The 72089-nt window shown below is 35.2% G+C and overlaps 1 protein-coding gene across 1 annotated transcript; it reads right to left on the bottom strand.

Annotated features, from left to right (window-relative positions):
- Nucleotides 1–14969: 14969 nt before the first annotated feature.
- On the bottom strand, nucleotides 14970–71437 carry LOC122747495 (V-type proton ATPase 21 kDa proteolipid subunit-like). The gene is given in 5 exon segments (XM_043993477.1): nucleotides 14970–15431; nucleotides 15434–15689; nucleotides 69717–69810; nucleotides 69928–70123; nucleotides 71243–71437. Coding segments are annotated over 5 exon segments (1203 nt in total).
- Between the last annotated feature and the right edge of the window lie 652 nt (nucleotides 71438–72089).

The following is a 72089-nucleotide window of genomic DNA, read 5'->3' as shown; positions in this document are numbered from 1 at the left end:
TTATTATTATAATCAACTTTTAATTCTGAGTTGTAGGTAATGTTGTCCTAAGCCTCAAATCCTCCTTACTAATATTTATTGAATTATATCTGGGGGTTCAACCTTAGGGTCTTCTCTCCTCCTGCAAGCCACAGTTATGTCTCCCAGTCACTCTGTCTCAAAAATGTTTTGCTCCCTGTGGTATGTGCTCACTCATCCCCACCTACAGCCAGAGACCAGGATCACTATGGTCAGCAGTGCTAAGCCTGGCTTCCAGAAAAAAAAAGAAACTAAGGGTAGCAGGGGTGGGGATAGGGTCTTTCAATCTTCCCACCAGTCAGAAATTTGTTGTTCCTTAGATGAAAGTTTGTGAGGTAAAAGTTCATGAGGTGAAATTGCACAAGGTGAAATTTCTTAAGGCCTAGTCTGCTTCAAGGCAGAGCTGTCCCAGGGATACTGTTTGTTGATTCAGTTGAGTTGGCCTGGAGGTGTCTACATTTCACTTAGGCCAAACCTTAGCACCTGAAAGTCCTAGCTTTTCTGAGGCCCTCTCAAGTTATCTTAGGAGGACAACTGTTTACCCCTTTATTTTTGCTTCTCTATCTTTAGTCAGTGCTGATTGTATGTGTGTGAGTGCACACACGTGTGTGTGTGCATCTGTGTGTGTGTGTGTGTGTGTGTGTGTGTGTGTGTGTGTGTATGAAGGAAATCTGGAGATCCTAGAAATTTCTGAAATACTCTGCCATCTTGACAAAATGCTCCCAATTTGATCTAATTCCACAACAACTTAGTAAACAATTACTATATGTATCATCTGAGTTGCTAATCTGCATCAATAGAAGGAATTTCCATTCCAGAGTTTCCCTTTCACTGATTAATACTCAGTCTAGATTTTCCCTTTTGTCCTCCCTTCAATTTTCCCTACCACGTTTGTCACTCTTTTATGCCCACAATATGCAAAGATAAATAAGTCACCATACCTGTGCTTCAGGAGCTTATAGCTTTGGTAGGATATAAAACATGTTAAAAAAAAAAAAGTGGGATACCAAAAAAAAAAAAAAAAGATATACAGAAGAAATACAGAGTGATCTGGGTAATCTGTAAAGCAAAAAAAAAATCCTTGAACTATTCAATTACTTAAAAGAAAGTCTGTGTTTTCTTGTCTCTTACTATTACTAATTTCAGTGGATCATATTATTGGTACATGAAAGCACAAATGGTAGTGGAAGTAATGGGAAATTAAAGAATTTAGAGGCAGCTATTTTGTGGTATAGGACTATAAAAAGTTTTCAACTTCTTTTTCATAACATACATGAGTCTCAAAGGAATCACTAAAGATTCAATACACAAACCTAGAAGACTAATGACTCCCAGCTCACTTTTTGAAGATGGAAATGTGGGTAACACAAAACAAAATGAAGAAATGAAGCCCATAAAGGGCAAAGTTGGGATGATTGCCACTTAATTGGAATGCTCTCCATAGACACACTCACTTCTTAAGGACATAGAGAAACTGATTTCCCTTAGTATTCTAAATATGTGTTAAAATAGCTACTGTTGGTGAACTAGAGGGTTTACTCTAAACAACATGAGTTTTCAACCCATGGACAGTAAAAGCACAATTAAGAAGGAATATAATTCCAAAGGTCTTAATATCAGATACTACATAATTAGTGTTTATGTCACCTTTAAATATGCTAAAGCTATTCCATTCACTGCAATTAAACAATATTTCTCACAAAAAATATAGGCTATAAAACAACAATTGCATGTAATCCAAGTTCCAGTGCAATTAAAGTATATCAACAGAAACATTTAGCAATGTACATACAACTTTCATTTATACCCATTGAGGGATACATTTTGTACACAAGTCCCTCAACTTATGAGACTTCTTTAGCTAACAAGGGAATGTCTTTATTTACCTGGTCTCTCTATTATCATAAAGTGGGTGTAGTGATGTATAAACTTGTCAATCTCTAGAGCAAAACACGCAGTTGTGTTTTTTTAGTTACTAGAATTTTTAGTAGAAGGGATCACATTTGATTTTCTGTTACCTCAATATTGTTATATGCTTCATGAGGGGGAGAAAAAAGTAAATTCTAATTTTTATGATTGTCATCACTGTGTTGCTTTCTTTTTGTTTCAAATATAACTATAATAGTGAATTCATAAATCTGAACTTAAATCACTAAGCTTTATCCTACTGCAAACAGCACATTAGCATAATTAAAGATTATGTCTTGTCAATAACATGAATTTAGTGTTCAAGTGTGTATCTGTATATATGTAAGGTAGAGACCACTGAACCTGACATAAGGACACTGGGTTAAAATCCTTTCTTTAACAAGCTAGGAAAATCATTTAATCTATTTGATGCTCATTTCTTTTCCTACATAATGGGGAAATAATATGACTTCTATCATGTCATGAGAAAAAAAATTGTAAATCATAGGTGCTTTGTGAAAGCCAATAAATTATTTGTTCTATAATGAAACTTCCTTTTAAAAGCAAAAAACATCATATATATTTTGAAGGTATTTCATTTAGGATCATAGATTTAGAGCTGATAGGAAACTTAGAAATAATTAACTCTAACCTTATTTTACAGATACAGAAAATGAGATATAAGAAGACAGTATGTGGCAAAGATTGGATTTGAATCTACACCCACACACATACTTTCACCCCACCCCCAGTGTACATCCATTACTCTGCACTGCACCACAATTATGTGACTTTAGACTAGAGCATCAATGTCCAGTGCCCCACCTTTGTATTTGTTTACTCTCATTATAATACCATTGGCATACTATATGCATATGTGTACAAATACATATGTGTGTATTTGTATATAAAATATATAAATTCACACACACATATCTGCATGCGTGTGTTGCAGTGGTGCTCTACCATTATTCTCTAATGGTACTGGAGTGTTTCTATGTCAATGTTTCACTGACATATAGTCATCTTTTCTTAACCTTGACATGGTCTCACTGATTTGATTCTGTTCTAGTAGGTTTTTGGTAAATTCTGTTTGGCTACTTCGTTTTAAGTAATTTTTTCATACATTTTACTTGGAAATAACAGAGTCCCCAATAATTCCCTCACTCCAATACCCTACACATAAATTACATATACCCCCTTCAAAATACATTCTCCAAGTGTACTAATTACTCAGGGAAAAGAGCTACTAACTTCTTTTCTACCACCAAACTTGTCCATATCTCCACTCTCCTCATTTCCTCACTATCATCCATTCCTACTATCCATTCCCACTACTATCTCTTATGTTTTCTGCTTTTCTTTGTGGCTAAACTCCTTAAGAAGACTATCTACAATAGGTCCCTCCACTTCCTTTCATTTGACTCTCTTATTAACTTTCTACAATCTGGATTCTGACCTTTTTATTTCAACCAAAACTGCTCTCTCCAAAGTTAGTAATGATCTCTAAAATACTAAATCCAATTTTTTCCTCAATCTTCATCCTTCTTGACCTCTCCAGCCTTTGATACCATCAATAACCCTCTACTTGATACTCTCTTCCTTCTAGCTTAGGGACACTGTTCTCTCCTGGTTCTCCCCCTATCTTTGTTGAAACTTCATTCAGGTCCATATGCTAACTGTGGATATGCCAGAATATTCAATTCCTGGCCCTCTGGCTTCTATATATAAACTGATAAGAACACTAAGTGAAATATTTTTAAAAATATAGATGTGTGTATGTATGTATATTTTATTATGTACATATGTATATATGTTATGTGTGTATGTTATATAGCCGTGTAGACATGTATGTGTATGTATATATAAAATATAATGTTTATAATATAAAACACTACACTATGTTATACTAAACTATATTATACTATGATACAATATACTGCACTATACTAATATATATATACATACACATGCATATACAATATTTCACTTAGTGTTCTCATTAGCTCCCATAGATTAAATTATAATATCTATGCTTATGATTCCCAAATCCATTTATCTAGTCCTTATCTCTCTGATGAAACTCTAGGCTTACATCTCCAACCACTTATTAAATATTTGAATCTGGATATCCTATAGACATCTTAAATTCAACATATCTGTTAAGGGCTAAAATTCTAGCTAGTCTGTATAAAACATCTAATGAATGATCACCAATAAATTATAAGCTTTAGCAAGAGTTAGACGTTTAAGCATTTATTAAGGAGAATAAGAATTTCGTAAAGAGAGAGGAAAAGGCCTACATTCATCTATCTATTAAAGGGAGAGTGCATTTCTAGCTCCCTTCTCCACCAGCATCCCCAGGAAAAGAGCCCAAGACAGAGTGCCAGTCTCTTCCTTCTTCCTCCCACTAGCCAACATCACTTCCTGACACCAAAGAAAAGATTCCTGGTCTTGCCCTCAAAGACCTCCACTTCATGGGTGGAACTCTTCTACAGTAAGTCTCCAGTAGTTGGTGTCATTCCAATCATTACATATCCAACACTGAACTTGGGGCAGCTGGGTGGCACAGTGGAGAGAATGCCAAGACTGAAGTGAGGAAGATATCATCCTAAGTTCAAATCTGACCTCAGATACTTAGTAGCTTTCTGATACTGGGCAAATCATTTAACTCTAAATCAGTTCCTCATCTTTGCCAAGAAAAACCCAAATGAAGTCAGGAAGAGTCAGACATGACTGAAAAGACTGAACACCAACACTGAAGTCATTATCTTCCTCCCCAAGGCCCACCTTCTCAAAGCTTCCTTATTTCTTTTTTTTATATTCTTTTTTTTTTTCTTTTTAGTGAGGCAATTGGGGTTAAGTGACTTGCCTGGGGTCACACAGCTAGTAAGTGTTAAGTGTCTGAGGCCGGATTTGAACTCAGGAACTCCTGATTCCAGCACCAGTGCTCTATCCACTGCGCCACCTAGCTGCCCCAAAGCTTCCTTATTTCAAAGGAACCAAAATCCTCCCAGTCCCCCATACTTTCAACCTAAATGTTTTTCCTTTTTAACTCCTCACTATCTGTCACCCCTGCTATCCAATCTTTTGCCAAGGCCTGTCAATTTTGTTTTCATAAAATCACTCAAATTAACAGCTTTCTCTTCTGATATTGCCATTACCCTTGTGTAGTCCCTTATCTCTCCATGCCTGGACTATTTCACTAGCTTGCTGGTCATTCTGTTTGCCATGCATCTCTCTCCACTCCAGGACATACTCCATTCAGACACCACTAGGATTTTCCTAGGAGTGCAGTTCTGACCATATCTTTCCCCACTTCAGTAAACTCTGGTGGCTCCAAATCACCACCAGAATCAAATATAAAAACTGTTTCATGTTCAAAGTCCTTCTCATCCTAGACTTCTCTCTTTCCAATCTTCTCACACTTTACATACCCCATTTATATATCTTGATCTTCCTCATAGATCTACGCCTTGACACTTCCTTCTTTGTTGTTCCTTGAACAAGACACTCTATCTCTCCATTTATCCCCAAATATTTGGACACCTGTTTGTTTACAGCTTTCGCTAAAACAAATCAGTATTCTATGGACTTTCTTATGGCATATATTTTTGTTATTCTTCAGTCATTTTTCAGTCATATCCAACTTATCATGACCCTATTGGGGTTTTCTTGACAAAGATACTGGAGTGGTTTGCCATTCCCTTCTAGAGCTCATTTTACAAATAAAGAAACTGAGGCAAATAGGGTTAACTGACTTACCCATGGTCAGACACATGTGCACTGCACAATCTAGCTGCACATATGGTATGCAACCTATAGTTAATTTTCTAAAAAATAAAAAAAAGTATATGAAAAAGGCAGTAACATAACTTACCTAGTTCCAACTTGTTTCCCACAATTTTTAAATCAGTTTAGAGATCTGATAATGGTGAATTATATTGTTCTTCCTGTAACACCTCCAGTGGATTTTCTTATGTTTTATAATCCTGGCTCATATCATGGATCTGGTATGATGACTTAGAGAAATTTAATGAACAGTCTTCTTACTATATTTGATTTTCAATATTAATTTCAGATATTTATAGATATTTTGTATTTTCTAATGAAACATTTGGATTCAACTTTTATGAAGTTTATTGGTGAAGAAAGCAAAAGAAAGAGACAGGTAATATCTGAAGGCATGTAAAAATATGAGAATGGTGATAATGAGTTAATTGAACTATAAATTGGCCAAATGATTCTAGAAAGAAATCAATATATGTGTATATATGTATATATGTGTATGTGTGTATGTGTGTGTGTATGTGTGTGTATGTGTGTGTGTGTGTATATATACATATATATACATATATATATATACATATATATGTGTATATATATATGTGTGTGTGTGTGTGTATATATATATATATATATATATATATCCAGAAATTTTGCTGCCTAGCCATGCTTTCAAAGGAAGGTTAAAAATGGGGGGGGGGGGGTAAGGGCAGAGATGGTCTAGGGAGAGGTAGTTCACATGAAGGAAACAAGAAAAAAGCTTATGGAGGAGAGTAGAAGAAGGAGAATGAGTTGGGGAGTGAATGAACCTTAATATCATCAGAATTGGCTCAAAGAAGGACTAACATACATACTCAAGTAGGTATAATAATATATTTTTACCCTGCGGAGGGTGAGGGAGAAAAGGGGAGGGGGGAAGAAGGGAAGAAGGGAAGAAGGAAAGGGCAGATTGGGGGAGAGAGCAGCAAAAACCAAAATACTTTCAAGGAAGATGAAGATGTTCTGCATTACTGCACCAGTATGACATATTAAATTGCTTGATCTCATAGGGAGGGTTGAGGAAGGAGGGAGGAAGAAAAATTTATAACACAGAATTAGCCCAGGGACCCTGATCTCATTGGAGTGGGCTCATGGAGGGAATAGCTTTCATACCCAATTTGGAGGAGCAATTTATTTAACCCTGCAGGAAAATGGGAGGGGAAGAGGATAAGGAAGGAAGGGTCAAAAAAGGGATTGCAGAGGGAGAGGATAGTCAGAAGTAAAACACCTCTGCAGAAGAATAGGTAAAAAGAAGATAGAGTAAATGTCATGGGAAGGGAGTGGGATGGAGGGAAATAGTTATGATGATTGATTATAATGGCAATACGTAGGGTACCTACTTTGCTGGGCTTTTATGAAGAAAAAGGATACTATCAGAAAAACCTGGAAAGACCTACATGAACTGAAGCAGAGTGAAATGTACTGTATACAAAATAACAGCAATGGGGGGATGATCTGCTGGGAAGCATGTGGTTATTTTCAGCAAGGCAATGATCCAATATAACCCTGAAGGACTTATGAAGATTGCAGCCCATCTGCAGAGAAAGAACTGATAGCATCTGAAAACAGATGGAAACACATTTAATTATTTTTTTCTTTTCCTCTTTGACAATTTCTTAATCTGAAGTTTTGGGGTTTTTTTGACTGTTTTCTCTCACAACTAGCTAATATGGGAATTTTTCCATGACTACTCAAGTATAACTTATTTTGAATTGCTTGAGTTCTTGTGGATAGGGGGTGCAAATGGAGGGGATGAAGAGAAGTTGGAACACAAAGTTTTTTAAAAATTGATGTTAAAATTTTGTTTTCACATATATTTTGGAAAAAAAATTCTATTAAAAAAACTACATATAAACATACAAATTAAAGCATGTCATATGTGTGTAAAAATGGGGGAGGAATGCCTGCATACACCAAATTTTATTGTTTTTCAGTTGTTTCAGTCATATCCAAGTATTTGTCATCCCATTTGATACATTTATGGGAGTGGTTTGCCATTTCCTTCTCTAGATCATTTTACAGATGAGGAAACTGAAGCAGAATGGGTTAAGTAACTTACGGTCACCCAGTGACCTTAAGTGTCTGAAGCCAGCCAGATCTAAACTCAGGAAGATGAAGCTTACTAACTCCAGGCCCTTCACTCTATCCTCTGCACAACCTAGCTGCACAGATTTTTATAGATACAATAAGGTAAGTGTGTTATTTGTGATCTTGCACTATATATCATTTACTGAAATCCATTTGTGTTGCCTCAATGTTAATATAAAGATTTCTCACCCTTTTACTGTGTTTTTTTAACTGAGCACTGGATTAAAACAAAACAAAAAACTCATTTCTATTTCTTCAGTTACCCTTAGATAAGGAAAGACTCCTAAGGGACAATATACTAGTTGTTGATGTTGTTTCTGTAAGGGGCTAAAATTCTAGCTAGTCTGTCTAAAATATCTAATGAGTGGTTGCCATTAAATTAGAAGCCTTAGCAAGAGTTTAGACTTTTAAGAATTTATTAAGGAGAATAAGAATTTGGTGGAGAGATAAAGGCCTAGATTCAGCTGTCTATCTCACAGAGCTAGCATCTCCTACTCCACTCTCCATGAGAGATGCTGACAAAAAAAGACAGAACTGCCCCTTCTTCATCCCACAAGCCTCCTGTGAAACTGGGAACATCCCATCCACATGCACACACATCTCCAAGCTAATTGTCTGGTAGCCTTGATTGACAGTACCCACGAGCAAACATCACTTCCTGAGGCCAAAGAAAAGCCACATGGCTTGCACTCAGATGCCTTCTCCTCATGGTGGAGCTTTCCTACAGTAACTTTCCAGCAGGTGGCATCACTCCAATTGTTACATTTCTCTTTACTGTATACAGGGTAAACTAACATCAAGTCTTTTTAAGTTTCTTAAAGTCTCTTACCTTTCTTAAGGTTTTTCCTCCTATATTTCATTTGCATTTCAAAGACTGTTGGAATCTTATTCTATAAAAAGAATGTTTTAAAGTAATCAATTCTGTTGTCCTCTCCTCGTTTCCATAGGATTATGTTTACTTTTGAAGAATAAATTATTCTCAGGTATGAGCCATTTTCCTTTTTTTCTCAATATCAGTGGTTCTTTATCCTGAGATGCACATGCATAATATTTCCATCCATCCATCCATTAATACATGTATGTATGCATGTATGCATGTGTGTATCTTTATGCTTGGATATACATATGTATATATGTATGATTATTTATTTATATATACAATATGTGTAATTATATTTTAATGCTATTAGTGTTTTTATAATCATATATTTCATTTTATATCTTTATAGATATTACTTTTAGAAGGTGACCAAAAGCTTTACAAGGTGGCCAAATGACTCCATTGTACAGGAAATGTTAAGAAACACTGCTATATATTAAGATTATTTACTTTCTTTTCTCAGTATTAGTTAGTACTCATGAATATTATTACTTAATGAGATTTTTTTAGCATATTATTTCTCATTCCTTTTCTGGTTTTTCTGAGCAACCACATGTGACTCTTTGATGACCCCCTGATATCTTCCTGATCTGCAATTTGCTCTTTTATTCCAATACTTCTGGAAAAATTTGTATTATTTCCTCAAGAACTGATGGTGTCTGAATACAGATTGAAGCATTTTTTAAAGTTTATTTTTCTTGAGTTTTTTTTTCCTGTTTTCTTTTACTATCTGACTAATAGGGAAATATTTTACATGACTACACATGTATAACTTTTATTGCATTTCTTGACTTCTTAAAGGGACGGGTGGGGAGGGAAGAAGGATGAGAATTTGGACACAAAGATTTAGAAATGGATGATAAAATTGTTTTTACATGTAATTGAGTGAAATAAAATTCTAAATAAACAAACAAAAAAGGTAAAAAATCAAAAAACCTGGAAAATAAGCACAAAAAATATTTTGGTCATAGAAAGTTGCTATGGTGATAGGGAAGACCAAAACACAAACTGAGACAAAGACAACAAAGTCAACATAGCTACATACAAAGCATTAGATGGAAAAAATATGAATAGGTCTAGGGCACCCACCCATATGCCCCAGAAAATTTCTAGAAAGGCTCAAAAATGATTTAATAAAACAAATAAGAGATGTAAACATCAGTAAATCAAATAACAGTAATTCAAGAAATCATGAAAAAGGTCAATGGCTTGGTAAAGGAGGCACCAAAAACAAACAAACAAACAAACAAATAAAAAATAATGAATAAAATTGCAGCTTAAAAAACAGAATAGGCCAAATATTAAAAGAAGCACAAAAATCTAGTGAATACCTTAAAAAGCAGAATTGGTCAAATGGACAGACATACAAAAACTTAAAACGTAGAATTACCCAAATTGAAAAGGAAATACAGAAGCTCAATGAAGAAAATCATTCTTTAAAAATTAAAATTGGGTAAATGGAAGTTCATGATTCCATGAGACATCAAGAATCAATGGGGAAAAAGGAAGAAAATATGAAATATTTCATTGGAAAAACAGCTGATTTGGAAAATAGATGCAGGAGATATTAAGAAAATATTGCACTACTCAAAAGGCATGATCAAAAAAAAAAAAGAGCCTAGACATTACCTTTCAAGAAATTAGCAAGGAAAATTTCCCTGATATTCTAGAACCATAGGGTAAAATATACATTGAAAGAATCCATTAATTACTTCTTTAAAGAGATCCAAAAATGAAAACTCTCAGGAATAATATAGCCAAACTTTATAGCTCCCAAACCAAGAGAAAGTATTGCAAACAACTAGAAAGCAAAAAATTAAAATACCATGGAGCCATGGTCAGGATAACACAAATATTACTCCACTTCACATATCACATGATCTTGATTCACTAGCCTATTTACTGTTCCTTCTAAAAGTCACTCCATCTTCTGTACCTATACAATGGATATCCTCATGTCAAAATACTCTCCATCCATTCCATCACTTATTTCCTTAGGTTTGCACAATGATTCAGCTCAAAAGCTACCTTCAAGAGGAAGCCATTCCTGAAACTCTCCTTCCCTGGCAGGAGTGCCTATGACTCTCAAATCACCTTTACTCAATTCCATGCATACCATATGCCTAATTATTTACAATTTGTCTCCCTCATTAGAATATAATTTCCCTGATGGAAACAATTATTGTTTTAATCTTTCTGTGTATCCCAGCATTTAAAACAATGCTTGACATGTAGTAAGTGCTTAGTACATGCTTACTGACTGATTTATTAATATCAGGTTGGAGTTATGGTAATTTCATTCTGTATCTTCTCATCTTTCTTTTAATTTGTTGTTGAGGCTCACCTTCATCCTAATTAATGTCATTCCAACTCAACAGAAATTAAACTCATATCAGTAACCAGTTGTTTCATATCTGTTGAGGTACAGTTTAATATTTTTTCTATGATGTTACTCAGAGATTGGTAGGCCAAATACTTTCTAATGCTCATTTCTAGAAGAATCCACAATATATAGAAGCTTCTAAGTAATCTTTAAGATTTTGGTGTCTTTCATTGATGATCTAGTCAAGTTTTTATATATATATATATATATTTCCTTCACCTGAAGGAAATATTTGTGTATGAGTAGAAATTATCTTCATGTTTTCTTTCAGCTTATCTTCATTATAGGAACCATAAGGCAAGAAAAGCAAGTATCGGGGCAGCTAGGTGGCACAGTGAATAGAGCTCTGACCCTGGAGTCAGGAAGAACTGAGTTCAAATCTGGCCTCAGACAATTAACACTAACTTAGCTTTGTGAACCTGGGCAAGTCACTTAACCCCAATTGTCTCACCAAAAATAAAAAGAAAAGAAAAGAAAAGCAAGTATCCTATTAAATTATATATTTTTTTAAATTATATATTTTTTGTTACAAAATGAAAACAAATCAACAAACTCCCACTTCTGCCCCCCTCCCCATTCTAGGGAAATTCTTTGTGACATCCTTCTATTTAGTTATGAATCCCTTAGTTCTTTACTTTCTTATATACTAAGAATAGTGTGGTTTGAATATGGTTCAGTTACTTCATTAGTATGTCAGTTTGTTTATCATTAGACAATAATCTTATTTTGTTTTTTGTGCAGGGAAATGAGGGTTAAGTGACTTGTGCAGGGTCATACAGCTAGTAAGTGTCAAGTATCTGAGGCTGGTTTTGAACTTAGGTCCTCCCGTATCCAAGGCCACTGCTTTCTCCACTGTGCCACCTAGCTTCCCTGTATCAGATAATAATCTAACATTTATAATATCAACAATTACATTAAGATTTATAGATTCTGGGGTGGCTAGGTGGCGCAGTGGATAAAGCACCATCCCTGGATTCAGAAGTTCCTGAGTTCAAATCTGGCCTCAGACACTTGACACTTACTAGCTGTGTGACCTTGGGCAAGTCACTTAACCCCCATTGCCCGGAAAAAAAAAAGAAAAAAAAAAAGATTTATAGATTCTTAGTACCCTCTGCCCCTTTGATCGATAAATCACAAATAGTGCAATAGAAGTAGAAGGGTGCATAAAACCCTAAATGCCATTTTGGTTTTTTTATTTTCTTTTTTGCCCCTGTTTCTTGGAATTTTGTGGTCAAAGGATTCATTACCCTGTGTACAAATTAATGGAGATGTACCTTACTATAATTTTTTTAGGCTGTTACCTTACAAGAACACACATGAACCACTTTTAGCTTGCTAAAAAATGTCAGCTTGCATATCACTGGATAAAAGTGGATGCAATATGAGGAAAATATAATGAACACATACATACTATATTATACACATATATTTAATTGGTCATCTCTTTCTTCCTATGAACCTATGTATCTCTCTCTCTCTCTCTCTCTCTCTCTCTCTCTCTCTCTCTCTCTCTCTCTCCCTCCTCTGAGTCTATAATGTATTAACACACTCAAAAATATAATTGTGGATTTTTCTACCTGGTGCCTGCAAAACAAAGCATTGCCAGGAATAGTGCAATAGCAGTACAAAATGCAGTTTTGTTTGGAGGACAGAATGGTTATCATCTCATGAGGGAGTAAAAGGGCCCTCAGACACAGCCAGTGTTTGGTTTATGAGGGACCTACCCACCCAACCATACCTTATGGAAAGCTGATCATTTGATAGCTTCCTATTTTCAATTCTTATTCTTGCTCAGTAGGTGCTCTAGTCAATTTACTCTTTATACTTATCTGAATAGCTTGATAAAACCTAAAATTAAAAAAAAAAGATATTTTTATCAAGTCAGCCCATCGCCAAACACTAAAAATCTGATGACAAATTTTGAGAACTGGAGGAGACTGTAAGGATTATTTAGATATAACTCCTTGATTTTACAGAAGAGGAAACCAAAGCCTTAGAGAGAAAAAAAAAAAAAACCTAACTAATTTGATCAAAGGTGGAGTGGAAGACTAATTCAACTCTTACTGAAATCAAGGTTAAAATGAGATAAAACAAAATAGAAGACACAATCTTTCCTTTCTCAGAATTCATGTTAGTTTATTTATGAAATCTCAGAGAATCAATGAAGTGAGATATTAGCTTCACTAAAGTTTTCTATATTACATTTACAAAAGCATTAGCAAAAATATGAAGAGAAGTTTAAAAAAAACAAGTAAGATGCTAATCAAAATCATTACGGAATTCTTAAATAACTGGGAATAAATCAATCATGAAAAACTCAATACATAAATAAAAGCAGAAGACATTCTATACAGAAATAAAAAAGAGAACTACATCTATAAAATAATTTATAAACTATTCTGATCGTCATTATATTGGTAGGATCTAACCATGCATAATTAATGTGTCAGTATAATAAACAGGACAAAACTGTGTAAATTAATTTGTGGATTTAATGCCATATAAGAAGCGGTACCACTTAATTTCCAATCTTTCAACCACATTTTCACATATCAATACATCTCATTATCCCTATTCTCAATCTCAAGGAATAGAGACAAATTCATAAATGGCAAATGTACAAATAGAAATGTTTAGGAATAAGTCCATATTGTACCATGTCTAATGACATGGTTTAATAATAGCATGCAAGCCTTACTGGGACATATCTACATAAAATATTAGAAAAGGTGTGTGCTATCACCTCATCATTTAGCATTGGTATGCTTCTTGATCTAGAAATGGAAATTAGATCTAACTACAACTACAAATTTATTCAGAATTACATAAATAACATAGAATTTGTGTAGTTCTATATTGTAGTAAATAAATGAAGCTAGCTTTTATGAATGCACCAATATAATAAGATCACAAGGTTTCTTAAAGTAAAGTGAAATTAAATAGATCCAAATTAAAAACCTACTTTAAAAAAAAAACCTTTGAAAAAATACCTATGCTTTATCTAAGATTGGGCAAAGTAATTTCCAGCTAGGTGTAAATTGTCACACCAGGTATTAAATCTAATAAAATGCTTTTATCTCAAGAGGAAGTCCATATGTTAATTCATAATAAAAAATATGTTCCTATTGTCAAATAATATACATCTCTCCAAAGTACATTTTACCATTCCTTGATTTATCCAGAAAATAAAATCAGCTTTTCCCTAGTATGTTTGTGTTTTTTTAAAGATTTTTTTCCCTTTGAAATGAATAGCAACTACATCTAAGTTGGAAGGTTTTAGACTAAATCAAATATGTGTTATTTAAGAAATGGATTCTAACACTTTCCCATGTTTTACTCAGTATCCAAAGTAGGCTATTAGGGTTGTGTAATTGCACTGAGTCGTCAGAAGGAGAGATTGAGATCAAGTCCTACTGCATTTTATGTATTTAACTTTATTTGGTAGAACTACAAACCAAATTAATATTACTGTGCTTTTTTTGTTTTTTGTTTTTTGTTTTTAGTGAGGCAAATGGGGTTAAGTGACTTGCCCAGGGTCACATAGCTAGTAAGTGTTAAGTGTCTGAGGCTGGGTTTGAACTCAGGTGCTCCTGACTCCAGGGCCAGTGCTCTATCCACTGCACCACCTAGCTGCCCCACTGTGCTTATTTCTTTACTATTAAGACATAGACTTAAACACTTGTATGGGTCACAAATGAAAATTATTTAGGCAGTCCCACTGAGGTTCATAAATGCATTATCAGAAAGTTATCATAAAAATAAATTAATTAATTTAAAGAAAAATAAAAAAATTTAAAAAGAAAGTTATAAAGATTATAAACTAAAGAGTAGGGCACAGCAGGGCAGGGCCCTCCCACTGCTTCAGGCCTAGTCTCCCATTTTTATTTTAGAAGTCTGATGGATGGCCACAATGACCCCAAAAATGCCAATGGCACTGCCAAAGATCTCTACAATGAGGATCTTGATGAAGCAGTTGGCATTCTGGGCATCAGCCAAGGCAGGTTCACTGCCCACAATGCTTGTCCACACACCACAGAAGAGGTTGGACAAGCCCACAGCGAAGCTAGCACCAAACATGGAATGGCCTGCATGGTAGTTACAATTCCTAATGGTTTTGGGGGTGGTACCAGTGAACAGCTCTGCCCTGTTGCTGATGACAATGGCCATGATGATACTGTAGATGGCCACAGCCTCATAAAAGATAATGTTCACCAAGTTCTCGGGATTGATCCTGGGGGCCTTGACCCCTCCACCAAGGATGGAGGAGTCTGTGATTTAGATGCCCCAGCCTGCTCCCACCACGGAGAGGGAGATGGCTAGCCCTATCTCCATAGATTGGACCACATGTAGGGTGATGTCTCTGTGAGGAACCATGCCACATCAAAATGGAAGCCCAAGTCAAATATTGTATAGCAGATCCCTATGACAATCACACAGCTCCAGAATGCCATGGAGAGGCTGGAATAAAGCAGTGAGAGTCCATCATGGTGGCAATAGTGCTGGAGTCTAAGACTGGAGCTGGAGCTGGGGGTTGTGGGCCCAGGACCTGGGGTCTCAGTCGATGGCCAGAACCAAGAGCACTGAGCTCTATGGCCAGTAAATTTAAAACCAAATTATAGGACAAAGCAAGAAAGGAAGTATAGTATGGACTTATTCCTAAACATTTATACCTGTACATTTGCCATTTATGGAATCATGAAAGTGTATTTTTTTAGCTAGAAGGGGCCTTAGAAACTATCATTTTCAAACACTTCATTTTTTTCAGATAAGGTAACTGAGGCACAGGGAGCTTAAATGATTTGTCTCTTGGATATTTCAAACTCAAAAAATCCCAAACAACTCATGATAGCCCCCAAAACTCTTCATTCTTCAAAACTTCTCTATATTTGTGGAAAGCAGTACCATCCTTACAGTCTCATGAGCTTTCAAACTTGGTATAAACTTCTACTTCTCATTCTTCCTTTCAGACACATCATTAGAAGTCTCAGACATTCTGCTAACTCACCTACTGACTTACTGCCTAGTCTGCTCCACTTAAACATTGGCTCTAAGAAGTAGATATTCTCCCCTTCTCTTTCCCCCATTTTCTACCTTTTTAAAAATGTGTTCTCTCTCCCTATTAATATAAAGCTCTTTGATTGACTTTGTATCCCCAGTGCTTAGCATGGCATTTAGTAAATGCCTAAATAAATGCCCTGTTTATCTATGAATCTATGCATCTGTGTATGCACATATGGATACATGCATGTATGTATCTATGTTTCTATCTACCTACCTATCTACCTATATATGTATGTGTGCATGTATGTATGTATCTATCTATCATCTATCTCTATTTATCCCTTACATTAAATATTCAATACATTGTCAAATCTTGCGATTTCAACATATATAACATTTAAATACTTCAAACTCTTCTCTTCTTTTACCAAGTTGCTATGTTAGTTCAGACCCTAATCACCTCTTAGATAATTGTGTCAACCTCATTAGTGTTCCTACCTTGTCTTTCACTATTCCAACCTGCACATCACATCAAACTATTTTTTCAGTAATTGTAGATCTGATTATGTCACTTTCTAATGAATAATTTTTGTGGTGCCTGGGATAAAATATAATCTGAATTTAGTATTTGGTGTTTTTTTTCTCTTGAAAGCCCTTCACAAGCTAGCCCCATACTCAGTCATCCAGTCAAATTGGTTTTCTCTCAGTTTCTCTTACACAAAAAACTTTCGATGACTTACACTGGTTGACCCACATGCCTGGAATGTATTCCCTCTTTACTTCCACCCTACAAAGTACCTCTTTTTTATGAAAAACCTACTCAAGCACCATATGCCATGTGAAGCACTTTCTCACCACCACCCCAAGTGCAAGTGCCCTCATTTTCCAACATTGTGTCTATTTAATTTAAATTCAGTATACTATTTAAATGTGACTTAAATATATTTTATTTATTCACTGTATACTTGTGCTATATAGTGTTGTATTGTATATATACTTCTTGCCTCCTCTATTAGAATGTAATGTCCTGTGACAATGATTGTCTTATTCATTGTATTTTGTATTTGTACTCAGCACATAGGAGAGTTCAAAGAAGATGCTTAATAATTTTTTGTTAGTTGATTACCCAAGGTATTAAATTTAAAGGTCAGATTTTAATCCCATTTCTGTCACTGGAGCCTGTCTTCTTTCTATTATAATATATTGCCTTCTATTCCTTTGCTTATGGGCTAAGGTAAACTGTCTCTTTAAGTGTCATTTAAGAATCATTTAGGGGCAGCTAGGTGGTGCAGTGGATAAAGCACCAGCCCTGGATTCAGGAGTACCTGAGTTCAAATCCGGCCTCAGACACTTTGACACTTACTATCTGTGTGACCCTGGGCAACTCACTTAACCCACATTGCCCCGAAAAAAAAAAATTCATTTATATTCTTCAAGAGATCTTGCTATTGTCAAAGTTCCCATTCACCAAAATTCTGCATGCCTCTTGGTACCTTAAGTATATAATTTTGGCATAGTATTAACCTCAATAATAAATATAATGTAAATATAGCATTTCTAATGTCTGAGGTTCACCTAAGGCATCAGTCAGCACCCCTATAAATGTGCTCTGAAAACCTCTTCTACATAGTAATCAGAACTATACTTACTCAAGTGACCATACAATACAACTTTAAAAAACAACTAATAATATGTTTGCTTATGTGAGGTAATAAAGTTTGTTAACCTCACAACGTATCGGCTTTTTTTTTTTTTGCTAAATTACTTTTACCTTATTATAGTCTTTTAAAATTTACCTCCCCTGCTTCCTTTGTTTACATAGGCATTTGATATTGGGATTTCTGTTAGTCAGTGTGCATTTCTTTCAGTTTGGATTTTAGGTATTGTTATTGCATTTATAAACACTTTAACATGGCAGACATTTTGGAATGTTTCATAGGAGATAACTAATGAATTTTAAGTCCCTTTGGGGAAAATCGTTGCAACATATTTGTCAAATTTTAGATGGAGTCAATAAAATACAGAAATATAGAAGCATTTCATAACAGACTCTAAAAAAATTAGCCACCTGACAACAGGGGGAAATGTTAAAAATAGGTGTTATCAGGATGACATATTTAAAAATAAACAATTCAATGAAGAACAGATAATGATATAAAAATTCTGACTGCAGAGAATTAAGGTGAAATATAATTATTTGCTAACTATTTAAATTAGTTTTTGTGACTGAGTTAAAATATTGAACATTACTATCCATAAGAGAATTTAATTATGAAGCAAAAATATAGCTGTGTCTCTGAATTTGGTTGTGAACATACTGAAAGATAATCAGTTTTGAAACATCTGGCTAGGATTAAATCAGGTAATCAGTGAATGGTGGTGTGGAATTTGATTATGAAGACTTGTTCCTGTGTTTATAACTCAAGGTTAGATATCTGCCTCAAAGAGAGCAAGATGGTAACCAAAGTGCCTGTTAACATGTTCTGAATCTGTCCATTTATAGTTTATAAACAAAACAGGACATGAAAGGATCTTTTGGAAGCTTAAAAAATATATAAGGTTCAAATATGTTTTATTCTCTCACCCTTAGGGTCCATTTTGATCTACATGGTTGTATGGGACAGGGTGGAGGGACACCTACTATTTAGCTAATCCATTTCTCCTCAGTTCTTTGACACTGATTAGAAATTAAAGAGGCTTTCCCCAAAATTCTATAGCCTTCTCTTGTGAATTTTTTAAACCTAATCTGTTTGTATTTTACATGTATCTATTTATTTGTATGATGTCTCTGCCAATTGAATGTAAGCTTCTTTTTTTATATATAAATTTAAGCTTTTATTGAGAGTAACTAGTATAATGGAAGCCCATTTACAAATAAAAATTATGCCTTTAAATTTCATTTTTATACCATTTATAATTATAACATATAAAAATAAATACATTATATATGCATAAAATTTATAATTATACCAATTTCTTCCCATTTGTCTCTCCAAATAATGCATGGTAAAGTAAAAAGTACTCTATCTTTGAGTCAATAGATGGGGTTATTTCTAGATTTCCCCCCCATATTTCAGGGGTGAGACCTTGGATAATATACTTTATTTTTCTGGGTCATAATTTCATCATCTATAAAATAAAACACTTGAACTAAGGACCTTCTAACTGTAACTTTATCTTATGAGTTGTTCATTTTGCTAATGAATCCCTTAAAATAGCAAGTTTTTGTTTTTTTGTTTTGTTTTGTTTTGTTCCCTTGTTTGTTTTTAGTAAATGCCTGTTGATTGATATCTAAGGAGGAGGAGTTGGTCTTCTAGAAGTAGTTCAAAAAATAATATTTTAAATGAACCCTTTCCTCACCTATGTGGGTTCTCCTTACATATACATTTTTGGTTTCCTTTTTTTGTTTGTTTGTTTTTTTGTGGGGCAATGAGGGTTAAGTGACTTGCCCAGGGTCACACAGCTAAGTGTCAATTGTCTGAGGCCACATTTAAACTCAGGTCTTCCTGAATCCAGGGCCAGTGCTTTATCCACTGTACCACCTAACTGTTTCTAATTATTTCTTTCTTTAGAATTTTCCCCAAGTTGCATGTATAAACATTTTCACATCAATTTTTAAAACTTTGTGTTCTAAATTCTTTTCCTCCCTCCCTCCCCATCCCCCTTAAGAACTCAAGCAATTCAATATAAGTTATACATGTGCAGTTATACAAAACATTTCAGAATAGTGTTCCATCCTAATCTCATCCCACAATTTGTTTAGCCATTCCCCAAGTGATGGGCATCACCCCAATTTTGAATTCAAATTTTTAAAAATCTGTTTTAGGATACCAACCCAGTAGTGGCTTGGCTAGGTAAAAGAACCATAAATGTTTTATAGTAATTTTTGTATATGTTAGGTATATGTCTATATGTCTATATGTCTATATTTATATGTGTTGTTTTGGTCATTCAAATGTAAGTTCCCTGAGAGCAGGAAATATTTACAAATGCTTGCTGAATGAATGACAATTGAGGCATCTGTTATTTGTTCCCAGGCAGGAACAAATGAAAAATCTTCTCCTGGTCCCTTTTAAGTGGTGTAAAATTATGTATGTGTGTGTGTGTGTGTGTGTGTGTGTGTGTGTGTAGGGTAAAAATAGGGGTAGATCTTTATAACATCAGAAGAGCTAGGACAGGGAGAAAAATTATTCTTCCCACAAACTTACCTATTCAGGTAATGATGATGTGAATTTTCTAGAATTTTCTTTAAATTTAGCCTGTTAAATAATCCAGAAGAATGGATTTTAGGGGCAAACTTTCATATGGGAACAAAATAATATTCAAAGCTTTTGTATCAAGCTTTTTTGAATATCATGAGTTTTCCATATTGAATTAATATTTTCTGTGCATACTTTACTTCATGAGACTCTATCACATCTTAGTAGTCTGAACACTCTAAAAGTTTATTAAATTAAAATAAAACATATATAACTCTACCTGCCTCACCAAAAGGAGAACTGGAATTAGCATTTTCTGTCAGTATCCTCTGTTGTAAAATGGAATTGATCACATTTGGTTGCAGGTACAGGGAAACATTTTGAAGTCTATAAATTACTTCTAACTTGTTAAAAATCATTCATCACATGCTCATTTGTAGATCAGAGTACTTCTTACAGTGCTTAAATTACCTTTCCCCTCCATAAACAAACTTGAGTGATAGAAAGATGAATAGAAACATAAGAACCTATTTAGCTAAAATCTATAAAGAAATAATAACCATAAAGTTCAGATAATATTACAAAGGTTAAAGATTTTTTTTACTACTGTAATGACAATCATATTTTACTTGGCACTTATGGCATGGAATTGGAAAAATGAATTGAAATGGATATAATTCTTTCATCTATTATTCAGCAAGCCATCAAATGAAATGTTATGACTTAGAGGAAGCAACTTCAACCTATCATTTTTGCCAATTGAAAAATCTGATTAAATGTCAAGCAAGTGCACTATGAATGGGCTTTTTTTTTTCTGAAATGTTTTAAATAACTAGGGAAGGCATGATTGTTAAGCACAGTGATATTGACAAAGTGAAAAAGATTCATTGAAAAGGAAGTAGGGAACTATATAAATCACAAGAGCACTAAACAGGTCAGTAATATTTTTTCTTTTATGTTTTCATATTTATCATCACTATTATCCACTCTCTCCTAAATAGTAAACCAATTAAAAAACCATTTAAACAAATAAACATGGTCAAAACCAAACCAAACTTTGATCATTTCTGAAAATATGCTTCTCTCTGAAATTTCAGTCTCCTACCTCTTTGTTGGGTGAAGGATAACATACTTCATCACTGACTTTATAGAGTTATAATCGGTCATTGTATTGATTATAGTTCCTAAGTCTTTCAAAAATTTTTGTCCTTGTAATATAATTATTGTTTCAGATATTCTCTTGCTTACTTCATTCTGAAATAGTACATAAAATTCTTTAGCTGGTTTCTCTGAGTCCATTCATTTCATTGTTCCTTTTCTTTAGTCAAAGATCCAACTTAAAAACAAAATTCTAATCAAATGTTTTCACAACTTTTCCAACAATTGTCATTTTCTTTTTAATCATCCTTTATAAATATGGTTTAAGGTAGAACCTCAAAAATTAACAATTTATAGAATATTTTTCATCTACCCTTTACAGCCTGCATTTCTTACATGAAGAACTGTATTTTAAAATATGTTGACCATTAATGTATGGGAAAATTGGATATTATGCTTATGCATTCAAATCATTTCTAGACATAGGAATATTTATGTATACATATTAACATATGTATAGATTGATATATATCTATATACAACACCTATCTATTAACAATAGACAGGTGTTGATGTTATTTACTTTATATTCATAATATGTACATATATTGATATCTATCTATACCTATAGGTTTCCACCTATCTACATATACAATATTGGGAATTTAACTAAAAAAAAACTTGTTGGAAATTAGTTGACTCTTTCCCTTTTAATATTAAATGTTTTCTTCTCTATTTGTGCCATTTAAAAAAAATATGTATTCAAAATTGTTCATTTTAAATTCTGGGTCACAAATACCTTCTTCATAATTGTGAAAGGTATTTACCAGCTTGATTCTGTAATTTGTTTACAACATAACTTTTTTTTTTAAATCTTGGTCATGGGGGCAGCTAGGTGGCACAGTGGATAGAGCACTGGCCCCGTAGTCAGGAGTACCTGAGTTCAAATCCGATCTCAGAGACTTAACATTTACTAGCTGTGTGACCCTGGGCAAGTCACTTAACCCCAATTACCTCACTAAAAAAAAAAATCTAGGTCATGTATTTATATTGACATTTTTACAGCATATGGTATGAGTTGCTGTAAACCTAGTTTCTATCAGTTTGCTTTCCAATTTTCTCAAGAATTTTTGTTCAATTATGAGTACTTATTCCAGTAATTATGGTATTTGTGTTCATCAGGCACTAGGCTGCTATGTTGATTTTCTTCTGCATGTTATGTGCCTAATCTGTTTGAATGATGATTGTTTAAAAATAGTTTTGACCAATGCCACATAATTTTGATTATTGTATTTTATAGTATATTTAGAGATGGCCACTTCTGAGTTTCTTTACATCTCACATTTCTTTTTCATTATTTTGATAGTTTTATTTTTTTATTCCTCCAGATTAATTTTATTATTTTTACAGATCTATAAAATCAATCTTTGGCAGTTTGATTGAAATAGCATTCAATAAGTAAAATAATTTATCTAGTATTATAATGCCGTTCTGTTATATTGACATAGCCAATCATAAGCCTTTATATCTAGCCAAGTATTTAATTTCTCATTATTTGTGTAAACTGAATTTTAGCTGAAATCATTCATTTCCTATGTGTGTGTATGTATTGGTAGCTAACCTAAAAATATTCAATACATTCTGTGAATATTTTGAATGAAATTCATCCATCTATCTATTTCTGTTGGGTTTTATGCATAATTTATCAAAAAGTTAATAATTTATTTGGATTTCTTTTTACTTTGATATTTTGCTATAATTATTCATTATTTCAACTAATTTCTAGCTGAGTGACCAAGTTTTTTTAGGTAGGCCATCTCATCTCATTGGCAAAACTTAATAATTTGCTTTCTTCCTTACTTATTTTTAAATATTTTTCTTTTTAAAAATATAGCTCGTATTACTAGTACTATATCAAATAATAAGTGATAGCAGATATTTTTATTTATTCCTAATAATATTGGGAGTACCTCTAATTTTGAACCACTACATATGATTTTGGCTTTTAGTTTTAGATATTATTTATTATTTTGTCGAGGGTGTTATATTTACTATTTATCATACTTTAGAAAAATCCATTTACTTTTAGTTTTTTATGTGTCATTTGTCAAAATCTTTTATACATCTATATAATCATGCATTTTAGTTATTAATATAGTATATTATCTTCATAGGTTTTGCTGAAATTCAATCAACCCAGTATCCCTATAATTAATTCAACCTCAACATAGTGTATTATCTTTTAAATATGTTGCTATAGACTGTTTCCTTATATTTTAATCACTACTATTCATTAGGGATATTTGACTAGAGTTAACTTTTTCTGTTTTAACGCTCATTGGTTTATTTATCAAGATCATCTTTGTATCACAGAAGGAATATGTAAGAGTTTCTTCTTCTTTTTTAACATTTGAAAATAGTTCATGTAGTATTGTAATTAAATATTTTAATACTTGATAGAATTCACTTGTAAATTCACCGTACATATACATGTATAAATATTAATAGGTGTTTTATATGTGTGTATGTATATTCATGTGTGTGCATGATAGTCTCTGTTCTCAAGGAACTCAGAGACTACTGAAGAACAAAGGATGCAGATAACTATGTACAAACAAGTTATATATTGGATGAATTTGAAATTGTCAACAGAAGAAATCTCTAAGAATAATGAAGATTGAGAAAGACTTCTCGCAAAACGGGGAATCTTAGCTGGGACTTTAAGGAAGCCAGGAAACATATAGGGAGAGAGAGCATTCTTTGTATGGGAAACATCCAGTGAAAATATCTGAAGACTGTAGATATTGCCTTACTTGAGGAAAAGCAAAAAATTCCATTGTCATTGCATCTGAGAGTATGTGGATGTGTCACAGAATTTCTAAGTTGTAAGAGAACTTTAAAAGAGTTGGGAAGTCAAATGATAAAGGGATTTGGACCCCCAGCATGGGATATTATGTTTCATTCTAGAGGTGATGGGAAGCAATTGAAGTTTATTTAGTAGAGTGGTACCATGGTCAGGTCTGCAGTTTAAGATCACTGGCAGTTGAGTGGAGAATGGACTACAGTGGTGAAAAACTAAAAGACCAACTGGCCGACTATTGCAATAGTCATAACTTGGTGATCAGTTGCCTGCATCAAGTTTGTGATAGTGTTAGGGGAGAAAAGAGGTATATGCAAGAGATGTTACAAAGGTGAAATCGACAGATCTTGGCAATAGATTGAATGTAGGAAGTAAAAGAGAGTTAGGAATGAAGACACCTAAGGTTTGTGAACCTGGGTGTCTAGAATAATGGTAATGCTACCAATACTAATAGAGAAGTTAGGAAGAGAGGAAGATTTGGGCAGAAAGATAATGAGGTTAGTTTTGGATTCATTATATTCAAAATATCTGAAAAATCTAGTGTGAGTTATCCAATAGCCAGTTGAAGATATGAGACTAGAGGTAAGCAGAGAGGTTAGGGCTGGGTAAGCAAACTTGAGATTTATCCATGGAAAGTTAATAACGAACCCAGAGAAGCTGATTAGATCACCAAGAGATATAGTATATAGATAGAAGACCCAGTTGAGAACTCTGAAGGACATTCAAGGTCATAAAATATTAATGGAAAGAAGATCCAGAAAAGAAGCCTGAAGAGTATTCAAATAGGTAGATAGAGAATGGGGAGAGAGTTCTGTCCCAAAAACCTAGACAGAAGAAAGTATCAAGAAGATGGGGATCAACATGTCAGAAGCTGCAGAGAAGTCATGCATGAGAACTGAGAAAAGGCCATTTGATTTGGCAATTAAGAAATCTTTAGTGGTTTTGGAAATAACAATTTCAATTGAATGATAAAAGGAGCAGCCAGACTGGTAAGAAATAAGAGAATGAGAGGAAATGAAGTAGAAGCATCTCTTGCAGATGACATTTTCAAGGAGGTTACCCATGAATGGAGAAGAAAGATGACACTATAACCAGAAAGCATGGGTAGATTAAGTGAGGGTCTTTTTGAAAATGGGGATACATGGACATGTTTCTAGGCAGCATGGAAGCAGATATTAGATAAAGAGAATAAAGATAAATGAGACAGTGGGAATGATAGAGGATATAAAGTGCTAGACAAGACAGCATGAAATGGGATCACTAAATACTAAAGTTTGACTCTTTAATCTTTATTTTAAGATCCTCCACAATCTGTTTGCAACCTAATATTTATAGTCTTATTTCATATTATTTTCCTTTTATGTTCCAGGAAACTGTGCCAGCCTAATAAACATTTTCATACTTAACTAACCTGGTCATTGGAGAACAGATTTAGTTTGTTACCAGTACGACACTAAAAGCCTTTCTACCTTAGTAGGATTTCACCAACCCAGAATCATCTTAGTCAGTCCATATGCATTAATTCAGCATTTACTCCACATTATAACAAACATATGAGAAGGAATTGGTGATGGAAGACTACATTTAAAGGAGTTAAACTTAATTTTAAAACAACTGTAGAAGCACAGAATCATGAAGCAGTCATGAGGTAATATGAGGTATGTGAGAAAAATCTGGAGAATTTTCTTTGGACTGCCAAGCAACAAACATTTGGGACTCATACAAGCTCTCACTATTATCAACAGTGTGACATGGCAGGCAAAGAGTTAACATAGTCTCAAGCTACATATTATAAGTTAATTATTTACTAGATACGCAGTGCCCAGAATGAGGGAAAAGTGAGTTCTGCTGTTCTCTACTCTACTATGTATGCTAGATTCTGGAAAAACAAAAAGTAAATAATCCATGAAGTCTTAAAAGCTTACATTCTACTGCAGGGTTATCACAGGGACCCAAGTAACTACAAAATGTATAGTAATGATAAAAGGTACTTTCAAAGTGTGGAGTAAATACAAATTATCCAAAAGATCCAGAAAGGTGTCAAATAAGATATATTACCTGATCTGGGCAGAGATGGAAATAGGGATTTTGTGAGTTAAAGACAAAGGAGCAGATTTAAATGTATTGCCCACCCATGTAAAGGCTTGAATGGTGAGAAAATAATGCTACAAGTGGGGAATAGGTAGAAGAGCAATTTGGTACAGAGAGATGTCAGGTAAGAGTCAAATTATAGAGGACTTGAAATTCTAGGTGAAAGATATTATATACCCTATACAGAGACATTTGAGATGTTTAAATATGTAAAATGGCATAGCCAGATAGAGAATTGTTTATAAAATACCAATGGCAACTCTGTGGGTGGTGGACTGGAGAGAGAAGAGAGTAAAGGCATAACAACCATTTGGGAAGCTATTGCAATAGTTTAGGCAAGAAATGATGAGGGATTTAAATATGGTAGAAAGATTGATCAACTGATTTAAGATAGATGATAGATAGATAGATAGATAGATAGATAGATAGATAGATAGATAGATAGATAGATAGATAGATAGATAGATAGATGATAGATGATAGATAGATAGATAGATAGATAGATAGATAGATAGATAGATAGATAGATAGATAGATAGATAGATGGATTGATGATAAACATAGAGCTAGCAAACAGATTTTTTGGCATCTAAATTAAGTAGCAGCTAGTATTTATCTTTGATGCTTGCAAAATTTTATGTCATTTCAATTTATCTTCACAATAATTTTATGAGTTGGGTGTTATTATTACCCCCTTTATAGGGAGAAGGGAATTGAGGAACAGAGAAATTAAGTGATTTGCCCTGTGCCACAAAGCTAGTAAGGGTCTGAGGAAGGAATTTTTTACTTTGTTCCAAAACAATGTTCAGTGTTGAAAACATAAATGAAAGCAAACAAAATATCCCAAACTTTTCAGAGCTTACAGTCTATCAGAAGAAAACAACACATAAAGGGAAACATAAAGAGAAGGGAGGAGAAGACTGCTGGGGGAGAAGTGAAATCTAGCAAGTGAGTTGCACAGGGAATGAAGTTAATGTTTGGAGCTTCTCATGAAAATGGTAGGCAGAGCTAGAGAATTTTCAATCAGGAGAGCAGGCAGACCATGTAACTGAAGATATGGGAATGGAGGCAAGAGTTTATGTGGAAAGATGTTTTCAGGGAAATGTAATCAATTCCATTTTGGACATGTGGAGTTTAAATGACTGATGACTGAAACATCCAAGTGAGGATGTCAAGCAAGTTATTGGGCATGTGAGAATGTAATTCAGGCCAGAGATAGGGCTGGAAATATAACTTTATAAGTCATATGCTTAGAGATGGTTCTTGGCCCCATGTAAGTTGATTAAATAACTAATAAAGGTGGTGCAAAGAGAAAAAAGAAGTTGTGGGCAGGGCAGATTCTTGGGATATGCTTATACTTATTGGGGAGAAAAAGGAAGAGGGTTTAGCAGAGAGGATTGAAAAGATGTCAGACAAGAAGGAAGAGAACAAAAAAAGAGCAATGACACAGTCAGGAAAATTTAGGAGAAAATAATTAATGTCTTCAGGTATAGAAAGACTATTGTGGTTAAGAGTGAGACAAGATTTGTTCTTTGTATTCACAGATGACAGAATTAGAAGTAATGAAAAGAAGTTGCAGAAGGGCAGAATTTTTACTTGCAACAGGAGAAAACTTCATGACATTTTTAACTATCCTCCAAAAAGAAATAGTCTGCCTTAGAATTGAATAGGTTTCTTCCTACCTGACATCTTTAAGTAGAAGTTACAAAATAGATTCCAAGACAGACAAGTATTATGCAATTTATGACCTCTAAGATCCTTCCCATCTCAGAGATTCTGGTAAATACTATTATTATTTTTTTTGTTTTGCAGGGCAATGAGGGTTAAGTGACTTGCTCAAGGTCTCATATCTAGTAAGCGTCAAGTGTCTGAGGCTGGATTTGAATTCACATCCTCCTGAATCCAGGGCCAGTGCTTTGTCCAATGCACCACCTATCTGCCCCCAATACTATTCATTTTTAAAAATAACTTCTAAACTTTTATCAGAACTCTATCATTTTTTCTTTCAGTGTCTTTTTAAAAGGCCCATTACATTTAAATATTTTTTATTTTAATTTCATTTAAGGATCATAACTTTTCTAACTTAATATCTCCAATTCTACAGTGGAATACAATAGACAAACAATTTTGATTCACTTACTTTAAATTTCTTTTGTAACAAACTTTGACAGAAGTTAGATATTCTATTAAGCCATGAATTATAGTAGCTGCCAAATCTCCTTGCATTTAAGCTTCTTTCCAATAATGTCTACCTAAAAATACTTAGGCTTAAAGTATAAAGTTTTGTGAATCAGGCAAATAAAATTCATCAAATCTGATAATAAAAATAATATTGATCTCTGGAGGCCATTTTATTTCTCGAAGTTTTTTAATATACTTAGTGAAAAACAATAAAGCATAGGTGTCATTCACATGTCATAAATTATGTGTAATCCCCTCTTGTAATCTTTAAACTATGCTATTTGCAATTAATCTTCATGATGAAAATAATTTAACTTTAGAGAGGTGATTTAAATAAATGTCTTGAATGAAATGATCATACTCTTTCTTGTTAATTGTAAACACTTTAATCATTAAGACAACTAATTTGTTAAGTGATGAAATCTATACAAGCACATCTAAGTCATTAAAGATATCCTATTTTCTAGCGAATTAATGAGAGATTAATAGTGCCTCTAAATATCCCTGAACTTAATTAACTATTAAAGCTCAACAACAGAGAACATTATTTCTAAATTGGGGAAAAAATATAAAAATCCAAAGAGTAGTCTTATTATCAAAAAGCAAACTTTTAAATGTCAAATACATCCACATGCTTCTTAATATTGCTCAAGTAAAAATTTTTGGTTTAGGTTGTTGTTGTTTTTGTTCATCCTTCTGTCTGAAAGTGGACCAATGACATCACAAGAATGAAGTCTTGACTTGAGTGTGAATTGGATTTAAGTGAGTCACAGTTGAGCAAAATTTTCCCCCGTAATGTCTTTTCCAGAGTCATGTAAATCCAGTTGCAAGACAATGGTTAAGATGACTGGCAAGAGCCCAGGCTTCATTTTAGAAACAAGAATATATTAAATTAAGAAGTTTTTTTGTTATTCTTACCCAGAAATAGTTGATAAGTAGACAAAGTTAATGGTTCATCACTGCAAGGAGTTTGGAATTAATGGAATACTACTGAGAACAGACCATAAATATTATAATGTGGTCAACACTGTGGTTGGTCATAATTTATGGTAGTTGTAAGGTAGGGCAAGAACAAAGATTGTGCCCTCATCAGTGTGTCAAGCAATATTGTATTAATGATGAGGAAAGACCAGATCACAGAAATATTCCTTAACAAGTTCCTTAACCCAAAATAAATGGGGGAATTCAAAATATAAATCCATGGGTCAAATAGTACAACTAAGGCTATGGACAAATAAGGGAAAAAATACAAGCCAATTCAGATGCCTGGGTGGTGGGCAGGGAGAGACATCAAGTATGCACTAAGTTCAGGTGAAGGGAAAGTAGAATGATACTGCTTAATGCATGGCCTTGGTAAATACATTGATAATAGTTCAAAATTTTTGTTCTATTATTTGAAGGGTTTTTACTGCTTGTGATTGCTTTTCAACATGCAAAATAATGGCACATGTCAAATGATGTTGACTTCATTTCACATAAATCATATCAATGAACTAAGACTTTATGAATTCTTGCAAGGCTTTTGTCTGAAATGCTTTCTCTTTACAAGACAAAGGACGTCCAGAATTTTTGAGATACACAGAAGCTGAAATCTCAAGATTAGCTTTTAAAGACTATACAACAGGAGGCAGCTAGGTAGTACAGTGGATAAAGAACCATCCCTGGATTCAGGAGGACCTGAGTTCAAATCTGGCCTCAGCCACTTGACATTTACTATCTGTGTGACCCTGGGAAAGTCACTTAACCCTCATTGCCCCACAAAATAAAAAGACTATAGGCTAGGTGGCCCTGTTGATAAAGGGATTGTCTTGGCGGTAAGAAGGCATGTATCATGAGGGCACTCCCTTTGCCTCCCTTGTCCTCAAATAATATGTGACTGTGAGCAAGTTATTAAGACCTCTCTTGCCTTGAGGTTCCCCTCTGTTATGTGGGGACCAATTTTTAATTGGGAAGTGTTAGCTAAGCAGCTCGCCACAATATTGGGGCAAGGAAGGAGACCGGCAGCATCCCTCAAAACAGAGCAGGATTTATTTTAACAAGAACGAATTTAAAAAAAAAAAAACACAAACAGGATCAGTAGGATCAAGGGAAAGGAAATAAAATGGTGAAAGGGAAATTATAATACCTGAAAAAATACCACTGCCCAGGAATCAGCTGAGAATACACAGCAGAATGCCTGTCGCCTTCCAGCTTCCCAGTTGCAAGCCCAATTCTCCTCCCCCAATCCCAGAAAACACCCCACACAGCCCCAGCCAATGGGATGGCCACTCTGACAGTCACATGACTGCCCTCACTAGGCTTCCAATCATTATAATTTTGCCAGGCCCATGTAGGCGTTGGGGAGTGGTGATGACTTGAGGTTCCAGAGCCCTGGCAAAGGCTACAACCAGTGGGTGGAGCACCTTGTGGTTTGCAGAGTCCCAGGCCAGTGTGTGCTGCGGCATAAAAACCTCAAATAACAATTAATTCTTTACAGTTAAAAGGGAATAATAATAATACACAGTTGTGAAGATGGAGTGAGATGATATATGTAAGAGATGTTGCAGATCTTGTCATTGTAGAAATGTTTTATTATTATTATTATCATTATTAGTTGGAGAAATGGTGATGACATACATTGTAAAGGAAGCAGGGATTTCCTTCTGCAAAGCTCCTTATACAAATGATGTGGTTAGTTTTAAGTTTCTGTTCAAATGTTAGAAAACAGGTCTTTACCACTCTGAAGAGTACTTGCATTTCAAGAGAGTCCTATTAGAGAATCTTGAATAATTGAAGACACGTCAGTGCAAAAGGATGATGGGTGGAAATAATTTGATAATTGGGACCATTTGTTTACTCCAAAATGAATCACATGACACACAATGCTGGCCCTGTAAACATCTATTATTCATCTTCCTCCCCATCCCCTATTTTTTGGAGACAGGACCTGATTGGGTCCAGATCTATGAATTCTATGGTGTGATGAAGAACCCATTTTACCAATGCTCATCAGGAACTTTTGCAACATATATAGTCTTAGAGCTGAATGGGGCCACTGAGAGATTAAGTGACTGGCCAATATCACAAAACTAATATGTTTCAGAGATGAGACTTGATCTTTTTGACTCTGCGGCCAGCTCAATGTTGTATCATGCAAACGTGCCTCACTGCTTTTCTCCATCTTCTGCATAATTTTCCCTAGAATATGCTTTTGCCTATCCATATCCAAAAATAAGATATTCTCTCTTACTTTTCAGCACTCGCTGCTTAGTTGCAAATGGCTGGCACCTTTTCTTAAGCCTGTTTATTTCCTACCAAAACCTGAGTAAAAGATCAGTGCCAAGTATATCCATGGAGGTTTCATTTGGCACAAATATTTTGTTTTCTGCCATACAAATTATAAGACTTAATAGTCAAAACCTAAAGTAATGAATTTGACCTACCATCTGTTCATCTTTCTTTGGCAGTACTAAGACACTTAGAGAATGATAGGTGAGAAGAGAAAGAGGAAAAGGACAAGGGCTCCAAATAAACTATCAAGTATATTTCATGTACATAATATGTAATATGGAAGAGAACAAAAACTCCTTTTACAATTCAGCTATGGAGAAACTTATGAAGACAGATAAAAAGAGATTCTTAACATATATACCATATTAATCACGACAGTTGTTTATTTAATTCTGTTTGTACTATAAAAAATAGCAAAAGTACGAAAAACAATATTCTAAATTTAGAAATTAATAAAAAAACCAACTCATTCTTTTAAAAGCAACTCATAAAATATGGCCACTCTACCATCCAAATATGGACTCATGGTTAAGATTCATAATATCATATAGTCATAGAATTTAGAGCTGGAAGATATCTTAGAAATGACAAGGTCGAATATACATTTATCCATTCATCCAGCCATCCAGCCAGACACACACCCATCCATCCATCCATCTATCATCTCTCTCTCTCTCTCTCTCTCTCTCTCTCTCTCTCTCTCTCTCTCTCTCTCTCTCCTATCTATCTACCTATCTATTCATTTATTTGTTTATTTATTTATTCATTCATTCATTTGTTTCTTTTGGTGAGGAGGACAAAGGAACTGAGAGGTCCAGACCTCTGATTTGCATGGTGTAGAGAACTGGGTGAAGAAGCTCCCTCTACCTATACAGATCAGAAACTGCTCTGCAGCATACAGTATTAAAGAGCTGAATGGGGGCACTGAAAGTTTAAGTGAGTGCCAGTATGTATCAGAGATGAGACTTAAACCTAGATCTTCCTGACTCTGAAGCCAGCTCTCTACCTATCATGACAAATAAGGCCCAAAGGAATTGAGTACTTACCTAACATTATGCACTTAATTTATAGCAGAGTTGAGTATGGCAATATTTTGTCCAACATTTGTTTTTTATTTATTTATTTTAGCATCATATTATGCTCATTAACTGTCTTCATTTTTCTTGTCAAATCAAAACTGTAATTTATGAAAGTTAACTTCAAATGAAAAGGTAAAAAGTTAAAAACAATATACACCCTTTGATATGCTAAAATAATAGTGATGACATGAAAAAAAATCAGATAAATAATCCAGTTGAAATTAGTAAGGTAAAAAAAGAAAGGTACAATCCTTTAAAATTGCACATTCCCTTTGTCTCTGAAAATATTAAATCTGTCCAATGTAGTTGTTCTTTCATAATAATCTTTTTTAGGCTCAGATATGACTATGTCACACCATCACTTAAAACATTTGATATCTTCCTGGTGTCTCTACCATAAAATATAATGTCTTTAATGTGCCATTTAAGGCCCTTCACAATCTGGTGCCAATTCACCTTTTCTAGCCATATTTTCCATTACTATCCCCTTCATGGTCTTTTTGTTTTGTACTAGACAAACTTAATAACTACTGATTTCTCAAACTCAATATACACTCTTTATGCACTGCTTCCTCACTGGTGCTTTTCAGAAAATTTCTCTTTCTTTCTGATTGAATTCAAGTATCACTTCCTCTAAGATGCTTTTCCTCTTCCTTCCTAGCTCTTAGAATTCTTTCTATCTTCAATTTATATTGCATTTACTTATGTGTGTACATAGTGTATCTCCTTCCTCCCACTAAAACATGTAAGTTCCTTGAAAGCAGAAACTCTTTGGTCCTTATTGACTCACACACATTAAACATAAATTTATTTAATTGAATTTGTAAATGATCCTATTAGTCAATCCACAACACTGACTAAAAATTTATTATGCCTCCCAAAATATTATAAGATATACAAAGGTATTAGATGGCATTAGGAAGGAGTTTCGAACAGTAAACGTGAATAATTTAAAATATATATGTTATATAGGTGCTAGAGTAAAGAATAACACAATGTTTATTGTATAGGGACTTCCTTTATGACAGAGGAAGATTCTACCAATGACAATCACTTAGTCATAAATAGATATGTATTGAAATATAATTGTAGTACCTGCCCCCTTCATTATCCCTGAGGTAGGATTTTCAATGTGTAGCACTTGTGACTGGAGTTACACTTGTTTCTTTGTTGTTGTTGTTGTTGTTGTTGTTTGGTTGGTTGGTTGGTTGGTTGGTTGGTTTTATTTTCTTGTTTGTTTTAGAGAGTCTGGGAGTAGACAGAGTTGTGATTTTATTGATATAGATAACTCTTGGTGAGGAAATTCCCTGTATCCTAAAACATTTATACATATATATTTATTCTTTAGACTATAGTCTTGGGCAGCTAGGTGGCACAATGGATAAAGTGCTGGCCCTGAATTCAGGAGGACCTGAGTTCAAATCCAGCCACAGACCCTTGACATTTACTAACTGTGTGACACTGGGCAAGTCACTTAACCCTTATTGCCCTGCATAAAAGTAAAATAAACAAATAGACTTATACTCTTGAAGATTGACTGGGACCCTGTCAGGTTAAATCACTTTCCATGTGTCACACATCCAGAATATTTCAGAGATAGGACTTTTAAACAAAAGGGTTCCTGACTTTGAAACTATTTCTCTAATTACTATGCTATGATATATCTTTGCTCTAATTATAAGATTCTAATAGACTAATATCCTTTCTATACCTACCAAGATATTGCAGTGTCCTTTCCTTATAATACATTGATATTTGAACCCTATATTTTGAGCTTCCTTTGGTTTGGGGTTCTGGGTATTTCATATATGTTAATATCTTGAATACTGATTAAAATTTATCTGGTAGGTTTTTTTTTTCTTGTTAATGTTTCTGTTCATACTACAAATTGAGCTTTCCTCTACTTCAACCAATACTGATTATTCATATGCCTTTTTAAAAAGTACTCATCACCCCATAGTAATTATAAAACAGAATCCCTTGATAATTCTGTTCACGTAATAGAATTCTCATTGATTGAGTCAGAGCTAAGGAGACTCATCTCTCAGTGAATCATTATTTCCTTCTTAAACCAAAGGTATGACAACCCTGTCATTTATTGATAGATTTAAGTTTCATCTTGTTGGTTATTGATTAAGAATGAATCATCTCATTCTTTTCACAAGGCAAATAGACTATGAATGGAAATAATATGACTATAATATGAACACTGACAATGAAAGGAAGGAATGTAAGTTAGTATCAGATAAAAAGAAGTTCTTTTCTTTTAAAATTATTTTGTTCTTTGTGGTTATGGAACTGTGAACATTGTCACTGATGCTAAGTCAGCAAGAGTTGTCCTAAGTAGAAAAGGAAAACCAGAGAATTAAGCCTATATATGTTCCCTTTCAAATTAAAAAAAATTCTAATTTAAAAAAAATAAAGTGTAGATAGATAAATTCTTTTTTTTTAAAGAAAAGGAAATGCTGATCCATCATTGTATCTTACACTCTTAAAACCATTACATAAATTGTGTACTTCCTCTACAACTGTAAGGTTCCAAGTAAAGCCAGAACTTTATTGAAAGTTTTTATTTTTTAAATTTCTGAATATGTAGGAGGATGGGCTCTAGTGAGGAGTTCAAATACTTATGCCACTTATTTTTTTGATGATGATAAATATTTTTATCCTGCTTCCTGTTATATGGAGTTTTCACATGCAATATATCATTTAATCTTCACCTGTTTATGTAAAAGGAGCATATCAGGAATTATTGTACCTATCTTAACAATTAAGAAACTGTAGCTCAAAGAGATTAAATGACTTGCTAAGGGTCATAGAATGAGTAAGTGATAGATCTGTAATCCATGTGATGGAAGCCACTGATTATCTGAACAGAATTAATAATTGAAAATGACCTTTAGATGGAGTATATAAATACTTATTGAATGATTTCACAAATTTAAAAAGTTATTTCAAGAAGTATTTATTAAACAAGTAACTGAGGTAAACACTAGAGATAAAATACAAAACACATTTCTTACCCTCAAGTAGTTTTTATTCTCTAGTTGGGGGTGGGGGTTGGGAGGAATAAAACATGAATATAAACAAGAAAAATATAATGTATATACAGAGTTATATGAGATAGTTTAAAGAGAAACAGAGCAATACAATGTGGCAGAGTTAAGGAAGTGCAAGAAAGCAGGAGGATGGAAGGAGGGAAGGAAGGAAGGAAGGAAGGAAGGAAGGAAGGAAGGAAGGAAGGAAGGAAGGAAGGAAGGAAGGAAGGAAGGAAGGAAGGAAGGAAGGAGGGAGGGAGGGAGGGGGAAATGTGATGACTATAGTGAGAAAACTAGAAAGCAAAGTATAAGAAGTTTTAAACACTTGGAGATGTTTAACCTATAATCAAGACTTATATGGGCATGATATTTTTGATAAAATATATAAAAGTTTTAAATATGGAAAAACAGATTTGTTCTGGTAATGCAACTGAGTCAGAATTACATGGAGTAAGAATTTGCCTCAAAATAATTGTTTTCCTTGTTTTGTTTTTCAAAAAAATAAGTATATCTAAAATATAATGGGAAAAAGCAGTTCTTTATGGAGTTCTTCAAGGAGGATTGGATGGTTGGGGATGACATAAATGAGATTAACTATTTAAATAAGAGTTTGACTATGTGGAATATGGTGTTTGTAATGACAAATCTAAGATTTTTGAATGCATATCATTTTCTCTTATCTATCATCTCTTTTCATACATTATTGAAACTGCTATTTATTATGTCATATATTTATATTTGAAATTAATATGAATTTGGTTTTGTTGTGTTTTGAGAATTTTATGATGGCTCTTGTAGTAAACTCCATTGACACAGAAAGCCATAGTAGATAGTTTCAAGGTCCTAGTGCTTGTATTTAGAAATGAAGGTCATATCCTTGACATAATTAACCTTTTTGCCAGATAAATTCACCTTAGCCCATTTTTAAATAATATATTTCAATCCTAGATAGCTGTTATACCAGAGCATACTATTGATGGCATTTGGGATTGATCAATAGAATGTTAATGAATCAGTGGAAAATCATCACCACTTCAATAAAAATAAATTTGTTTGAATTAGCCACAATAGAGACTTGGTGGGGGGAAAGGGGAGGTTCAGACAACAAGTCAGACAGAGATTTAAGAGAACTATTTGCTGGCATTAAGTGCAGTATTGCTCACACCCAGTTCTGGGTTGCAGTCCTAGGTTGAGGAGGACAAGAGAAGGAAATTCATGGCCACAGTTCCTGGGTAGAAAAGAGCACTTGTGTGTACTCACATACAAGAACACAGCCATAAAATAGCAGGGACCAAACTGATCCTTAGGTTATACCACCTTGAAAGAACTAAAAAAAAAAAACAAAAAACCCTTACAGATCTCTAGATTTATCTCTAAAAATAGAAGCATGAAAAGCCTGAAGTTTGATAAAGTACCCCATCCACCCCAGGAGCAGTGACCAACTTTAACAAAAAGTTAAAAGTTAATAAATAAGCTGGAAAATGAGCAAACAACAGCAAAAATCACTTCACAGAAAATAATAATTTCACAGAAAGTTGCTATGATGACAGAGAAGATCAGAACACAAAATCAGAAGAAGACAAAAGTATTAAAATAGCTACATATAAACCCTCAAAGAAAATAAGAACTGGTTTCAAGTCCAAAAAGGAATTCCTGAAAGAGAACATAATGTCTTTAAAAAATCAAATAAGAGGTAAAGGAAAGGTTGGGAAAATAAATGTGTGTGTGTTGTAAAAAAAAAAAAAATCATGGGAAAAGAGTCAACAGGTGGATAAAGGTAAAAAAAATGCTGAAGAAAATAAATCCTCAAAAACCAAAATAGGCCAAATGATTAAAAGGGGCATAAAAATCCAATGAAGCAGAAAATGTCTTGAAAAGAAAAATTGGCCAAAGAGGTACAAAAATTCACTGAAAAAAAAGAACTTAAAATGGAGAATTGACACAATAGAAAAACAGGCACAAAATTTCATGGCAGAAAATATTTCCTTAAAAATTAGAATTGGGAGAGGTGGAGCCAAGACGGCAGAGAGAAGCCAGGAAGCTGCCTGAGCTCTCCCCAGTTTACCTCAAAAACATTAAATCAAGCCTGTATGATTCTAGAACTACAGGAACTACAGGAACTACAAAAACACAGAGAGACACCATCTTCCAACTTGAGATAATTTAGAAGACTTCAGGAAAGGGCTGAATCACTTGGGTGAAAGGGATACATAGCACAGCTCAGTGCAGCAGAGATGGGGTCTGGGCAAGTGGGTTGTGGTTCTTGGACACAGCACAGATCAGAAGCTAAGGCCGCTTAGTCCTGGCTCAGCAGGCTGGTGGCACAACAGGCCAGTTGTGAGACCCATGAGCCCTGGCTAAGAGGGCAAACTGCCAGCTAGAGAGCGACCCACAGGACAGGCATGACAACAGCCAAGCCATCCTAACTCAGGGAGCAAGCCTGGGGTAGTGACAAATCCACAAGCCACAGAGGTCTCAGAGCAGAAACCCAGTGACCAGCCCCCTATACCCCAGCACAAGAAGCTTGCAACAGTGGTCCCTGTGAATCAGGAGGAGACCTCAACTTTAAAAGTCAAAAAAAATAGGCTATAATATGAGGAAGAAGGAGAAAATTGTCCTTACTATCAAGAGCTTCTACAGTAACAAATATCCTCAGATTAGGACAATAATGTCAAAATAGCTACATGTGAAACTGAAAGGGGGAAAATTAATTGGTCTCAAGACCTAAAAGCTTTCTTGGAAAAGCTCAAAAAGGGTTTTAAAAATTAAGTAAGAGAGAAAAAATTGGAAAAGAGATGAGAGAAATTTTAGCCATTCAAGAAAATTAAGGGCATTTTTGCTTTTTTTGTTTTTGTTTCTGTGAGAGACAATGAGGGTTACCTGACTTGCCCAGGGTCACACAGCTACTAAATGTCAAGTGTCTGAGGCCAGATTTGAACTCAGGTCCTCCTGAATCCACGGGCAATGCTCTATTCACTGCACCACCTAGCTGCCCCCTATGCAAGAAAATTATGAAAAAAGAGCCAACAGCTTGGGAAAGGAAGCAGAAAAATTGAGTGAAGAAAAAGATTCCTTTAAAAATACAATTGGCAAAATGTGCGTGTGTGTGTGTGGGGGGGAATTGGCCAAATGGAAAAGGAGATGTAAAAGCTTATTGAAGAATATAATGCTTTAAAAATTAGAATTGGGTAGATGGAAGTAATGACTCCATGAGACACTAAGAATCAGTCAAACATAATCAAAAGAATGAAAAAATAGAAGAAAATATGAATACCTCATAACAAAGAAAACTGACCTGGAATATAGATCCAGGAGAAATATTTAAAGAATTACTGCACTTGTTGAAAGTCATGACAAAAAAAAAAAAGAGTCTAGACACAATCTTCCAGAAAATTATCAAGGAGAACTGCCAGGATATTGTAGAATAAGAGCGTCAAATCACCGTTGAAAGAATCCACTGATCACCTCCTGAAAGAGACCCCAAAAGGAAAACTCCAAGGAATATTGTAGCCAAATTCCATAATTATCAGGAGAAGGAAAAAAATACTCCAAGCAGCAAAAAAAGAAAAATAATATCATGGAGCCATAGTCAGTATTACACATTACCTGACAGCTTCAACATTAAAAGATCAGAAGACTTGGAATATGATATTCCAGAAGACACAAGGGCTTGAATTGCAACCAAGAGTCAACTACCCAGCAAAAGTGAGCATTATCTTTCAGGGGAAAAGATGCACATTCAATGAAATAAGGAACTTTCAAAGTTACTTGATGAAAAGACCAGAAGGGAACAGAAAACTTGATCTTCAAATACAAGACTCAAGAGAAGTATACAAAGATAAACAGGAAAAAAAAGTTATTCAATAAGGTTAAACTGTTTATATTCCTGTATGAGAAGATAATACTTATAACTCTTGAGAATTGTATCTCTGTTTGGGCAGAAAAAAGGAGCATACAAAGAGGATATAGGTATAAATTGACTTTGATGTGATGATATAAAGAAAATTAAGGGGTGAACAAAAGGAGTATACAGGGAGAAGAGGAAAAGGGAGGAGGAATGAGTTAATTATATCATATGAAGAAGCACAAAAAAACTATTAAAATAGTTACTTTCATCAGATTTGGTTCAAAGAAGTAATAATATATTTCGGATAAAGAAATTTAGCTTACCCACTAGGGAATTAAAATGGTAAGGAGAAAAGGGAGGACACTGATAGAAGGGATGGCAGAAGCACATGGTGAAAGGGGATAGAAAAGGGAGGGGAGGCTGATAAAAGAGAGGACAGGTTGAAGGAGGCAGTGATCAGAAGCAAAACACTGGTAAAGAGGAACAGAGTGAAAGATGAAATAATAGTACAAAGGGGAAAATAGAATGGAGGGGAATAGATAGTAATCCTAACTGTGAATGTGAATGGGATGAAGTCTCCCATAAAACAGAATTTTGGATGGTGGTCCCAGGCAGAGGAGGAGCACAAGCACACCAAAGCTTGCAGCCACAGTGAAGTGGAACTCTGTTCATAGTGTCAGGGAAGAAAAGTAGGTCTACTGTTGCTTGTAGATCAGAGCACAGGCCAAGAGAGTAGGAAACATCCCTTTCCTTAAATTATACAACCTTGAAAGAACTAAAAACTTACAAATCCCTAGAAGCATCTCTGAAAACAGCTGCACAAAACCCCTGAAGCTTAGGGCAGTGCACCCTCCACTCTGGAAGCAGGGCCCTACTTTAACAAAGAGATAAAAGTCAAGAAATAGGCATGGAAAATGAGTAGGCTGGGAAAATGAGCAAACAGGAAAAATGCTAAGCCTAGAAAGATTTTACAGTGACAGGGAAGATCAAAATACACCCTCAGAAGATAATAACAAAGTCAAAACTCCTACATCCAAAGGTTACAAGAAATTATGAATTGGACTCAGGCCATAAGCACTCAGCAAGAACTTTGGAAATAAAGTAAGAGAGCTAGAGGGAAAAAAGAAAAGAAATGAGAGTGATGCAAGAAAATCTTGGGGGGAAAAAGTCAACAGCTTGGTAAAGGAGACACAAAATAATACTTAAGAAAATAACACCTTTAAAAACAGAATAGGCCAAATGATAAAAGATACAAAATGTCAACGAGGAAAATAATGCCTTGAAAAGCCAGATTGGTGAAATGGAGAAGGTGGTGCAAAAGTTCTCTGAAAAAAATAGCTCCTTAAAAATTAGGATTGAGCAAAGAGAAACCAATGACTTTATGAGAAATCAAGAAAAAATAAAGCAAAACTAAAAGGAAGAGAAAATAGAAGGCAATGTGAAATAGATAATTGGAAAAATAACTGACCTGGAAAATAGATTCAGGAGAGATAATTTGAAAATTACAGAACTACCTGAAAGCCATGATCAGGGAAAGAGTTTAGACATCATCTTCCAGGAAATTGTCAAGGAAAATTGCTCTGATATTATAGAAACAGAAAGTAAAAAAGAAAGTGTAAAAATTCACTGATCACCTCCTGAAGGAGATCCTAAAACAGAAAAAATCTCAGGGGCAACTAGGTGGCACAGTGGATAAAGCACTTGCCCTGGATTCAGGAGGACTTGAGTTCAAATATGGCCTCAGACACTTGACACATACGAGCTGTGTGACCCTGGGCAAGTCACTTAACCCTCATTGCCCCACAAAAAAAAAAAGAAAGAAAAAAACTCAGGAATATTATAGCCAAATTCAAGAGCTCCCAGGTCAAGGAGAAAAAATTCCAAGCATGCAGAAAGAAACAATTCATGTATTGTGGAGCCACAGTCAGGTTAACACAAGATTTAGTAGTTTCTACATTAAAGGATCAGAGGGCTTGTGTGTGATATGGTATTCCACAGGGCAAAGAAACTGAGATTACAACTAAGAATCACCTATTCAGCAAAACTGATTATAATCCTTCAGGGGAAAAAAGGGAATTCAATGAAAGAGAGGACTTTCAGGCATTCTTCATGAAAAGACCTGTGTTGAACAGAAAATTTGAATTTCAAATATAAGACTCTAGAGAAGCATAACAAGGTAAACAGGAAAAAAATATAAGGGATATGAAAAGGTTAAACTGCTTACATTCGTACATTGAAAGATGATAGTTGTAACTCATAAGAACTGTCTCATTATTAGGGCAGGTGGTTGAAGTATATTTAGACAGAGGACAGAGGTATGAGTTGAATATGAAGGGACAATTTAAAAAAATAAAACTAAAGGTTGAGAGTCTTATATATTGAGAGAAAGAGAAAGGACAAAGTGGAATGGGGGTAAAGTATCTCACATAAAAGAAGGAAGAAAGGTTTATACAGTGGAGGGAAAGATAGGAGAGGTGCTGGGAAGTAAGTAAACCTTACTTTCATCAGAATTGTCTCAAAAAGGGAATGATATATGCACTCAATTGGGTATTGTAATCTCTCTTACCCTACAGGAAAGTAGGAGGGGAATTGGATGGTGGGGTGGTGATAAAATGGAGGGGGAACTAAGGCAGTGGGCAATCAGAAGCAAAATGCTTTTGAGGAAGGACAGGGTGAAAAGAAATAGAGAATAGAGTAAATGTCATAGGGAGGGAATAGGATGGAGGGAAATATAGTTAGACATATTCAGTTATGAAAAAAATATTGAAGAAAAAATTTATTTTAAAAATATTAAAGCAAATTTCTCTTACTAAGGCCTCATTTCTCAAACATATAGAGAACTGTGTCAAATTTATTACAATAAGAGCCTTCCCCAATTGATAGATGATCAAAAGATATGAAGTTTTCAGATGAAATAAAGCCATCTATAGCTATATGAAGAAAAAATGCTCTAACTCATTATTGATTAGAAAGATGCAAGTCAAGACAATTCTGGGGTGCTACCTCATACCTATCGATTGGATAATACAACAGCAGAGGGAAATGACAAATATTGTAGGGGATATGGGAGAAATGTGACATTAATGCACTGTTGGTGGAGTTGCAAACTGATTCAAGCATTCTGTAGTGCAATTTAGAACCATAGACATAGGGCTATAAAACCCTGCATGCTCTTTGACCTAGTAATGCCACTATTGGGTTGGTATCTGAAAAGAGATAAAAGACCTATACGTACAAAAGATATTTATGGGAACCCTTCTGTGGTGTGAATAATTTGAAATCTAGGAGATTCCCATCAACTGGGGAATGGCTGAACAAATTGTGAGATGATATTATGATGGAACACTATTATGCTATAAGAAATGATGAGCAGGATGCTTTAAGAACAACCTGGAAAGACTTACATGAACTGATACAAAGCTAAATGTACTGTATACAAAGTAACAGCAATATTATAAGATGATCAGCTGTGAATGATTTGGGTATTTTCAGTAACGCAAAGATCCAAGATGACTCTGAAGTACTTATGAAAAATTAATCCATCTCCAGAGAAAGAACTGATGGTATCCAAATATAGATTGAAGCATATTTTTTTAAGTTTCTTTTTCTTAATTTTTTTTTCCTGTTTTCTTTTGAAAATGTTTTGCATGACTTCATATGTATAACTTACATTGAATTGCTTAAGTTGGGATGGGGAGGGAGGGAGAAAGAAAACTTGGAACACAAAATTTTTTAATGGACATTAAATAATGTTTTTACATGTAATTAGGGAAAATAAAATTCTAAACAAATGAAAAAAATGGAAAAAATAATAATGAGTCTGTCAAACAACAAATCATAGAAAAAATCAATAGCTTAATCCAGGAGGACAATGATGAGACAACATCAAAACTTAGGAGATGCAGCCAAAGCAGTTCTTAGGGGAAATTGTATATTTCTAAATGATTACATGAATAAAATAGAGAAAGAGGAGATCAGTGAATTGGGCATGTACCTAAAAAGTTAGAAAAAGAGTAATTAAAAATTAGAATTGGTCTAGTGGATGGTAATGACTCTATGAGACATCAAAAAAAAATAAACAAAAATTAAAATAATGAAAGAATAGTAAAAATGTGAAATATATAATTAGAAAAACAACTGACCTAAAAAAGAGTGAAGAGAGAGAGGTTAGAGTAGAGACATCATCTTTCAAGAAATTATCAAGGAAAACTGCCCCATACTTAGAACTAGTAGGTAAAATATACTTTGAAAGAACCTACCAATCACCTCCTGAAAGAGATCACCAAAAGAAAACTCCCAAGAATATAAAAGTCAAATCATAGAGCTCCCACCTCAAGAAGAAAATATTGCAAGTAGATACATCTGAAGATTGTAGAACCACAGTCAGGATGAAAAAAATTTAGCAGTGCCTAATTAAAGAAACAGAGGGCTTGGAATCTGATATCCCAGAGGACAAAGAAGCTTGGATTACAACCAAGAACCACCTACCCAGTAACACTGAGTATAATCCTCCCTGGGGGTAGGGGGTTGGGGGGGGGGGCTAAATGAATATTTAATAAAATAGAGGACTTTTAACTATTCCTAATGAAAAGACCAGAGCTGAATAGAACACTTTCAAATATGAGACTCATTAGAAGCATAAAAAGGTAACAGAGAAATTATAAGGAATTCAATTAGGTTAAACTTTTGACATTTCAATATGGGAATATGAAAATTGTAGCTACTAAGAGCTTTCTTATTATTAGGACAATTAGAAAGAATACACATAGACAAAGAGCACAGGAATGATATCTAAAAAAAAATTAAATTAAGGGGTTAGGAATAGGGATGCACTGAAAGAAGGAGGAAGGTAGAGGTAGAAGGGAGTAGATTATCTCACACAAAATAGCTTTTATAGTAAAGGGAAAGGGGAATGTGGGCTGTGGACAATGTTTGATCCTTACTCTTGTGGAGGGAATAATATACATATTCAGTTGGGTATAGAAATCTATCTTACCCTAAAGGGAAGGAAGAGAGGAAGGAAATTTTTTTAAAAAGGCAGTGGGGTGATAGAAGGGAGGACAGATAGGGGGAGATGGTGATCAGAAGCAAAACACTTTTGAGAAGTTCAGGGGCAGCTAGGTGTTGCAGTGGATAAAGTGCCGGCCCTGGATTCAGGAGTACCTGAGTTCAAATCTGGCCTCAGACACTTGACACTTATGAGTTGTGTGACCCTGGGCAAGTCACTTAACCCTCATTGCCCAGCAAAAAAAAAAAAAAAACAAACTAAAACACTTTTGAGGAGGGATGGTGAAAGGAAAGAGAAAGATAAACAGGGAGAAAATAGGATGGAGGAAAATACATAGTAATTACTACTGTGAAAAAACTTTTTACAGTAAGTTTCTTAGATAAAGTCCTGATTTCTCAACTATAGAGAGACCTGAGTCAGATTTATATGAATAAAATATTCCCCAACTAATAAATGGCCAAAAGATATAAACAGGTTGTTTTCAGATGAAGAATTCAAAATTGTCTATGATCTTATAGAAAAAAAACAACTCTAAATCACTATTTGTTAAAGAAATGCAAATTAAACTCTGAGGTACCATCCAACATCTATCAGATTCACTGATGCTACAGATAAGGAAAATGACAAATGTTAGAGGAGATATGGGAAAATTGAGACACTAATTGTGTCTTAGTTGTTGGAGTTGTAAACTCATTCAGCCATTCTGTAGTGTAATTTGGATCTATGTACTAAGGGCTATAAAATCACATGCTACTACTAATACCAAAGTGATAAAAATATAAAACAAAATGGAAGAAGACTTCTATGTACAAAAATGTTTATAGTTCCTCTCTTTGTGGAGGCAAAGAATTAGAAATTGAGAGGATATCTATAAAGTGGAGAATGGATGAATAAATGATGGTTTATGATTGTCATGAAATACTGTTGTGCTATAAGAAGTGATGAGCAGGATGTTTTCAGAGAAACCTGGAAAGACTTACAGGGACTGATGCAAAATGAAGTGAGAAGAACCAGGAAAACCATATACAAAGTATAAGCAATATTTTTATGATGAACAACTGTGAATGACTTAGCTATTCTTAGCAATAAAATGATCCAAGACAATTCCAAAGGATTTATGAAAAATGTTATCCACTTCCAAAGAAAAAACTGAGTCTGAATGCAGATTGAATCATGCTTTAAAAAACCTTACTTTTAAAATTTTTGTCTATGTTTTCTTTCAGAATATGACTAATATGAAACTATGCTGTACATGACTGCACATGTATAATCTATATCAAAATGCTTGCCTTCTTAATAAGGAGGAGTGAATGAAAGGAAGGAGAGCATCTGGAACTCAAATTATTTTTTAAAATTATGTTAGTTTGTATATGTATCTGAAATATATATTCAAAAACAAAGATAAAATTGTCTCCCTAAAGGAAGAGAGGGAGAAAACATTGAATGCATGTAGCCAAGCAACAAATGTGGGGATCTTTCTGAAGAGGAGGAACATATTGTGGGGTCAAAATAGTTGCTTATTCTCATGGAAATTATAATGTACAGTCATAGGTGCTATCAGATGGGAAAAAACATCCAGTATTTGCCAGAGGATGAATAAGTATGTAGTGATAGTTGATGACTATTTTCTGAGGTGAACTAAGACAGCTATTTGTTCATTTTGTAACATAAATAGGGAGATCTATTGTCTTTCAAGAATATCTATCAAAATATTATAGAGAATTTCACGAGGTTCATCAGAGCATATGACTACAGCCAACCTCTAGTGATGCAGGTGAATAAAAAATTCTTCTGGTAGAAAAAACCTAGAAAGCATTGCCAAAGAATGTGAAGTATTAGGGAACACATTTGTTGTTGTTGTTGTTGTTGGCAGTCCAGGTGTCTTTTTTTTTACTGTTGCCTCTAAGAATCAAGGGATTCATAAGAGTAAAAGTGGATTTGGAAAGTGAACAGCTAGTTAAGGAGAGACTATTTGACAGAACAATTTAGATTCATGGACCACAGCTTATTGATGAAATATACTTAACAAGGGCTGGAAAAAATGTATTTGCCTGGTATCTTAGAAATCCACAATAATCAAAATGACTTTAATGTGTATAAAGAAAATAAAGGGAGAAAACTCACTATGTGAACACCAAGGGAATGCCACAGAAGTATTTACAGTCTAGAATAGCAGTTGAGACATTAAAAGTTCACAGAGGGGAAAGATCAAGAAAGGAATTAATAATAAACTCCTTGACTTCAAATATCTTTACACAAAAGTAGAAAGCAAAAATAAGAAAAAAGATGAACTAATGACCTTATAGGTATCACTGGAACTTAGTCAGACTCATAACTTAAATATGGTTAAAGTTTACACGATTCAAAAGAAACAGGATATATAAAGAAGAGGTGAAAGGGTTGCATAGCAGTAAGTTATTGCATATAAGTCCAGAAACTGTAGGGAGTAAGCATGATTGACAGAGTTTAGGTAAAAGAAAAGAGAAAAGGAATAAGCATTTCTATAACAAAAACTAGGCAATTAAATGGCACAGAGGATGGAATACCAGGCCTGAAGTTAAGAAGAAATCTTCCTGAGTTCAAAACTGTCTTCAGACATTTACTAGCTGTGTGACTCTGGGCAAGTCATTTAACCCTGTTTGATTCAGTTTCTCATATATAAAATGAGATGGAGAAGGAAACGACAAACCACTCCAGTATCTTTGACAAGAAAACACCAAATGGGGTCATGAAAAGTTGGAAATGACCAAAGAAGACTGACAAACAATATACAAACTACTATGTTTCAGATAATGTGGTAAATGTTTTACAAATAGTATTTCATTTGATTCTCACAATAACCCTGGAAGGTGCTATTATTATTCCCATCATACATGAGGAAATTGCAGTAAACAGGGTAAGTGGCTTATCCATGGTCACATAGCTGATAAGTTTCTGAGGTGAGATTTAAATTTAGGGCTTCCTGACTCCAAGTCCAGCACTCTATCCACTGCAATACATAGTTGCCTGAAGCTCAATGAAATAAAAAATAAGTATACACACACACACACACACACACACACACACACACACATATATATATACATATATATATATATGTATATACATATATATGGAGATTTCTCCACATCAAAAGAATAGCAGCCAATAATTTCTTGACTTGTTATAACTATATTTCATCTTTTAAAAAGGTAAAGAAAAATGAGGGGAAATTCCAATCTAGACTGATACTCAACAACAGAGAGGTGCATGCTTTGATATAACTGATGGGTGCCATGTGGAGACTAGCTTATAGTCTCAGAGTTTGAGATAGAAAAAGAGAGGAAAAAAAGTCATAGTTGTGTAAGGCCTATAGAGCAGATTAATACCCATTTTTTACTGTTACTTTTCAATACTCTTGAGGAATACTTTTAAAGGCTTTAAAGGAATCTATACATAGGTGGGGTTCCATGAATTAAAATTCTTTAATAGAAGTCAGTCTAGAAAATATGAAAAGACTTCCAGATTGAAACTCTGAAGATAAAATGGAAAATAATTCTAACAGGAAAAAAAAATAAGATTTGTCTAAAGAGAACAATGTATCTGCACAGGAAATTTACCAACAACTTAGAGTTTTAAAAGGCATGTACCTCAGATTGAAGGCCACTAAATGAACAACAAAATTAACATGGATATAGGACAAAATCGAATAAAAATAGTGAAAAGAGAACTAAAGTTGAGGAGGTGAGGTTAGCAAGGAAAACTGAACAAAACAAATAGGAGAATCAATGAGGGAATAGGCCTAGTGATTGAGGTGTATGGGACAATGACAGAAATAAGCAATTTCTATTTTACTTATGCTCTATATGGAAAAGACAATGATTCTTGGATTAGCAAAATTTATATTGGGCAGCTAGGTGGCGCAGTGGATAGAGTACTGGCCATGGATTCAGGACAACCTGAGTTCAAGTCTGGCCTCAGACACTCTACACTTCTAACTGTGTGACCCTAGGCAAGTCACTTAACCCCAATTGCCTCACCAAAAAAACAAAAAAAAAAGAAAAAAGTAAAATTTATATTGGTAGTGGGGAGTAGAAAACCAATAGAGTACTCAATCTAGATGAATTATAGCTTTAAGAATTGGCATTTGTGGGGCGGCTAGGTGGCGCAGTGGATAGAGCACCGGCCCTGGAGTCAGGAGTACCTGAGTTCAAATCTGGCCTCGGACACTTAACACTTACTAGCTGTGTGACCCTGGGCAAGTCACTTAACCCCAATTGCCTCACTAAAAAAAAAAAAAAAAAAAAAAAAGAATTGGCATTTGTGACTGTTGATCTAATATCAGTGGTTTCTGAAGAATAATTGAAAGTAGAAGAGGTACCACAGGATTGGAGAGAATAAAATCTTCCAATTCTATAAAAAGAGATGAGAATATACTCTACAACCTATAAGTAAATAATCCTGTGAAATAATATCAATATTACATATATATGTATGTGTGCGCATATATACACACATGTGCGCATATATACACACATATATATGTGTGTATGTAACTTAGAGCTTATAATTTCATAAAGTAAATGTTAAATGAACCTCAACAATTCATAGATAGTAATAATAATTGTGGATGGCTTTTTTTTTAATATCCCTCTGCCAGAATTCTATAACCTTAACAGAAGGACAAAGTAAAAGGAAAGGATATATCTAAATGAACTATTGGAGGGGCAGCTAGGTGGCACAGTGGATAAAGCACCGGCCCTGAATTCAGGAGTTCCTGAGTTGAAAGCCAGCCTCAGACACTTGACACTTACTATCTGTGTGACCCTGGGCAAGTCACTTAACCCCCATTGCCCCGCAAAAATAAATAAATAAAAATAAAAAATAAATGAACTATTGGAGATGTTAGATATGAAAGGCATTGCATGGTTTTAATAGGAATATTTTAAATATGCATATAACTAGATATTACAAAATAGCTTTAAAATAATTTTCTATGCTAGGAAAGAAAAAAAATGAAACAAACACAAAAACATTAATACTAAAGTATCTTTTGAAAAACTGTTTACTTTTTTGAACTAGACCTCTTATTTCATCACTGTAGGGCTTCCCCAGTGAGGAACACAAATTCATACATATTCTACAACATATATTCTTGGTGGCTGGCCTTGGTCACTGAGTGACAGCTAGCGTTATGTGGTGAATAGGTAGCTATCCACCATATCAGAAACATGGGTTCAAATCCTGAAACTAACATAAAGTGACTGTTTACCCTGGTGGTAGTACTTGCAAAAAAAGGAAACAATTAAAATACTAATGAATACACAACAAAAAATGTAGACCTAAAATATAGACACAATAATGGTCTCTAGAATAAGAAGATCATAGAACAAAGTATAGTAAGAAATAATAACTATAAGAAAATAAGGATGCTCCATATACAATCATAAAACTAGTAAACTTTTTAAAAAACTTTTTAAAGTTTTAAAAAATTCCTTTGTTACGGGTAACAACTTACTAGGGAAAAAAGAAATACACACACACACACATATACAAACTTTTGTATAGGTGTGTATATAGGTATACACATGCATACACATATACATGTATACACATATTTATATGTATAGTATACATATGCATATATATGTTATATATTGTTATACCACAGACATATATATATTCAGAATTGAATTTGATAAAAAATAAAAGGCATCAATAAAATTTTGAAACATAAACAGTGATGAAAAAGGATGCCAAGACTAGGTAACCATTTATTAGATATGGGGTAGACTAGATGATTCCTGAATTCTCTTGTAACTCTAAAACTGAATCTTGTGTCTTGTCTCTTCGACTTGTTACTGGCTTCCCCTGCCCAAACTACTTATTAATTTTCTGTAATTTACCAAAGTGTAAACACTGTGATCTCAGACCACCCACCACTTGCTTTCACTGTTGCAAGTTGTTCTTAGAACTTGATTTCTTGTACCATAACTACCTGATCCAAGGAGGACTTTTGTCTCAATCACTCATTTCCCTTAAGCCCTATCTCCTGGGCACAGTTGGGTACAATAGCACAGGAGCATTTGCTTCTGAAATTGATCAATGCACATCATTATCATATATAAATGCAGTTCATGACTTACTATCCTATATAAAGCTACAGCTGAATTTAAGATTTTTGTGGAGTTTGCTGAGTTCCTGGCTCCAATACTCCAAGGACTGGTTATTATGTCAGTATGCATATTCCCTGCATACATGCAGGTCACAAATCTCTGTATAAATGGTTTATGAGAGTTGTAGTGGCCAAAAATTGCATCCCCTGCAGCCAGCCTGATGATGAAGCTCTGCTAACTAAGCTGGACTGGTCCTTGGACCAGAGCTATAAGGCTCACCTTCTGGGTGGCCCTCAAAGCCTTTCCAGCTTGCAGTTCCTGCCAGAGCTTGTATAGTTTTGGCACAGCCTTGGAGAATTCAGGGTCACCCCGACACCCTGATGAATCATTAGAGTACTATAGTAGCTCTTCTCTCTTCCTGTAAATTCCCTTCCATTCAGCAACATTTATTGAAGAACAGCCATTGCCTATTACAGTTTCTTTGCTAATGTCCTTTTCTTGGAGGCCACCACAAAGTGGTAGTACACTTGGCAGCAGCAGCTCTACTCTTAAATCCAGTACCTTGAGCCAAAATCAATGAAAGAATCAAACCTGCAGAGAAGGAACACTAGACTCATTAGCAATCCTCACCCCATTGTAATGCACCAGTCATCTTCAGATTTAACTACTGCAATACAGTATCCCTGAAAATGTCAAAAAGATTTAAAGAGAACCTGAAACTTGTGTCTCCTGCTGCAATCTTTCCCTAGTGAAATGTAGCTGCTAAGCCACATTGCCCAACAGTCTACACTTAATGCTACATTCCAGTGCAGGGTTCTATTTAAAATTCCCCATAAATTCACAGCCTGTACCTCTTCAAGTATCATATATTTTACATTTGGTTTTAACCTGAACACCTGTCCAGCTGAATACTCTCAAATAGAACATTTCAGGAAATTGAAGGCAGTAGTAGTAGTTGTTTTCACATCAATCTCTACACCACAGCCAAAATTAATGATTTGTCATTCAATTATACCTACACACCCCATCTCTTTGAAAAATGTTATGGTTTTTATATAATCTCAAGAAATCTAATATTTCTAAAATAATGGGATGTCTAAATTATAATTGGCTTTAGGGCAAAAGTCCATGAAGCCACACACATACATATATCATGCATGTATATGCATGCACAATTTATGCATATATACATAATATATGCATATGTGTGTAGATATGTATGTATGATATGTGTGTTTGTATATAACGGATATTTATATGCATGTGTTCATATACGTGCATGCTATATGTGTGTATATATATATGTATAATACATATAATGTATAAATGTGTCCATATATGTATAAACATTCTTTTGTTGTTGGTTCACTCTCCATTTGGTGTTTTCTTGGCAAATTATCTCCAGATAATTTTACAGGTGAGAAAACTGAGGCAAACAGGTTAACTGACTTGCCTAGAATCACACAGATAGTGTGTGAGGCTGGATTTGAACTCATGTCAAGGGGTAGCACTCTATCCACTCCATAACCTAGTTCTACTGTTTATACATTTATATTTGGCCTACTTTATAATCCTATGTTATATTTTATTCATTTAAAACCATTATTCTGAGAAAGGGTTCATAGGCTTCACCCCTGTTGACCAATACAGTTCATGACCAAAATGCTAACCTCTACAGAGATCATTTCATCTTCCTCTTCTTCTTTATCTACTTCTGCTTCTCCTCCTCCTCCTCCTCATCAAATGAGATAATTTAAAAGTACTTAGCACACAGCAAGCATAGTACAGTAGCAGTATCAGCAGCAGCAGCAGCAGTAGTTTAATATTATTTTACTTCTGATGAGATAGAGATCCTATGGGTTGAAATGACCTGCCTAGCATAACAGAATAAATTTTCACCAAGACTAGAACCTAATCTTTTGGTCCTGTGTTCTTTCCACGTATAAACATTTTAGTAATATTAAGTGCTTAGAAGAGATTCTCTAGAATTTGAAGTCTTTTAGGCATAGCTTTTCTTTTCAAAAGAACATAAAAGAATGTCCATATTTATAAAATCAAAGCCCCTAAATTCACAGCATAGATAATTCTGTAATTTCCAGAAGAAGAAAAACATATCAATGCTCTACATGCTGTATACTATTGTTCCTGAATAAGCTTTTTTCCCCAAGCACACAGCAAGACCAAAGAGTGCAGCCTTTAAACTCAAAAGTAAATAAATAACCATGAAATGGTGATTTACTCCATAGACCACATGTTTATTTAAGAGTAAGAAAGTCACAGGCCAGCAAGTTATTTTCTGTAGTTTGCTGAACGAGTTTTCCTTAGGATGATAAAAGAGTCACCCATTGGCAGGCTGCCACAATTATGGGTAGCAGAGCTGATTACATTGGAAGAGACTTAAAGTGTTGCATGAAATTTGTTTGTCTTCTAGACACCAGGAACACTACTCTCCTTTTTCTGCCCTAGTACTGTAGTTAGTTTCAACAAAAAAAGAAAAATATTCCTGAATGAAATATATGGGGAAAAATATGTATGGAGTTCTCCCTTTCCAACAAAAGATTTCATGTTTATGAACAAAATGTTAAAATTCCAGTTCATTTTGTTTTTCTCCCTATAAAATAAAATAAAAACCCTCCAAAACTTTTAAAATCACATGGTTTCATTGACTGGGTCATTCTTTCTCCACTAATGCATATTAGACAACTTAAAAACACTGTTCTTTTAAACTATCTTTACAGACCAAAAGAATTCATTATACAGTGGCCAAATTTCTGGTGATGAGGTTCTCTTAGCATAGTCAAGCAGGTACTTGACCCAACTGATACATAGTCTATGTCCAAATAGTATACAGCTTGGTAGACTGAACTAGTTCTTGGACCATGGTGCCATAACCTTGAGAATTTGGATCCTCCATTCTGTGATGAGCATACTAGTAGGATTATAATGGTAGGAGCCTAAGATATTATTTAATTAAGCCCAAGATATTAATTCAAAATTATTGAATTATTAGATTAAAATTGTACAATTCATTAGAAAGTATACTGAAGTGCATTTATGGGGCAGAGCCAAGATGGTAAAGGAAAGGCAGTAAGCTCTCGGAACTCATGACACAATCACTCCAAAAAACCTCCAAATAATGCCATAGGACAATTCCTAGAGCAGCAGAACCCACAAAAGAATGGGTTGAGTTCATTTTCCAGCCAAAGATGGCTTAGAAGGTCAACAAAAAGGGGCTGCTGTGCCAGAGCAGTAGTGGAGCTCAACCCTGTGGTTATGCTAACAGAGATCCAGTCCCAGGCAAGCCAAGCCAGAGAAAGAGACCCTCATATCCTCTGAATCAGATATAGTACCAGTATCTTCTGGAACTAAGCTCACGGTCTAGTGAGAGGGCTGAGTGGAGATTACAGGTGTCTATGCTGGCACTGAGGTGGAAATTGGGTGTTTCACCCCTGCTGGGAACCAGGAAGTAAACAAGTGGTGGTGGCCCAGGTGGGGGAGGGGCACAGACTCATAGGAGCTAACAACCACAGCACATAAAGTTTTGCTGCCTGGTTAATTAGCAAGTTAGCCTGAGGTTATCTACAGACCAGGGAACAGGCCAGGTGAGTGAAGAACCTGCCCCTCCTTAAATCATACTACCTTAGACCCCCTGAAGCTTGGGAAAGTACATCCTGGAAGTAGTTCCCCACTTTAAGAAGTAGTTAAAAGTAAAGCAAAAGACAGGAAAGATGAGCAAACAGAGAAAGATGCAGAACATAGAAAGTTTCTTTAGTGACAAGGAAGATTGAGGTGCACCCTCAGAACATGATAGCAACTTCAGGGCTCCTATATCCAAAGCTTCCAAGAAAAATATGAATTGGTCTCAGGCTATAGAAGCACTCTAAAAGGACTTTGAAGATAAAGTAAGAGAGGTAGAGGCAAGAGAAAAAGAGGTAGAGGAAAAAATGGAAAGAAAAATGAGAGTGATGGAGGAGGGTCATGAAGAAAAGTCAATAGTTTGAAAAGCCAAATTGGCCAAATGGAAAAGGAGGTAGAAAAGCATTGCTTAATATTAGGATTGAGCAAATAGAAGTTAAGGACTTTATGAGAAATCAAAACATAATAAAGCATATCCAAATGAATAAAAAAACAGAGGGCAATGTGAAATATTTCCTTGGAAAAACACCTGACTTGGGAAATAAATTCAGGAGAGATAATTTGAAAATTATTGGACTACCTGAAAGCCATGATCAAAAAAAGAGCTTAGACATCATCTTCCAGGAAATAGTCAGGGAAAATTGCCCTGATATTCTAGAAGCAGAAGGTACAATAGAAATTAAAAGAATTCACCAATCACCTCCTGAAAGAGATCCCAAAATGAAAATTTCCAAGAATATTATAGCCAAATTCCAGAGACCCCAGGTCAAGGAGAAAATACTGCAAACAGCCAGAAAGAAACAATTCAAATACTGTGTAGTCACAGTCAACATAGCACAAGATCTAGGAGCTTCTACATTAAAGGATCAGAGGGCATGGAATATGATATTACCAAGGGCAAAGGAATTGGAATTACAACCAAGAATCACCTATCTATCAAAACTGAGTATAATCTTTCAGAGGAATAATGGGACTTCAATTAAAAAAGGACTTTCAGGTATTTGTGAAGAAAAGACCGGAAGTGAATAGAAAATTTGACTTTCAAATACAAGACCCTAGAGAAGTATAAAATAGTAAACTGGAAAAAGAAATTAAGCAGGATGTTAAAAGGTTAAACTGCTTACATCCCTAAATGGGAAGATGATACATCTAACTCATAAGGAATTTCTCAGTATTAGGGCAGATGATAAGAATAAATTTAGAAAAAGGGCACAGGTGGGAATTGATTATAAAGGGATGATATCTGTAAAGCATTTATTTTTTGTTTATCTTTTTTGTGTGTGTGGCGGTTTTATTTGGGTGATTTGCCTGGGGTTGTGCAATGGGTGAGTGTCTTGTGTCTGAGGCCAGATTTGAGCTCGGGTCCTCCTGGGTCCAAGGTGTGTGCTTTGTCCATTGTGTCACCTACCTGATGCATGATTACATCTTTACGGTAAAATTGAGGGTTGAGAGGATTGTATTGGGGTATGGAGAAGCCAAGAGCTAGAATGGGGTAAAATCCCTCATGAAAGAAACAGGAAAGGACTTATGGAATGGGGGAAGAGATGGGGGAGGAGTGGGGCAGTGAATGAGCCTTACACTCATCAGAATTGGCTCAAAGACCTTAATTTCATCACAGTTGGTTCAAGGAGGGAATAACATACAAACTCAATTGGGTGGAGTAATCTTTCTAACCCTGCAGGAAAGTAGGAGGAAAGGGTGATAAGGAGGGAGGGGTGAAAGAAGGGAGGGCAGAATGGGGGACAGGGCAGTCAGAGGTAAATCTCTTTTGAGGAGGAACATGGTGAAAAAAAAAGATTATAAAGTAAATATCATGGGGAAGGAAATAGGATTGAGGGAAACGGTTAACAATAGTAATTGTCAAAAAGAGAAAAGGATAACAATTGTATAAAATATTTGTAGCAAATCTTTGTAGTAGCTAAGAATTGGAAATTGAAGGAATGTCCATCAATTGGGGAATGACTAAACAAGATCTGCTATATGATTGTAATGGAATATTATTGTGCTATAAGAAATGAGAAGCTGGGTGATTTCAGAAATACCTGGAAAATTTATATGAACTGATGTATACATAGTGAAGTGAGCAGAACCAGGAGAACATTGCACACAGTGACAGCATTATTGCTCTATGAGCAATTGTGAATGACTTAACTACTCTCAGCAATACAATGATCCAAGACAATACCAGAGGACTACTGATGAAACATATTTTCCACCTCCAGAGAAAGAACTGATGTTGATTGAGCACAGACTGCAGCATGTTAATTTTCACTTTCTTTTTTGTTTACCTTAAGTCTTTTTATATAAAATGACTAATATGGTAATGTTTTACATTATTGCAGATATATAACCTGTATCTGATTGCTTACCACCTCAGGGAGGGGGGAGGATAGGGAGGAAGGGAATGAGAGAGGGATAGAATTTGGAATTCATGAAACAACTCATATGCAAGTATACTTGTATGATGTGATGTTTATTTCTATTTATCTATTTATTTGTTTAGAATTTTACCCAAGTTATATGTAAAAAGAAATTTTCACATCAATTTTTAAAACTTTATGTTCCAAATTCTCATCCTCTCTCCCTCCCTCCCACTTAAGAACTCAAGAAATTCAATATAAATTATAAATGTACAGTCAATGGTGTGATCTTTAAATGGTTTTATGAACAACTCAAATGGCTGGGATAGCTATGTAATTAGGAAACAGGGTCTGTCTGTATCCAGATAAATTTCATAATATTGGAATGATGGACGAAGAGTAATAAGAATAAATGTATTAGAGATAAATACTATATTTTTAATCAACTTCCCAAAAGTAAGAGAAGGGGAAATGATTAGATATCATTTCATTGTTAAAACATCTCTAGACTTGAACTAGAAGCCTAATATAAGTGAATAGTTCAACATGATAGCCATAAAATAATGTCATTTTAAACATATTTAAGAGAAGCATAATGTTCAGAGTTTAAATTGGCTTTTACTTCTCTGCCCTTGTCAGACCATATTAGGAACACTGTTCTGAAAGAGGGCCACATTGCAGGATAGGCAAATGTGAAAGTATGCAAAGAAGGGTGAGAAGGACCATGAGGACCCCCTAAAATCATGACAATAATTTGAAGAAGCCTGGGTTAGTTAGCCTGAGGAAAACATTAAAGGGGATCATGATTATTGCCTTCTAATAGTAGAAGAACAGTTGCATGGAAGTGGCATTAAGTTGATGTTGATTGGCCCTAGAAGGAAAAATGAAAAGACATAATTTAAATCAAGGAAGGCAAATTTATACTCTAGATGAGGAAAAACATTTTTACAAATAGGGATTTTTTTTTTTTACAAATAGGGATTTTTAATAGTAAAATGGGCTGTCTCAGGAGCTAATGGTTTGCCTGTTACCAAAGGTTTTCAAGCAGATTCTGGCTTATCATTTCTAGGGTGTGCTATCCAGATGATTGCTATGTGAGACACAGGTTAAACAAAATGAACACTGAGGCATCTGTTCAAACTTTGAAAATCTCCAATTTTTATTCATATTTATTCATTCATTTAATACAACATCTATTAGAGTCAATAGAGATCCTCCAAAGAATTTACAATTGAGGAAATTGACATATATTGCAATGTACTACATTTCACTTCTCTCTTCCCATATTAATTTCATAATGCTTATTCTTCACTGTTGTTGATCTGAGAATAGTGTATAGGGAAAAGAAAAGTGATGAAATACATTTCAAATAAGGTGAGAATTCTCATATATTTTCATTAAAAATATTCCATCTATTAAAGTTAATTACCAATTAGTGCTTCCACAATCAGAAAGGCAAAGCAATTGATCTCTGGTTGGGAGAACTGCACTTACAAATAGACTTCATCAAAGCACCTGTTTTTCTCTCACGTCGACGTTGCCTATTAGCAGTATATAGAAAGAATGAGAACCAGAATTTATATGGTGAGTCATTACACTGGTCCATTATGCTATACGTGTTAAAAATAGAAAAAGTGAGAAAAATGTATGACCTTTCTTACAATAAGAGCATTGATTCTATGGTTATTTGTTAATGCTTTTGTTCCCCTGTCTTGTATATGTTGCTGGGATAGTCAAATGTTCTTTTATAGCCTACATGGTGCCTTAATTGGGGCAGGGACAGGATAAAAAGCAGTGAGTAGATGTGTAACAAAGATTATTTTTTAAGGCCAGTAACCAGTAGATTCTTGAAAATACCTTTTTAATCCTTCCCTAATCGCTTTAGTATATCTGTGTCACAGATCATGACATCTATAAAATTGGCAGAATTTCAGGCAGTGTCAAACATAAAATCAAACATTTAGGAAATGTCTTCAAGGAAATCAGATCAAAAGGACCAACAAATAATTCAAGTAGAGAAAGAATTCTTGGATGTGATGAATACATTCATTTAGTCATATTAAAAAAATGTCTAAGAATGATCATCAGTATAGTATTGGGGATGAAAAAAATACCAAGATTGTTATAATCTTCATACTATGTGCCAATAAATTTGCCTTCAATTCACAGAAAGATCATTGAGCAAACTATTAAATAAGAGGGGTACAATTATTTAGAAATGGAAGTTCATGATAATTATGATCTAGCATGAGATCATCAAGAACTGTTCATTCCAGATTAAACCTGTTTTCCTTATTCTATAGGATTAATAGACTGGTAAATTTGCAGAGGGATGGAAGAAAGGTATATGTTCAAATCCTTTAGTAAATTCTTTAATAGCCATGTGAACAGGTTGGATTATTGTTATTATTATTATTATGTGAATTTAAAACTGATTAGATGAATAGAGTCAAAGGATAGTTATTTTAAAAATCATGCCTAGAAACTTGTTTAGAAAAAATAGGATTTGTAGGGTTACAATTCTGCATAACACAGTAGATATAAAAAGATATCACTATTTAGCCTGAATCAATAGAGAGATGGCATCCAGAATAAGCAACTTGACAATTCCATCATACAGTACATGTTTGACTTTCATACATATTTATCTATTTCTTTCACTTTGGGGAGAACACTTGAAAATAAGTCCAGAGGAAATCAACCAAGGTAGTTAGAGAATGAAAGACCAGGCTAGATGAAAACAAGTTGAAGGAGCCAGGTATATTTTAGTTTGTTGAAGAAAAGACTACATGTCAGGACAGGGTAGAAAGCTCTCTGAGTATTTGAAAGGCTATCATGTGAAAAAAAGGAAGTAGATTTGTTCTGCTTGGCTCCAGAAGGAAGGGTGAAAAGAATGGCTAGAAGTCCCATCTTTCAGTTCAAAATAAGGAAAAGCATTCTGGATCATTAGTGCTACCTCAAAGAAGAATGGGCTGCCCTGAGAAATCTTGGATACCCCTTCACTAGGAGATTTCAAGTAAATATTGGAGAACCTGTGAATTTTTATGTGGAAGGATTTTTCATGTAATAATGACTTGGACTAAATGGCTTATGAGATTCTCTCCTGTCCAACTCTGAAATTATGCAACTCTTTAAATAATTGATTTTTTTCTAGTTGTAGTTCATATAATAGATTTGTTTCTTCAAGTCTGGGATTGTTTAAATTTTCTTGATACTTTCAAGGCTTCACATAGAATAGACAATTGATAAATATTTATTAGATTTGAATTTGTATAAAAATATTATACATATAGTATGTCAATTAAAATATGTGATAGATTTAATAACATTTTCTGTAAACACTTTTGAGAACCCCAGTGAACTAAAGACTCCATAAAGACTTTGTCTATTATATAATAGTTTGCAAAAATCATAATCGTCTATTTGAATAATTAATGAAAGCATAGTTCATAGTATATAAAAGCACTAATTGCGAATGAATTAGCATTTACTTAGCAAAACAAATTAACCCTCTGACCGTTGTATTCCTACTTTCACCATTAGCTGCAGATATTTCTTTTTATATCATTTGAGCTGACATCATGCTACTGAATAACTCTATGGAAATCAGTATGCTCTTAAAACAAAGAAAATAAATTATGTGGTAGAGCTCATACATTTGCTTCCCCTGCCCCTCTTCAGATTAAAACAATACAAAATCAAGAAGTCTGATCATTATTTACAATGATACTGTCTAAACATAGCCCAACAGTGATGCATAAGGTAAAAATGAAATAGTTTCTATTTTGTTAAAAAAAAAAAGAAAAGAAAACCCCATTGTTTCCTTAGACTTATATCTGCATATTCTTTCTATATCTTTGCATCATCACTAGTTTTCAACTTCAGATAACACAAGTCTTTGACATCCTCCAAATTATTTCCTTACAGCTCTTGGAACCATAAGAAAGACAAATAATAAGGGGGGGGGGTAGCTCATCCCCACTAAAGAGGTATGTGAATTACATTTGATCATCTAGGTTATATTTCTTATGGCACAGCTTTTAGTGCTTTTGATAAATGATATTATTATACACTTTTACCCACTTTTAATTATCCCTAATAATCCCAAAAGGCTTAGATGTGTTTTCAACCCTATTCAAAGTGGCTCACTGGCTATTAAAGGCTAAGAGCCTCTGACTGAGAGGCATCTTGGCAGCGAACATGGGTAATTATAGACATTCCTATTGTAATTCGTAAAGCTATTAAAACATCTAATCTTTCTTAGCTTTGATTTTAAGACATCTAAAATTGGCCAGTTGGGATGGGAGTTTCTTGAATTAAGCATTAGGTCATAAGATCTCTAGCCCAAGACTTAACTGTGTTCTGTGATGTAAAAATACAATTGAGCTACTCCTGAAACATAAGCTAATAAGTCTTTGTTGAAGACTTAATTATTCCATTCTACTCGATATCCTTTATGCCTAATTTCTACAGATAATGAAAAATTTATACTTTTCCATTTATTATGATTTATTTGAAATTCTACTATATGTAAAAATCAAATGTTTCTCTATTCTCTCTGCATATGACCTCCATTTTTACTTTACAAGAAATAATGTTTTAAACTTTTCCCCTGCTATGTGTAGTGTAGATGTGATACTAACCTCCACTATTCATCTATCTTTCTGGACTGCTGTCAAACTGATCAACTCATGTGTACATATTCTGTAGGTCAGGTTATTTACCCAGAGGTATGGCTACATTACTTCTCTCAGAGTTTATAGGAATAACCTTGGTGGTGTAGCCAACATCCATTACTACTGTAGCTTGTGAGACCTCATCAGTTTACTTTTCCTAATTTATGCACATTAACCAAAATGACAACATTCATTCTTAGTAATGAAATATTTACCAAACAAACAATCAAACATAGACATATACACAACAAAGCTAGAATAATCAGAATGTAGTAACCATAAATTTGCATCTTTTTCTTCCACCAATGTAAAGAGAATTCATCTAGGGAGGGGGGATACATACTTGAACACACCAAGCAGAGAAATCCCTATGCCTAGGCTATTCATGACTCTGGAATATGGGCCATAATATCCTAAAAATTGGTATCATGTATTATGTCTAGGCAGGACCACCCTTCTTCTGGGCCTCTTTGATATTTGGCGAGGCAGGGTCCCTTGTCATGCAGGTTTCTACAACTGGACCACTGAAGTAGTATTAGGCAGCATTTTCACTAAAGGAAAAAAAAAAACCCTAAGCCAGAGATCTACAGAATTTTGGGGTTCACTCCCTTGGGGGGGATCACTAATCACACTTGCTCTTTTTTCAAAAGTCTCCTTAAGCCAAAAATCCTAAGAAATATTCTTGCCTGCACATCAGTCTCTGGGGGATTTCCCATGCTCAAGGCATAGGTTGCAGAAAAGAGCAAGGCAGACAAATCCATGAGGAGTTTGCATCTTTTATTTTGTATAATGTAGTAAAGGGATATACATTCTAACCTTGCTTTTCCTAGGGTAGATTTTCAAACATATGAGGAATCTGGTCTCCTTAAATTAGATCATTCAAATGATACATCCCCCTTCCACACCCACAATCAGATATATCCACATAAGGAGCCATAAAAATCTCTCTTCCATCATTAAGGTAGAAGAAATTACTCTTTCCTCTACTCTACTCTATTTCAAGCTATTCTATCCTGCTTGTACTTGACTTCTATCTCATTCCTCAGCTTCTGTTTCTTCAGATAGTGACTAAATCCTGCCTCAAAGCAGGACTGATATAAAGTAACACACCTATGCCCTAAGGTGATAAACTAGCATTCATATTTGTTGTGGTTTGTCCTTCAGACTGTGACATCAAAGTGACGTAATGACTCACACTGAATTGGAATTAAGTGAGGGAGGGTTGTACAAGGTCACCAACCTCACTTTCCCCTCCAGAGCCATCTGGGTCCAGTGGCAAGATACACACACATACATACATATATATGCATATGCACACATACATATACATATATGTATATGCACATAGATATATACACATACACATGCATGCACACATGTACATATATGCATGCATATACATAGACACATGTGCATGCATGCACACACATATATGTGCGTGCATATATACACACATGTAAACACACATACATATATATGTATATATATGGACCACTATAAATGGACCCAGATATTTAAGGAAATTGGGATTAAGTGACTTGCCTAAGGTCACATAGATTTGTATAATACAATCACATACAGATAATTACAATTATCTTTTAGTTACCAAAATATCTAGTTATCAGTGTTTCCTAGCTGTCACTCTCTAAGTTCATATAATAGTCACAGGAAACTGGATCAGTGGAAAATGTTATCCATCTTTGGCTTTGGTAAGTAATTTTTCTTTGAGCACTTACCCTCTCTAAGATCATCTCAGAACTATAGGTGCTTCTCTTAAAGTATTTTCTGAAAGCTTGCTATCTTCAATTTTTCTTTCATAAATGTTTTTCTGGTCCATTTAAAATAAAAACAAATATATATAAATTTATATGTATCATTTTATATATGTATTGTTAAGGGCTAAAATTCTAGCTAAACTGTCTAAAATATTTAATGAGTGGTCGCCAATAAATTATAAGCTTTAGCAAGAGTTAGACTTTTAAGCGTTTATTAAGGAGAATAAGAATTTGGTAAAGAGAGAGAGAAAGGCCTAGATTCCTATCTATTAAAGGGAGAGCACATTTCTAGCTCCGCTCTCCACCAGAGTCCCAAGGCTCTTGCCCCAGAGCAAGCGCCAGTCTCTTTCTCCCTCCTCCCACTAGCCGCGTCACTTCCTGATGCCAAAGAAAAGACTCCTGGTCTTGCCCTCAAAGACCTTCACTTCATGGGTGGAACTCTTCTACAGTAAGTCTCCAGCAGGTGGCGTTATTCCAATCGTTACAGTATTAATATATGATGTAGAAGACTATATAATTTACAACAAAGATATTAACATTATATACAATAACATTAATTAAAATGTATGACAATATAAAAATGTGCAATATATAATATTATATAAAGTATAATATATAACAACACTATGTAATATCAACCATAATTTTCATTGTCGTTCAGTGATTTCAGGTATGTACAACATTTTGTGACCCCATTAGGGTTTTCTTGGCAAAGATACTAAAATGGTTTGCTATTTCCTTCTCTAGCTCATTTTATAGAAGAGGAAAATGAGGCAAACAGGATTAAGTGACTTGCCTAGGGTAACACAGCTAGTGTCTGAGGTCAGATTTGAATGCAAAATGAGTCTTCTTGACTCCAGGCCTGGTACTCTATCCACTGTACCACCTAGCTGCCCCATAAACATTACAAAATTCACATTAAATAATATAATATATATTCTAACTATATATAAAACTATACATAACTATATTTAAAATTATATATAACTATATATAAAACTATTATATCACTGAACTCACTGAAGTAAAAATGTTACTTTGTCATTCATTTATTTGCTTATGAAAACATGGGTAAAACAATTTTTTTTCAGTTGAAATACAAATAACTAGCAATTAACTTGATTTTAAAATTGCTGTGATTCATATATGTAAAGGGATTTTAAAACAGATGCACTTTAAAAAAATAAACATAATTGGGGCAGCTAGGTGACACAGTGGGTGGATTCAGGAGGACCTGAGTTCAAATCCAGCTTCAGACACTTAATACTTACTAGCTGTGTGACCCTGGGCAAGCCACTTAACCCCAATTGCCTCACAAAAAATCAATCAATCAATCAATCAATCAATAAATAAATAACGAACAAATAAATAAATAAAATAAAATAAAATAAACATAAGTACAATATTTGAGAAATAAAACTATATTTCATAAACAAAGATTTCATAATCATTAATTTGATATAATTTTCATCATATTATACTGATGATGTCATTTTTCTCATCAGTACCTTGGACTCCACATAGAAATAATTCTTTGACAGGTCACTTTTTTTTCATATACTTCTTTTATATTTAATGTTCTATGAACTTGTTTATAATTAGCTCTGAAAATAACTATCAACCCTCTTCCTATTTCTTTTTTTTCCTCTTTTAAAATTGTATTTTTCCCAATTATATGTCAAAATAATTTTTAACATTTATTTTAAAAAATTTATGTTCCAGATTCCCTTCCTTCCTCTTTTTCCCCATCCTCCCCTTAACAAGGCAAGTAATTCAATATATTATACATGTGTAGTCATGCAAAACACTTCTATATTATGTTGTGAAAGAAAACAGACAAAAAAAATCTCAAGAAAAATTAACTCAAAAAATGTATTCAGACACCATCAGTTCTTTCTCTGGAGATAGATCACATTTTTCATCCTAAGTACTTCAGAGTTGGTCTTGGATAATTGTCTTGCTGACAATAGCCAAATCATTCATAGCTGAAAGTCTTACAAGACTGCTGTTACTTTATAAGATGGTGCATTTCAATTTGCATTAGCTCAGGTAAGTCTTCCCAGGTTTTTCTTTTTTCTTTTTTTTTTTTTAGTGAGGCAATTGGGATTAAGTGACTTGCCCAGGGTCACACAGCCAGTAAGTGTTAAGTGTCTGAGGCCAGATTTGAACTCAGGTACTCCTGACTCCAGGGCCGGTGCTCTATCCACTGCACCATCTAGCTGCCCCTTCCCAGGTTTTTCTGAGAGCATCTTGCTCATCAATTTTTATAACACAATAGTGTTCCTCCATAACTACATTGCACAATTTATTTTTTTTTTGCATTGCACAATTTATTTTTTTTTGTTAAGGCAACTGGGGTGAAGTGATTTGCCCAGGGTCACACAGCTAGTAAATGTCAAGTGTCTGAACTTAGGTCCTCCTGAATCCAGAGCCGGTGCTATATCCACTGCACCACTTAGCTGCCCCACCATAATTTCTCCAATCATTCCCCAATTGCTAGACAACCCATCAATTTTTAATTCATTGTCACCAGAGAAGAACTGCCATAAATATTTTTGTACATACCGGCCATTTAACTTTTTATTTTTTATCTCTTTTTTGGATACCAACATAGTGGTGATATTACAAGGTCAAAGAGTATGCATGGTTCTATAGCCCTTTGGCCATAGAACTTAGCTTCAAATTGCTCTATAGAATGTCTGAATCAGTTTACAACTATTGTCTCATTTTCCCCATATCCCCTATATTTGTCATTTTCCTCTGCTGTCCTATTATCCAATACAATAGGTATGATGTAGTAGCCCAGAATTGTTTTGATTTGCATCTTTCTTATAAATTCTGAGTTAGAGCATTTTTTTTCATATGGCTATAGATGGCTTTGATTATTTCACCTGAAAACTCTTCATATATTTTGATCATCTATCTATTAGGGAATGGCTCTCATTTTAATATATATTATTCAGTTCTCTACAAGTTTGAGAAATGAGGCTTTTATCAGATAATCTTGCTTCAAAAATTTTTCAGTTACTATTGCTAATTGTATTTCCATCCTCCTATTCTCTCCACATAATTTACTTTATTCTATATCTCCTTTCATCCTGTGCCTCTTCAAAAGTGTTTTGCTTCTGACTGCTCCCTCCCCCAATCTCTCCTCCCCACAACCATTCCCATTCCCCTCCTGCTTTCTTGCAGGTTATGATAGATTTCTATACCTAATTGACTGTGTATGTTATTCCCTTGTTGAGCCAATTCTAATGAGAGTTAAATTTTACTCACTCTCCAGCACCTCTCCCATCTTCCCCTCCACGGTACAAGCTTTTTCTTGCTTCTTTTATGTGAGTTACTTTACTCCATTCAGCTTTTCCCTTTTGCTTTCTCTCAATACATTCCTCTATCACCCCTTAATTTTATTTTTTTTTAATATCATCCCTACATGTTCAACTCATACCTGTGCCCTCTGTCTAAATATACTTCATCCACCTGCCCTAATAATGAGAAAGTTCTTATGAGTTACAACTATTATCTTCCCATGTAGTAATGTAAACAGTTTAGCTTTTAAATATCCCTTATAATTTCTCTTTCCTGTTTACATTTTTCTGTTTCTCTTGTCTTGTATTTGAAAGTCAAATTTTCTATTTAACTCAGGGCTTCTCATCAAGAATGCCTGAAAGTCCTCTCTTTAATTGAATGCTAATTTTTTCCCCTGAAGCATTGATTATACTCTGTTTTTCTGGGTAGGTGATTCTTGGTTGTAATTCCAGTTCCTTTGTCCTACAGAATATCATAATCCAAGCCCTCTGATCCTTTAATGTAGAAACTTCTAAATCTTTTGTTATCCTTACTGAGGCCCCACAATAATTGAATTGTTTTTGAATTATTTTCTCCTTAACCTGGGAGCTCTGAAATTGGGCTATAATATTCCTGGTAGTTTTTAATTTTGGGATCTCTTTTAGGAGGTGATCAGAAGATTCTTTCAATTTCTATTTTACTCTCTACTTCTAGAATATCAGGGCAATTTTCCCTGGCAATTTCTTGGCAGATGAGGTCTAGAGGCTCTTTTTTTAATTATGGCTTTCAGCTAGTCCAATAATTTTCAATTTATCTCTCCTGGATCTATTTTACAGGTCAGTTGTTTGTCCAATGAGGTATTTCACATTGCCTTCTATTTTTTCATTCTTTTGGTTTTAGTTTATTGTTTCTTGATTTCTCAAAATGTCATTATCTTCCATTTTCTCAATCCTAATTTTTAAGGAGTTATTTTCTTTAGAGAGCTTTTTCAACTCCTTTTCCATTTGGCCAATTCAGCTTTTCAAGGCATTCTTTTCCTCATTGGCTTTTTGTACCTCTTTTCCCATTTTGGCTAGTCTGTTTTTTTTGTTTTTTTTTTTGTTGAGGTGACAAAGGCTTTATTTTCTTCTCATGAGAAGGAGGAACCGTAGTGTGCTGCTAGTGGGTGCCCTGAAAGGGGGCTCGCAGGCCCTGTTTTATACCCTAGTCCCTAACACAAATGGACCTTCCCCTTTTTCATCACTGGTCGGAGTTACAATCTACGTGCAAAAACTAGCTAATCTGAACGCAGTATTCCCACCCCTCTTCCTTGTATGGGCATAACTCTGGAGAGGACCTAATTGAGACCAGGACTCCTTGAACCATGTGACCTTACTAACCTGAGGGGGAGGAGGAGATCTGAGACCTTTGTCCTACAAACAGGTCAGGAGGACTATGACTGACTTGTTATATCCACATTGAGAGGAAACAATTACCCATTTCTCACAATCCCTCCTCTTTATTTTTGACTATTTGGCTCCTCTCATTCTATTTATTGAATATCTCCTCTGCCTTTTGGTCTAAATCTGTGAATTCTATGCTATCTAGCCAGATTAGAGCATCAGATGACCCTTTTTGCCCCTGTGGGCTGTGTTTCTTTCTTGATTTAGACTCAGATTTGGAGAAATGCTCAGATGCCATGGTAAAGGGGGTGACCAGCCACACCAACCCACAAGTCCCAGCCCAGTTAGGGAGTAAGGTTGGTCTTCCACCACAATACCACCATAGGTCAGCTCAGGGGAGGATCAGGGATGAAAAATGTTTGGATACAACTCATTGGCTTCCTGGTTGGCACACCTGGCACCTACAGACTCTAACCACCTGGCACCCTGGTTGGCAGGCCTGGCACCTTGGCACACCTGGTACCTACGGACTTTAACCGCCTGGCACTCTGGTTGGCAGGCCTGGCACCATGGCACACCCAAAACCAAGAAAGAGCTGCTGTCCTTTTTTCCAAATCCCTGCAACTCTCACCCTTTGCCAACCCGTTCTGGTATAATTGAAGGAGACACCAGAACCCCTCCAGGCTAAAATCTGGACTTAGGGTATGGGCAGCTGGTCTTCCCAAAGCACTGACCTATTCCATCCGAGCATTTGAATCTCCAAACCCAGTCTCTGTCTGTCTCACATCCTTAACTTCACTGGCCTGTTGGGTTTCCTAATTTCCCTTCTGGACTTGGATAGGTTATTTCTGGAGTCTTAAAAGGATAGGGGGATGTAGGATCCATGAGATTTTCCTACTGGATCAGTTCCTCCTTCAGATGTCCATATAAAAAAAAATCCTTTTTGCTCCTCCACTACTTGTTTACCTGAGCAGCTCCCACTACCCCAAAATGTTACCTCCCTTCCCCCTTTTTGTACCAGGCTCGGTATATTGTACATTAAAGTCTTTAAACTTCACCCTCGGGCAATCAGATTCCCTATTAACAGTCCACTGCTCATGTTTTGGCTCTGGTTTTTCTTTTGGAAAAGGTGTCCCTTTTACTTGAGAGTAGTGAGTCCAGTTTTGCTCCTCAGCCCTCACTGCAATGTCAGTGAAAAGTAACACCAGGAACAGCCCTTCCCTTCCCAATCAGGCTCCAACTTGTTGCTCTTCCAGGCTCTTATCAGTACCCAGTCTCTAGGCTTAAATTGGTGAGCTGGAAACTCGAGGAGTCTGGGCCAGAAGTCCTTTCTGTCAGAGTAAAGAAACAGAGGCAGAGAGGCCAGAAATATCTGAGAAACATGCTTTTCATTTCTATTATTGGGAACTCTGTTTCCCTTCCCAAGTAAGGATCACATATACATTTAAGGCTTGGCATACCCAATTTTCATTAGACCCAAATTTAGGCAAAAGGACTGAACCTCCCTTGAGGGGAAACCCCAGCCCATATTAGGCAACAATATTTTTCTAATTTGTCTCCCAAAAGAGCTATCTTTGGGAATTTTAGGGAGGTGTACTTTCTTCCTTTTCTGTATCACTAGAGGTGGCATTCCTCATCTTTAATGAACCCTTTGAATTCTTGGGGACCACCCCCGCCTGGCATACTACTTGGCATCTCCTGGCACATTACTTGGCACACCTAGTGCTTACGGCTCCAATCGCCTGGCAAACTGCTTGGCCTGGTTGGCACCCCTGGTACCTATGGACTTTAACCACCTGGCACCCTGGTTGGCATTCCTGGCACCTTGGCACCCCAGGTACCTATGGACTTTAACCGCCTGGCACCCTGGTTGGCATGCCCGGCACCTTGGTACCCCAGGTACCCATGGACTTTAACTGCCTGGGACCCTGGTTGGCATACCTGGCACCTTGGCACACACAGACTTTAACCACCTGGCACCATGGCACACCCAAAACCAAGAGGATGCAGGAACCCCAGGATCCTGCATCAGGAGTGAAAAGCTGTTCCAGTGAGAGATGCCAAGAATGCCCCATGCTGTTAAAAACTTCCCCAAGCCACCTGCAAAGGAATCCATAAAGTGATCATCTTTACCCTTCTAATTTAATATAAGACAATTAAAGAATCTAATACCATTGATACCAGTTGCCATGGCCAAATTCAACATTGTGTTTATCATGCCACCTGGAATGGTCATGGGGGTTACCATAAAAGAACAGAAGTTGGCAAGCCTCATGGAATACAGTGTTGGGGAAACTGAGTTCTCTCTCCCAAGGATAGTTGGCACCTTGTTTGCTCAGATCTGATAACTCAGAAGAAAGGCAATTAATGTAAAAGAATGAATATCTAAAAGCTTCAGTGAAGGCTTTCAGTTAATCAATAAACTCAAACAGTATTTAACCCTTAGCAAAATCACAAAAACAATTTACAATAGCATGCAACAACTGCTAAATATTACCTTAATTTCCATCTGTCAACAGTTTACCAATTAAAACATGGAATCAGTTTTCTCAGGATTTTAAAGTAGAATTCTCATTTTTTTTTAACTTTTTCTTTTCTAAGAAAAGGCACTGAATTCGCACTCCCCTTTCCCAAGCAAATGAATTGCCTGGGGCTAACTGGTCTTTGTTAATCCCAGACTCTAGAAGGACCCTTAGGCCTCCCTCACCTTTCCCAAGCAAACCCTTTTGTTTTTCTAATGGGCCTAGTTTACTGGAGAAGTTCCCTGGGGCAAATTAAAAGAACCCCCTCCCCACAAAACCAAACCAAAAAGATACTGAGTAACTCCAGAACCACCACCCTTCACTCCAGTCTCCTCCACTCCCAGGGAAGACAAGATTAGGTATGGCTGCTGTCCCTGTGGTGTGTGTGTGTGGGGGGGGAGTGAAATGACCTGAGGGATGTGGAGCTGCACCTCACCCAAATTCCCTCAGCCACCACCAGTGGGGGATGGCCCTCCCCCAACAAGATACCCCTCCTGCACCATGCTCTCTTCTCATGAGATGAAATTCAGGGACCTCTCTCCTGGCTTTCCCCCAACAACACATTATACTAAACCCCAATAACATTTTGCTCTATCCTCACAATCCTGGGAGGCAAGCTTTTATTCATAAATTCACCCAATACATAGCAGTGACTCCCGACCATGAGCCTAACAAACCAGAGTGCTGGCTTTTCCTTCCTCCCCATGGCAATCCCTGTTTTGATAAATTCTTACCCCCTTGGTGAGCATGCTCCACCCTGCGTTTGGGACGTCTCTGCTGAGTTCCTTGAACTCAGGAGTTGGGGGTGTCCCCCTCCAGGCTCCGGCTCCGACCATCGCTGGTGAAGGGCGCTGGAAGTGCTGGAACCCGGAGGGCCCCCGCAGCTCCTTACATCTCGGTGGGACCTCCAATTGTGAGGGAAAATTCATCCTCTTCTCAATAATTCTCAGGAACTCAGCATCGAGGTGACAAAGGCTTTATTTTCTTCTCATGAGAAGGAGGCACCCTAGTGTGCAGCTAGTGGGTGCCCCCTAGTCTGTTCTTAAAGGTACTATTTTCTTTAGTATTTTTTGTGCCTCCTTTCCCAAACTGTTGACTTTATTTTCAAGATTTTCCTCCATCACTCTCATTTCTCTTTGCATTTGTTCCTCTACCTCTTATTTTATTTTCAAAGTCCTTTTCAATCACTTCTATGGCCTGAGACCAATTCATATTTTTTTCTTGGAAGCTTTGGATGTAGGAGATTTGACTTTGTTATCTTCTTCTGAGGGTGTATTTTGATCTTATCACCTTAGAAACTTTCTAGGGTCAGCATTTTTTTTTTCTATTTGCTCATTTTCCCAGACTATTTCTTGACTTTTAACTCTTTATGTTAAAGTGGGGCACTGCTTCGAGGGTAGAGCGTGCACTATCCCAAGCTTCAGGGGTTTTGTGCAGCTGTTTTCAGAGATAATTCTAGGGATTTGTAAATTTTTAGTTCTTCCAGGGTTGCTTGATTTAAGTAGAGGTATGTTTACTACTCTCCTAGCCTGTGCTGTGGTCTGCATGCAACCATGAGTCTGCTTTTCTGGCCTTGAACTA

The sequence above is a fragment of the Dromiciops gliroides genome, chromosome 3, assembly GCF_019393635.1.
Source record: "Dromiciops gliroides isolate mDroGli1 chromosome 3, mDroGli1.pri, whole genome shotgun sequence".
NCBI classification, from domain to species: domain Eukaryota; kingdom Metazoa; phylum Chordata; class Mammalia; order Microbiotheria; family Microbiotheriidae; genus Dromiciops; species Dromiciops gliroides.
This window is presented reverse-complemented; position numbering and strand designations above follow the sequence as displayed.